The sequence below is a fragment of the Mus musculus genome, chromosome 4 (genome assembly GCF_000001635.26).
Source record: "Mus musculus strain C57BL/6J chromosome 4, GRCm38.p6 C57BL/6J".
Classification (NCBI taxonomy): domain Eukaryota; kingdom Metazoa; phylum Chordata; class Mammalia; order Rodentia; family Muridae; genus Mus; species Mus musculus.
In genome coordinates this window covers 4,145,039-4,217,127 of record NC_000070.6, presented here as the reverse complement: position 1 = coordinate 4,217,127, position 72,089 = coordinate 4,145,039, and the positions used below count along the sequence as shown (strand labels likewise).

The following is a 72,089-nucleotide window of genomic DNA, read 5'->3' as shown; positions in this document are numbered from 1 at the left end:
GCCTGCCTTGAAGGGGACCTAGAAGAGGACAGCCTGACTTCATTAGCATTTTTAGACCTGCATAGCTGTCAGCCCTCCAAAGCTACACTTCACTCTCTAAAATTCTTGCATTTATAATTAGGTATTGTTGCTTTCAATGTCCACTGGCATTTTAACTCACACACCAATCATCACCATACTTTGGTAGCCTCTTTGAATCATAAGCATCCATGAAATACTCTTAAATGAAAGTTTAGCAACTTTTAAGTTATAGTTTTGCGCACAGTGAATCTGGAAATTTTCCCTCTGAAAAAAAACTACTGTTAATTATCAAATCACTTTAAATTGGCAGAAATTCTCGGTGACACTATATTATTTTATGTCTCATATATCAGCAGGTGCTCACATTACTCAGAGTTCTTGAGTCATAGGAGCATTAATTATAATAGCTTTAGTTATTTCTCTGCAACAATAGAAAAGGTCCCTAAAACATACCAGTGAGGATTAATGTTTGGCACATGAATAAAAATGAGTACTGTTTTTTTCTTCTTTAAATCTGTTGCATTAAATCATATAATTAGACACAAAACTTTTAGGTGCGATTTGTTTTTGTAATGGTGTTCTTAGTGGTATAATTTTTAATTATATATGAACAGTTCAATGTTCATTCCTTGTATTTTTAAGCTGCAATTTTTCTTTTCTACCTGGAGCTCTTTTATTCAGGCTTACTTCTCCTTTGACATAGATTATTTGAATTACTAACTCAACAGTAGATCATAGCTTCCTCAATTTTACTCAATTTAGTAAGATGAAAAGTACCTCGCTTTGGAAATACTGCATAACTCTGAAGATAAAAGTAATAATAGCTTCCTATAATGAGGGTATGCCAAAAGAATAGCATGCCATTATCCTTTCTTTCTTTCCTTCTTTAGACAAAGATCATCTGCCTCTGTCATCTGAAACAATTTTATTGGTTCTCTGTAATAGTTGCCAACTTTGAGCTCTCCCAGAGGAAAAGTCGACCCACACATCTTCACCTTGTCCCAGATATTAGCATAATGGACTGCTCCAGTCATGTTGCAGATGTAGCAGCCATCTCTTGGACTGCAGTGTGACTGGTTTGACTCTACTGGGACTATATCAGAGCCTGTACAGGTGCTTGTTCATGAAGCTCAGTTCACATCCAGTGATGTGGATAAAAAGCTATTTGTAGTGGCAAATAACAGCTATGGGCAATAAAAACAACGATAATAATAATGACAGTGTGGTTGTTATAACAATTGACACAGGGAAAGAAAAGGTGAATGGATGAATCAGCAAAGTGGTTGCCCCACAAACATGAGAACCTCAGTTCAGATCCCTAGCACCCACACAAAAATATAATCATACAGCCAGCAAGATATCCAGCAGGTAGAGGCACTTGTCAGAAAGCCTGATGACACACATGGCAGAAAGAGAATCAATTCCTAAAGATGTACTCTGACCTCCACATCCACACTATGACATGGGCACACCCACATGCATGCATAGGGAATGAATGAATGAATGAATGAATGAATAAAATTTTGAAGATTCTAAAACTGGGCACAGTGGCTTGTCCCTGGACTCCTAAGGTAAGAAGGAATCCACATTCACACTACTCACATACATGTACCCAAATTAATAAATAAGTAATAAATAAATACATAACTTTAAAAGTTCAAAAGCTGGGCATAGTGGTTTGTCCCTGAAATCCTGGGGTTAGAAGGGATCCCTAAGCTTACTAGCAGCAACTTTAGACAATCACTGAGCTCCAGGGTTAATGGGAGATGCTACCTCAAATCGAATAAGAGAATAAAAGACACCTAACATTGACCTCTGGCCTCCATGTGCGTCTGCACACGCAATTGTACACAAACGCATACAACCACCACTATCAAAAAACAAAAAACAAAAAGTCTACGTAGCCTAAGGTTCCCAATGAATCCAAGAGCACAACTTGGCTCCATCACATCTCCTTTTCTCAAATTTGAGCTGCGTTATCCTTTCTTTTAACAACTGTATTTATTATGTTTCAAGAAGAGCTGTCAATTTATAAAATTCTTAATGCAGATATAACATCAATCTTCTATTTAAAGCCATTGAAAAACTTGAAACAAATGTGCAAATTCTTTTTTAAATAAAAAAAAGCATAGAAACAGCATTTTTGTTACTTAAAATTATATTCCACCTGCTTTTATAATCAAATCCCAAAGCACTCCCAGCTTTGGCAGGTGGGAGTCATGCAGTGTGTATGGCAGAGCTCACTCATTTCTGCAGTAGTCATTGTTAACCATGTCTTGAGGTTGTTGAAAGATATCTTGGAATATAAGGATCTCAGCCAAGTAAATTATAGGAGATATATAAAAAGAATCTTATGCAGTCATTACCGGTCATGCCAAAGTGTAATTGTGTGGAAAGCTATTCACCATGAATTCCGTGGGAAAACAGTAAGCAGGCACAGGTCTCTGCTCAGCCCCAGGGAAGGAGCAGCCTGTGCTGTCCACATTTTCTCCTTCCCTCATTACTCTTCTTGGGTAACTCCTGTGGTCTCTCAGTCACCACTCCCAACCTTTCAAGTGCTTCTTTCTTGAAATATTTTGCCAAAAGGACAATAAAAGGATGGGCACGCTGATAAGAAGGGCGTGTTTGCCTGCAGTCACCATGCTTCTTCCTGTGGAAGATGGTGAGACAACAGAGGGACTCGTTCTCTGAGCAGAAACTGGATCTTTCCAGAATGCAGATACTGAGAAGGGAGGGTCTCTCCTGGTCAGGAAGCTGACAGGAACCTGTTTCCCATGTGATCACAGGCTTGAAGCGAGGAGATGACAGTTGCCATCAGAGAAACCCCCCTCATCAGGAGCTGAGAAGGTCCAGCAAAAGTTCACTATGTGAAAGAGTGAATGGGAAGGAAAGCGAGAACAGAAGAGAACAGTCCAGGAAGAACAGTGCACCTGAAGCGTTAAAACATTGGTGGCCATGTGTCTCCATCGTATGACAGCAGCACCTCCAGATTACCAGTACAGCTGCCTCTCTTTCTCCACAATGAAAGAGGAGTGTCTTTCTCATTAGTGTTCTCTTTTACTAAGTATAGTATTTTGATGTGTGGTGTGTGTGTGTGTGTGTGTGTGTGTGTGTGTGTGTGTGTGTACTGACTGGGTAAAATGATGGGTCTCATGACATTTCGTATACTTTTTGCTTTACTCATATTCACCCATCACCCTCCTTTGTCTCTTCTCCCCATGATAGCCAATCTCTTTCCTCTTTCAGAATTGTCCCCTTCTACTTACATATCATGTGCATACATATTTGTGTGTGTTTGTGCATACATGTGTGTGTGCGTAAGCATGTGTATGTGTGCATGTATGTGTGTGCATATAGGTGCACAGATGGGGTTTTCACATGAAAACCTATCTGTGAGTCCTTGTTCACCCTGAATAAAGCATACAAGTTGTTTCATTGACTATTGTTTAAGAGAGCTATCTTCTAAAAGAGCTGTGACACTGAAGAGCTGTAACACTGAAATCTTCTGAGGAGACCCCCTCCTCCTCCCGACATTCACTGCCAGACAGGAAGCCTGCTCACCCTCCTGCTCTGATCTTTGCTTCATCCTTTCATGCCCGGTGTGCATGAGGTTCCGACACTCCAAGGGAAGATATCATGCTCAGAACTCAGCTCTGTTCTGTTCTTCCCTGTTTGCTGTACAGTAGTGCTCAGACACCCCAAGGGAAGAAGAAGAAAAATGGAACCACGGAAGAAGAGTAAGAGTCCATCTTAAGAAAAACATAACATTTTAAAAAAAGGAAACAGAAAGGTATTTATGACACTGAATCAATAGTTCCTGATAAGTAGGGTACATCTAGAAAGATGAATTCAAAACTAAGCCATGAAAATTAAGTGGCTGCCAGTCATCCACTATGAACAGGGAAGCAGGTATATTTTAAACTGAAGAGGATTAACCAAAAGGTTGAACACACCTAAGTTAACTTGGATGTCTAAATCCTCCAGAGAAAACAATCAGAATATAATTGAAAACTTGGACACTACTACAGAGTTGCTCTGTGTAGAAGTTGAAAGAGATGTCAGGATGTGACCAGAAGGATCCCCAGAGGTCAGGGAGGTGGGCAGGGCAGGCAAGGAAGCAGCTAGCCAGAATGCAAAGGAGGCTATGCAGGAACCTCAAGGCTATGGACAGCAGCAGAAGGTATTGTAATGAGCATACAGGACCTTCCACCGCCCTGCAAGCTCCTCTGCCTACTTGCAGCATCTGACTTTCCTGTCTTCCACCACCCTTCCTCCACAAGCCCAGGTTCTGACAGTCACAGAGACATGGCTACAGCTCCCCAGTACAGAACAGCCGAGCAGAGACCAGTCTTACAGAGAAGAAAATGGCAGGACAAAGGTGTCAGATGCTCTCTGCGTCAGATGCCCTGCCTCTGGCTCATCTTTAAATGTCCTAACATCCAGCTCTAGAGCTGAAATCACACACAGAAAGATAGGCATGGGCAGCAGCTCCTTCTGTAGTCTCCCCTTGTTCAGGTGAGTGTGGGATTTTTTTGGGGGGTGGGGGTGGGGGTGGGGTGGGGGTGGAGGGTTCCAGGATAAGAGCTTCTGATAAAAAAGCATTTTGAAGATCAGCTACCTGGAACAGCACTCCTATTTTTCAATCAGGTGCTTCTCTCAGCCTATTTCCGTCCTATTTAATCCACATAGGCAAAAGTGATGGTGTGTTCAAAGTAGCTTACACTGTGTGTCTAGAATCATAAGCACACATATATACATAATAGGATTCTACAGTAAGTTTCCACAAACTCATTCTCACTTGATTCATTATAACTTAAGTCTGAACACAAATATTCCTTTTACATACATATTAATTAGTGTTTTCGAAAATCTCAACATCTTATCCATAATATTGGCAAAGTAGCTTCACATCCCAGCTACAACAGTATAAGAGGCAGAGAAAGAATGGTTACTTCTGGGAAGCAAGAAGCCTGTCTGAGTAATAGTGTTTGGCACACTCTGAAATCAAAAGCAATGAATTTGAATCTTAACCAGAAAGACTAAAATGCCATCTTATTTTGGAAATTACTCAGAGCTATTTTAAAGCAGCAGCAGAGCCAAAGCGGCTTCCCTACAATAAAATCCACTCAACAAATAGACTGTTGGAGAAAGATTACAACTCTCCAAACATGTGTGAGTTTCTGTGACATGTGAATCTATATTTCACAGCTACTTTTAAGGTAAGTCCATTTTCATGAGCTTGAGTAGAACAATGGGGAAAACAAGCAAGCATACACAAAGGGATGTGTGCAGGTTTTACTTCTGACTGAAAATCATTTTTAAGAAGAAAAAAAAAAACCAAGTAGCACAGTCAGAAAAATCAGTACTCTATTCGATAGACTAAGGCATAATATTAATCTATATCTAGTGTCAAGTTATAGAAGACTTGAGGTCAATTAATTCTTACATCAATAAGCTCTTTAAAGAAAAGTAAGACCATGTGATGCTTAACTCCCACGATGAGGTTCTAAAAGGTGAGACTAACTGGGACCTTTTGAAGGTGTGATAAAGTCTGGAGGCCTCTGCTGTCACGAACAGATCAACCACTCATAGGCTACTGGATTAGTAAATTAAATCTTAAGAGTAGGTATGTGGTAAAAGCCAGTGTTGCTGTCTCTTAAACATATACCTCATGCTATGTGATATCCTATGCTCCACCTGGTATGCTACAGAATCCCCACCATCAGAAGAACTTTACCAAATGTGGCTTCGCTGCTTCCAGAAGTGTGGGCTCCACAAGGCTTGCTTTCTTTCTTCCTGCCTTCCTTCCATTCTTTTTTCTTTTCTTTTCTTCTCTTTTCTTTCATTTTTGTTGTTGCTGTTGTTTGTTTGTTTGTTTGTTTCCCAGACTTGGGTATTCAACTATAACATAATGGACTAAGAGATCTGACTTCAGCAACCACATCTCCTGGCAAGGAGAAATTATCCACTGCAAAGCTGCGAAACAGTAGAACTTCTAAATCTGACTGCACATGGAAAGGCACATGAACACTGAAGCTGATCACAATGGCAGTCTATGAAGTGTGCTGGCTATGTGGGAGAGCTGGTGAGCAATGCTGAAACTCTTCAGGTAACTGTAGAAGTTTTGAGCTAAAGTTAACAGCCAAAATTATCATTGAAAATAAAAAGTATTTTTAACCCAACGTAAATTAACAATGAACCTATTTCCATTGCTCTTGAGCTGAGTTTGGAAAGTGCCTAAATAGCTTGAGGTTTGGGCATAAATTTGCCATTTCAAGCAAATTTTTGTGTTTTGTTTTCAGTTGCAAGGTCTTTTTTTTTTTTAAACCTTAATAGGAATTTTACTAGGTAGATGCCAGAGCCTTAGGTTCTCCCATTTGACATTCCAAACAACTAGCTTTTCTGGAAGAAAAGTTGCCCATTATCTACCTATTGGTCTAATTGTATCTTATGCCTTATAAACAGGATGACACAAGAAAAATTGAGGTCATTTCTGTCATAGAGAATCCATTTATCGTGTCTTAGAAATTGTCTTTAACATCCTGTAAGACACTGTATTTGAAAGAAAATTTATTTAAAATATACTTTGTCCATATAGATATCAACCAGAGTGTAAGATTATAAAAATTCAAGCCATTTCTGGAGGTTTTTCACTGAACAAGGAGAGTAAGAAAACTGGGAGCTGTGGGGCTCTAGGGTGAGGACAAGTAAAAGGATACCTGTTGGAAGAGCAGGGACACAATTTACTTGTTGGTTTATTTATATTGTTCTGTCTAGTTGTCTGGATGTTATAAGATTTACTGTACTATGCAGGCTACTCTTAAACTCCCAACTCAAGTGATCATCCCGTCTCAGCCTTCCTGCTGCTGTGATTACAAGGATAGCACAGGTTACACACCACACAATGACATAATTTAAAAGAAAGCTGTCAGTGTCATTACTGAAGCAAATCAGCAATGAACTGTGGCCACAATGAATCTGTCTTGTCTCCTGCCTCTGGATACTCTGTATGTCTTAGGTTAAGCAGACAGGCCCATGTTGGCATGCAGGGTGGGGCTGCTTCACCCCTCAGATCCATAGCAGCATCAGTCAGCTCAGGCCCCAGAGAACAGACTCACTTCACACCCAAATGGCTCCAAGGCACAATGTGGGCCTCCAAAGGAGCTAATTGAACCTCTATGTGTCTCAGATCCTAGCCAACACTAGGAAACTGTGACCACTCTGTGTCTGGAAATAAGATCCTCCAAATTCTCAAAACTTACTATATGGGGCTGGGGCAATGGCTTATCCATTAAGAGTATGTTTTGCTCTCACAGAGGACTGGGGTTTGGTTCATGTCACCCCACAGTTGTTTCCAAACATCTAGCACTTTGATCCCAAGAGATCCAATGCCCTCTTCTATCATCCCGAGGCATCAAGCATATCCATTGTGTGCATAAATTCATGTACCCAAAATACTTATACGCAATAAATAAATAAATAAATAAATAAATAAATAAATAAATAAATAAATAAATAAATAAATCTAGAACCAAGACAATATAATTCATCCTCAGGAGACAGTGCTTCCAATTTGTTGATGTACAATTAGTATCTCATGGTCAACTTTCAGTGAGGTAAGAGTTTAACTCTTTACACTTAAAATGTGTATGTCTTGGCTCATAAAGAATACCTGTTCCCAAAATAATAATTGAGACCAGAAAATACAGAAAATACCATAAATGGATGTGTGAGGTATACTAACGCACAAGTGTTAACAATTATCTGACATAACCTGGGCACACGTTTGTATTGGTTTAATTAGCTAAATGTAAGGCATTTTATAAATACATTGATTTGTATGTAATCATTGACTTTATTGAGCTAACAAATCTGCAGTTTACTTTAAGTTTCAGTTAATTTTGAAGATGTTAACATATACATGAAATCAAAGGAGATCTTTCATTCAAGCAATAGATGGCAGTGAGGCATTTCCGATCAGCAACTGGTTTTTACATTCAAAATGAAGAAAGTGATCAGAGCAGGCCCTGGAAATGTTATGCCAACTGTCAATATATTTCAACATCTAAGCTCAGAGCCCACAACCTAAACTTAATGGAAAGTGTGTTTACAACAAGGTGAAACTGAGACTAATCATCACACTCAGGCAAGAATGATTACATCCTGCTCTTTGTGGACCAAAATTATCTTATACTCATTCAGCAGCAAGTTCTTCATTGTTTGATCTTCTTGGACCCAGAAGCTTCCTGCAGTTTAATGGGAATAAATGCTTTAGTGGTTTTGGCAAAACTTCAGAAAGGTAATCTGCCAGATTCCTAAATTAAATAAATCTCTGGAAGAATGGTGAGGAAGTGGACGGGGGAGGAGAAGAGAAGAGGGAGGAGGAGATGATTTCTTTCATGAAAGCCATATCCAGCAGTTTTTAACTTCTTTGTTGGGAAACTACGTAAACACTCAGAACACTGTGGTCAACCTGCATCATTAAATCAGACTCCAACACCCTTGAACCCAATATTCTGTCTCTTTGTATCATGTGTTATTTGAAATTATCAAAGAGTTTTCTAATGCTCTACTCTTATTCTAGACACAATATGCTTCTTCTTTCCTTTTTTTAAATCACAAGAACTAATAGCTCTATGGATGCAAAGCCTCTAAAAATGCTTCAAAGCAACAAGGAATTCTTTATCCCTGAATCCCTGGCCTGCTGCTTTCAATTTCTGCTGCTTCTCCTAGAGGAATTGAATGCCAAGCACCCCCAAAACGTGCCCCTGGAATTTAGTGTTTAGGAACTGAGCACTATAAACAAAAAAATGTTCTCTCTCTCTCTCTCTCTCTCTCTCTCTCTCTCTCTATATATATATATATATATATATATATATATATATATATATATATATATATATATTGCTTATAGTGAAAACTAGCACCAAATAACTTAGGAAAGTATACAGGACTGGTTGAGATGGTTCCATAGGCAAAGGTCCCCATTGCCAATGCTAATGATCATGAAAGTGGTTTGTTTCCCCAATGAGATTCCCATGTAGGAAACTAAATTTTTACTTGCAGTGGCTTTTAATTGAAGATGGCTTCTGACTTAGGGATAGGGGCTTATATCCACTTCTTTCAGCTGTAGGACCCCACCTGGTGCAGACGCTCACAGGCCCTGTCCATGCTGTGACAGTCTCTGAGTTCATATGGGCTTCAATCCTGTTGATTTAGAGGGCCTTGTTTTCTTGGTGTCCTACATCCCCTTCTGACTCTTACAAATCTATCTTCTTTTCCACACGGTTCTCTGAGCCCTAAGGGGAGGGGTTTAGTGAAGACATCATTTCTGTCTGAATATTCCAAGGTCTCTCACTCTCTGCATACTGTCTGCAAGTAGGTCTCTGTATTTGTTCCTATCTGCTGCAGGAGAGAGCTTCACTGATGATGGCTGAGCAAGGTACTGATCTATGGGTATAGCAGAATGTCATTAGGAGTTATTGCTATAATCTTTTAGTAGAACAGAAGAATTTTGTTTGATTATAGGTCTTTGGGCCATCGAGTCTCAGGTTTCTTGGCCACTGAAACAGTATATAGATAGGCTCCATTTGTGGAATGGGCCTTAAGTCAAATCAGATAGCTACCCCACACAAGTTTTGTACCACCATTCCATTAGCATATCTTGCAAGTATGATACCATTGTTGATCTGAGGGCATGTGATTGGGTAGTGTTTGTGCTTCTTCTTTGGTAGCATGCAGATAGATAAGTACCTTCCTGTACCACAAACGCTAGTATATAAAGAGACGTGAAGACTCTATGTAGACAATAGCTTGAAATCTCTATGTCCAATGAGTTGTTAGGTGTTGTGTTTAGCAATAGGTTCTTGCTAGTTTGTAGAGAGTATTGGTATCCTGGGTTGTTTGAAGGTTCCCATGGAGTTAGCTTCAGATTTTCTGTGTTCAGTTTTTTTCTTCATGGTTGAAGCTGGCAAATAACCCCTACTTCTTGAACACAGGCACTGGAGAAGGTAAAGGGACCAAATGCATTCCCAACTCACAGCTTTGCCTTAGATGGAGAATAGAATCCTTCCCAAGAATTACTACCCATTAGTGACAAAGAAAGGCTAGTCAGTGTTAGCTATGAAAAAATCAAAGAAGTCAAGAAATGGAATGTTCGGCTTTCCAGCCTTCATAGTAAAAGCTAAATTGCTAGGAAAAATTGCTTCATAGTAAAGACACAGCAGCTACGAAGCAGATGTGCATTGACTAAGCCAGCCTATACCTTTTGCCTCATGCTCCCAGGGAGTTTGTAAGCATACACACTTACCAAAGAATTAGCCTAAATCCACTCTGGAAAAAATATATAGCAACTGGGGATCAAAAGGCTATAAATGGACTCTGTGGGCCATACCCTCAGAAGAAATGAAGACATAAATCTGGACAGTAGCAATAGCACCAGACTAATTTTTCATATTTCAATAGTAACTCATTAGGCATTCAGCACTCAGGTAGATAAACAATTTGATTTATGTTTGGGATTTACACTAAGTCCACAGGGAACAGAAGGGTGGTAAATCCATTCTATTTTCATAGAGGACATGTGGACACAAATGGGCTCCTGAAAGCTCTGTGCAGGCAGCCTGTAATCTGGGTTTTTTATTTAGCTTTACAGATCCCATCAGGACACACAAAAGACTTCCATGAAGAGAATTATGTGAGGCACTGAAGGTGCACAGAGCAGAGGACAGCTTTCTAACACACTGTAAGGTGGAAGAATCAATAGCAGAGAATCTACACTGGCACCCGGGAATGTTCTGTGAAACTTAGTGCAGTATTTATATGTACAACTACTAAATAAATCTTTACATGATTGTATTCAGCCATGGCTGAACTACAAATGTAAGAAAGTGCTGGGTTAATGTGTGTTACATGTTTTCTGACATTCCTGATGGGTTCTCAACTCCTCCACCAAGTTATATATGGTAGGGAATATATACAAGTCAAAACTGAAATGATACCCTCATGGTCCGACTCCACTAGAAACAATCCACTTGTAACCCACACAGATGGTACATCTAGAGCTATGTCATGTGTAGGTTGTGTAGCTGCATGCCATAGTCCTTTGGTAACATGCTAGTAGGCTGGGGTACAGTCTGCAGCCTGTACTTATTGAATACTGAGTAACAGCTAATAAAAATGATCATGGTTTCAAGAGATCTATTATTGTTGTTGTTGTTGTTGTTGTTATTACTAAGTATATGCAATTTACACAGTAGAAGACAAACCAACATTCTACTTTTGATGAAATAATTTATAAAATGGTTGAATTTTGACATTTTCATCAAAGTGTCCATGGAAAAGAAGCCTTCATGTTGGTTTGGAGGATCCTTGTTCGGAGCTGATTCAGAGTGTTGTGAAAGTCCAGAGACACTCGGGACACCAGCTCATCACCACAGAACTCAGTGATACACTACCTCAGTCCCCTCCCATCTGCTTTTAGAGAAATAAAATTGAGGAATATCAAAGCTTAGGAAAGCCCACTTTGACATGTTCTCAGACTTTGGAAGCCAATTACTACCATAATGGCAGCTCAAACTTGGTTGTGGTAATTCTAAATAAGAATATGCTCCTCCCTCCTACCCCCACCAAATCCATTGAACATATCACTAACTGCATAGAGGGCTTAGAGTGTGAAGACTCCTGCACATGCAGCTCAGTCATCTACAAGAAAGCCCATATTAACAGAAAGCTATCAAAATGAGGCTCAAATGACCTGTGAGTACAAGGTTCAGCAAGGCAGCAAGTTTATGCAAAGCCCTGTAGAGATAACACAGTATGCTTAAGGCATTTCTCTTTGTAGGGATCCCAGTTAATTATAGTAACTTTATTCATCTAGGGAGCAACCATTCAGTGAGTGTTTGACGACCAGATGTCTGCCACTTTCTATCATCCTCCATACCTTTTGACATTAGTATTATTGCTAAGCTCATTTTGAACACAAATAAATACAGATGTGGAGAGACAAGGGTACCATTCAAGATTAAACAGAAATTTGTTAAAGGTGGAGTCATTCCCAAGGACTGGGATTAAGAGCTGATAACTCATGCAAAAACATGTCAATGAGGAGAGGTGCCCAGCTAGATCATGTGTGGGACATCAGGAAACACACCAGTGATCCAAGAAAATAGGAGAACCAGGTAGTAGAGGAGACAAACATGGTATCAGGGGAAGATCAAAGGCATGTCTAGAGCTGGAATAAGCCTGGGGAATATTGGAATCCTGTGACTAGAACCTGATTAGAGTAAGAATATCATCTCCCACCCAAGAGACACCACCAAGCTCTCCTCCTTAGGAGCCTTCTGAAGCATATATTCCACAAATGGCCTTGAGATAGGTTGTCACAGACAAGGCACCCTCCGCACCTGGACTAGTTAAAAGTATGTGCATCAAATTGTATTTCTAAAGAATTCTCTTCGTTTAAAAGTCATTGCCCCAAACTCCATTTCCCACAATGAAATTGAACTGAAACTATTAGCATTTCTGTATGGTAAGATGTATTTTATAGGTTAGTTGCAAAATTAAGTGGTTGAAAAAAAAGGTTTAACTGTTACTGTAGGTGCTGGAAATATTGGAACTCTATTTTATCTATAAATCTGCAATGACTTACTCTTTTGATGAAGTTGACATCTTTTTGATCAATTAACATATATCTTAGCATGCAACTTTCAAAATATAATGTCTTATTTCCTGAGGTCCTATGGAATGTTTCCTTCACACTGTGGTGTGTCTTCCCACTCAAATACAATCAAAGTTTACTCTGTGGAACTGGATTCATTGCAAAGCCAGGTTAAGACTCCACAGTATATTCATTATGCAAAGAAAAGATTACTGAAAATAGTGACAAAGGTACATGTAGTGGTTTCCTACCCACAAACATCAGAATTAACAAAGGTGTCCACTAACTTTGTAAAAAACTAATAGAAAGGATCATTTGCTTTTAAAAACTAAGAATCACTGGGTTTGATATATTGAAGAAGCTACAAATTAATACCATCAAAGAAACACATTAATTGCAGGTTCACAATCACTCACTGAAGCAGTGCTTAGCAAAAATTAATATATAAAAACTCAATTGGTAGAAAAATAAAGTAACAACTCATTGTCATCATATTATATCTATTAAGAGTCATGTTTGTGACTTCAGCACCAGGGTGCCTTGCCCGAGGAGTCTCCGGACACCCGCAAGGACCCACACAGGATCCCCCACGGGATCCTAAGATCTCTGGTGAGTGGAACACAGCATCTGTTCCAATCCAATTGCACAGGACCTGAGACTGCATTAACTAGGGAAGCAGATAACCTGGCATGATCAGGGACACAAGTCCCTTCCGGTCCACTCCAGCACCAGGGTCTTTGTGTGGAGTTTTCAGACCCTCCCAAGGTCCTCACAGGACCCTCCACGGGATTGTAAGACCTCTGGTGAGTGGAACAAAACTTCTGCCAGGTGGCAAGTTCGAACACCAGACATCTGGGCACCTTCCCTGCAAGAGGAGAGCTTGCCTGCAGAGAGTACTCTGAACACTGAAACTAAGAAGAGAGCTACCCTCCCAGGTCTGCTGACATAGGCTAACATAATCACCTGCGGAACAAGCTCTAACCAGAGACAACTATAACAACTAGCTTCAGAGATTACCAGATGGCGAAAGGCAAACGTAAGAATCCTACTAACAGAAATCAAGACAACTCACCATCATCAGAACACAGCATTCCCACCCCACCTAGTCCTGGGCACCCCAACACACCCAAAAAGCTACACCCAGATTTAAAAGCATATCTCATGATGATGGTAGAGGACATCAAGAAGGGCATTAATAGCTCACTTAAATAAATACATGAGAACACAGCTAAACAGGTAGAAGACCTTAAAGAGGAAACACAAAAATTCCTTAAAGAATTGCAAGAAAACATGACCAAACAGGTGATGGAATTGAATAAAACCATCCAAGACCTAAAAAGGGAAGTAGACACAATAAAGAAAACCCAAAGTGAGGCAACTCTGGAGATAGAAAAGCTAGGAAAGAAATCTGGAATCATAGATGCGAGCAACAGCAACAGAATACAAGAGATGGAAGAGAGAATCTCAGGTGCAGAAGATTCCATAGAGAACATTGGCACAACAATCAAATAAAATGGAAAATGCAAAAATATCCTAACTCAAAACATCCAGGAAATCCAGGACACAATGAGAAGACCAAACCTACGGATAATAGGAGTTGATGACAATGAAGATTTTCAACTTAAAGGGCCAGCAAATATCTTCAACAAAATTATACAAGAAAACTTCCCAAACCTAAAGAATGACATGCCCATGAATGTACAAGAAGCCTACAGAACTCCAAATAGACTGGACCAGAAAAGAAATTCCTCCTGACACATAATAATCAGAACAACAAATGCACTAAATAAAGAGAGAATATTAAAAGCAGTAAGGGAGAAAGGTCAAGTAACATATAAAGGCAGGCCTATCAGATTACACCAGACTTTTCACCAGAGACTATGAAAGCCAGAAGAGCCTGGACAGATGTTATACAAACACTAAGAGAACACAAATGCCAGCCCAGGCTACTATACCCAGCCAAACTCTCAATTACCATAGATGAAGAAACCAAAGTATTCCACGACAAAACCAAATTCACACATTATCTTTCAACGAATCCAGCCCTTCAAAGGATAATAACAGAAAAAAACCAATACAAGGACGGAAATCACGCCCTAGAAAAAGCAAGAAAGTAATCCCTCAACAAACCAAAAAGAATACAGCCACAAGAACAGAATGCCAACTCTAACAACAAAAATAAAAGGAAGCAACAATTACTTTTCCTTAATATCTCTTAATATCAATGGACTCAATTCCCCAATAAAAAGACATAGACTAACATACTGGCTACACAAACAGGACCCAACAATTTGCTGCTTACAGGAAACCCATCTCATGGAAAAAGACAAACACTACCTCAGAGTGAAAGGCTGGAAAACAATTTTCCAAGCAAATGGTCTGAAGAAACAAGCTGGAGTAGCCATTCTAATATCGAATAAAATCAACTTCCAACTCAAAGTTATCAAAAAAGACAAGGAGGGGCACTTCATACTCATCAAAGTTAAAATCCTCCGAGAGGAACTCTCAATTCTGAATATCTATGCTCCAAATGCAAGGGCAGCCACATTCATTAAAGACACTTTAGTCAAGCTCAAAGCACACATTGCACCTCACACAATAATAGTGGGAGACTTCAACACACCACTTTCACCAATGGACAGATCATGGAAACAGAAACTAAACAGGGACACACTGAAACTAACAGAAGTTATGAAAGAAATGGACTTAACAGATATCTACAGAACATTTTATCCTAAAACAAAAGGATATGCCTTCTTCTCAGCACCTCACGGGACCTTCTCCAAAATTGACCATATAATTGGTCACAAAACAGACCTCAACAGATACAAAAACATTGAAATTGTCCCATTCATCCTATCAGACCACCATGGACTAAGGCTGATCTTCAATAACAACATAAATAATGGAAAGCCAACATTTACATGGAAACTGAACAACACTCTTCTCAATGATACCTTGGTCAAGGAAGGAATAAAGAAAGAAAATAAAGACTTTTTAGAGTTTAATGAAAATGAAGCCACAACGTACCCAAACCTATGGGACACAATGAAAGCATTTCTAAGAGGGAAACTCATAGCTCTGAGTGCCTCCAAAAAGAAACTAGAGAGAGCACACACTTTTGGTTTTTTGGTTTTTTGGTGCTCAGACAGAATGTGGTAAATGTTCAAGTTTTTGTTAACTTATTAAAAATGTTTAATTAAAATATAACTAAATCACTTCCCTATTTCCTTTTGCCCATCAAACCCCTCCCATGTTCTCTGCATCCAACCCCTACCATTCCCCTCTCACTCTCTTAAATTTATAGCCTATTTTATTATTGTTGTTTCATATATTCATAAATATATAAATACATCCTCCTGAGTCCATTTAGTGTGGCTTGGTTGTATATGATTTCAAGGCTGACCACCTTGCACTGACTAACAAGGGGCCAGTTCCTGAGAGAGGCTTATTCTTCCTCTCTTGGCAGTCAGGAGTTGCCTGTCATTCTTTGTCTAGGTGTGGAACCCGATGACACTTTCTGATTCACTCTTAGAATGTCTATTTCATTTACATCATTCATAACTTTAGGCAGCCATCTTTAGGAGACATGGTCTTACAGACTTCTTGGTCCTATGGCTCTTCCAGTTTCCCTGCCCTCTCTTCTGTACTGTTTCTTGAGCCATCAGTAGATATGCTGTGCTGCAGATATATCTGTTAACAGCTTCCACAAAAAGTATGCACTGCTCATTGCTGTGAGTACCAATTATGAATAGAATGCTCAGTTTCTAAGTCTTAACTGGTTCTAATTTAGACTAATTGTATTTGGAGCACAGTGGATGGCTAGTACAAAAGCTAGGAGGAAGATAATTAGATCCAAGAGTAAGAACATTTCCTATAAGCAAATCGATACAAAAAAGGAGTCTCTTTTCAACACAGTAATTAGGTTACAAACCACATTATATAAACAAGGAAATTTCATAGTGAATGGGACACTATTAGTGACTATGTTTGGACAGAATAAACAGACAATACAAATGATGTATAAGATCACCCTTGCTTGATGAAAAGAAGAGTGAGACATAGGAAAAGCCACATCAAAATACATGTGAATGATTACAGTAAGTGTGGGAGGGGAAAGGGATGGTAAGAAATGAGACTATGATGCTCAGTGTGAGGACAGCCACACAGGGGAGACCTAACAGGGCTGTCTGTATGGAACAAGAGATTTGACTAGAAGTCAGTGATGTTTGAGCTTAGAGCATTCCAGGGTCTTGATATATGTGCTGTCTATTTTTTTTTAATTGCCAAAATAAAGATTCTCTGTATTCTATAGAAAATCTGTCCAGCACTTTGCATGAATGCTGATCTATACTACCTGGATGCACTACTGCCTGCATGAATGAACCAGCTGCATGTCTGCCACTTGAATCACAGAGTATCAGTTGAAAGCACTGCATCCTGAGCTTTCAAGAGAAGGTGTAAAGAGCAGGTCACAAGTGTGCATCACAGCTTAACACATCCTTAACATTGCTGGCCTGCGCAGAAGTCTGAACCCTGCCTGTCAGGTTTTGCTGTGTTTGTGTGCACTACAGATAAACAAACCATAGACTTTACACATGCAGATTCTCCACCACTGAGGTACAGCCAGGCTTAACTCAGTATTGAAAGTGTTCACTTAGCTCAGTAAAATAAAACAGTTTTTCACCAGTGTGTATCAATCCTCAGGCTTTCTCCTGCCTTTCCAAAGCAAACCCTTCCTGTGCCCTTCACTCTAAGCACAGTCAGGTCCTGGATGAAGAGCAAAAGAAGGTGAAGAGGACAAAGAGTTGGATCTTCATGAAACCGGTGTTGAGATTCTCCAGAACCAAATGCCAGCTCGTGCTGAGGCACCTGCAAAGCCCTACCTACCATCTGCCTCTCTTCCTTAAGCTGAACCCAGGGAGGGGGATGGCAGCATCTTCATCAGAACAATGCATCCCTGGGAGCTGAGTGGGAGGAACTGGTGACAACCACATAATGTCTGTCACCTTTTGAAAAATCAGAATGAGGAAATCCAAAAGTCAAGTTGAAAGAAGACAAATTAGGTCAATTAAGATTTGACACATTGCTGAATACCTACTGATGAAAAAAGAATGTCTTTTTAACTTTCTCATTGTCTTTTTGCATAACACATTTTAAAAAAACCACAAAACATTTTTATAAAAGCATGAACAGTATCTTAAAAAAAAAAAAAGAAAAAAAACTCTTGCTCTGACACGAAAAGAGACATGTTCTTTAAAAACTGCAATCGCTCAGTCTTGAGACTGTTTTGTTGTTGTTGTTGTTGTTATTTATTTCTTTTTTGTTTAAACAGTTCTGTGAAGCTTTAAATAACTCAGATGGAATCAGAGTGCAAAGTCAGAGCCAGGCCACTGTTGAGACCTGCTACTCTTGTCAGAACTCTCAGGACACAACTGCAGACGGTCCAACAATGGAGCAGAGCTTCAAAGACACAGAAGGCTCCCTAGTTTGAACAACTTGCTACAAGACTAAATTACAGTTGTTTTCAGGGTAACAGACTGAGGTACACTCTGCAATCAGCAGATGTGACATAGCTACAGAGCTTTGTAAGCTTGATTGAACATTCAATAATGCTTATGGGAAAGATCATATAGATATGACTAGTGATGGTCTCAGGAACATTCACCAAAACCTAAAAAGTCCAGAAGAGAGAACTCAAAGACAATGTAGATGCATGCCTACAACCAAACTGCAGCCATAGGTTGGGGAGTTGCTGTCGAAGACAGGCCAGTTTCAATGTGACCAGTGTTTTCTTCATGCAAATTACCTGACATCTCTAGTACTCAGTTTGGTGTGGTTTATGAAACCAATTAGATAAAACATTTCACTCTGGGTCTTGAACCTAAAATATCCTATGTAATATTAGGAAAGTGTTAGGGAGATGTGCTCTGGCTTTGATAAGTTTGAAAATAAACCTTTCTTTTCCAAGTTAACTCATTTATTAGATGAAAGTTAAGGTAGAAACTTTTGCATAAAATATGTGAAAAGTTGAAATTTGAGTGAGCAATTACCTCAGAAGCTTCTTAAAGTGGTGTATTAGAATGTTGACAGTTAAACACATTTTTCATATGAACTACAGCAATTCTAAGACCTGAATTTCCAACCATAAACTATTATATCTTCTGAATTTACATTTGTCCTTCTCAAGTTCCACCATGGAACCTCTTGTGGGTTATTTGCTCCTTCCAAAAGATAAGAGGCAGTGAGAGAAGATGTCATGTGTTCCTCAACCACCTTTACTCTGTGTAAATAACATTTGCAGGAAGCTACTTTGGAACACAGCTTCTACCATATTTTTGAAACAACACTGTAAGATGAGTGGAAACAATGGCAGCATTGGAGCATTGGGAGATTTGCAGAGAACAGTATTAGGGAGCTATAACACACCACACAAAAATAAGTCAATGAAGACCATTCACAGCCTGTCTCCTATAAACAGAAAGAAGAGAGATCTATAACCAGAAAAATTGGCAAAGGCCTACAAGAAAACAATTTGAAGTTAGGTACACTTAAACATGTACTTTAGCTCTTATATCTAAAACAAATATTTTAAATTATTATAAAAAGAATTTTCTCTTTATTCCTATGAAGGAAAGCAACTGAACATAACCTAAAGATTAAGGTGGAATGAATATATATATATCCACAAAGCACTCCTAAAAAATTACACACCTTACTAAAATGAGTGGAATGACATGTAGCACAGATTGGCAGGAAAACCCAGAGCTCCAAGGTGTCAGTTCTCCCTAAATTGATTTTATGCTTGGCTGCTCTCTGTGAAGAATCAATAGATGTGTATACCCAGAGCTAAACAAAGAAAATAACAATCAAGAATTCTATATAAATCCCAGGAAGAAGCACAATGGGTCAGGTAATAATGGGTCAAGATAATTTAATATATATAAAATAAATACTATTATAAATTTTTGTCTATATAAATGAAGACATTTCTGTAACTGGAATGGTTTATTTGTGTATAAATACTCAGAAAGACAAATGGAACATGGTAAAAACTCCAGAAACTGCTGTATTTTATGTGGAAGCAAGGTATGGGTGTCACAAAGTTTTGGGTCAATGGAGAGAGCACAGGTTCTCTTTGTATGATACTGCAATAGCTTATGTAAAAAAAAACTATTTGTTTCTTTCTTTGTTATGGGATCTACTCTTACAATACACTCATGGAAAACTCAAAGGAGATTACAGATTAAGTGTTTAAAAAAAAACTTAATGAGAAGAAATGAGGCAGATTTCTTCATTACCTCAAAACAGGTAATAATTCTTAATTGACAACCATAAACCAAACAACAAATATTGATACTTTTATCAAACTAGAAGACAACTGTCAAATCAAGGCTATATGTCATTATTTATCTTCAACAGAAAAAACATTGAGGCCTAACGTTAAGGAACTCCTATAAACAGAGAGAAAAAAAGATTAAAAAGTGAACCAAAGGTCACACTAGAAAATTAGAAAACTAAATTAAAAGCCAGCATGCTCTGGATATGTGGTCAGGTACATCAAGCGCTGGGTCAGGAAGGTCATAGGTTCAAGTTCAAAGTTAAATACCAAGTTTCAGGAGAGCCTAATATACCCACTGAGACCCTGCCCCCACACCAGAAAAGGCGAAAAGCAAAATGTCCATTAAGCCAATAAGCACGCCCTCAGCCTTGCTCATAGGAATATGCTAGCATACATTCTTCCACGGCACTGCATAAAATGCAAGCACTTGCCAGAAGAGCAACTGGTCCCCTAGTCTCTTCCTTGTCCCACCAGCAACCACAAAATGTGCAAACTGAATAAAATAAACAAGTATAAAGAGCTATGGAAATATTTTCAACAACTTTATAAACCACATAAATATTCTCTGATGTAAGGAAGAATGCAAACTTGGGAAATAAAACCTTGATTCATTGTGTATAATGCTGAATTCTCCACTTAAGTCTAAGCCTTTGCTTAACTTTCGATTTAATAAATAATAAAGTCAATCAAGATTCATTTTGCCTTTCTTTAACCAACTAATATTGGTTATGTACTGTGCATCAGGTCTCACCTCCAGACATTTCCCAAACCACACATTTTCATAAGCATTAAAGTCTAAGTGGTGAGAGCCCAGTGTGCTACATGAATGCCCAGACCCTAGCCCATCATGAGGCTACGTATCCTCAAGTCCTACCAGGTTGCAGTCTGGTCAGGAGATAGCCCAGAAAATGGGTGAAAGCTTAGGGGAAAAAATTGCATTATCGAATTCGCCACTGGCTGTTTTCTTGCTTTGGCAGTCCCTGAGATTATGACTAAAGAGTCCTTGTCTCTGCTTCTTCCCCTGAATTTTCAGGCTCCTCCTGTTGGCCTTCAGCTCTGTCAACAACCACAATAGGCTTCCAGCCAGCTGTGACAACCCTGCCCAAAACACAGCTGTGTTTGGAACAGAATCAGTTCTGACTTTAGATCTTGCTTACATCTCAGTGGCAGATAAAATCCCTTGCCAGCTAACAAGGTGACAACCTTATGTCTGTTGTTATCCAGGTTGAATGAAACAGTCAGGGCATTTAAAGGCTTATACTTCTCAGGAAGTTGAATGCTAGGCAAAGAAATCGGCCACTCAGTCAATAAGAACCAGAGATGTTGTAAAACGTGTCTGAAACAGGACAGCGTAAAAAGGTAACTGTGAAAGAAAATGTCACATGTATAAGCATCCTATCTCAGCTGGACAGATGATAAGTGAAAGCAGAGCTTCATGCAATGTGCCCTTTATAATTCAACCTGGTACGCTTGAATCAGAGCTTTGCAGAATAATTGCCTTTTTTTGAACACTTAAAAGCAAAGTACCCAGGACTGTGAATAGAAGATCAGGTGTTGGGCCTTTCAAAATATTATTCATAGTAACTAAAACCGCTCTGGGAGCAGCATTGCAGACAATGTGGAATCCATTAGACCACACTGTGAGATGGAACTGACAGGCGAGGCCTTGAGAGCAACCACCAGCTGCAGATAGCAATACGGCTCCCAGAGTCTCCGTGAGCCTCAGAAAGCTAGGCAGAGTCCAAGGCACGGTCTAACAATGAGCAGGAAAGAATGGCACTTCCAGGTGACCTGAGGAGAGCTTGGACACAGGTGAAACTCCCAGACAGCGCCCCTCGGTGTGCTGATGTCCTCAGTATTTCTTGTGTTTTCCAACTTGAAGGCTTTCTCGTGTGTCACTGCCCTTGCATGTTACTTCATTATGTCATGAAAGAGCAGCCTTGTTGGGATATAACACTGCAGCCAAGAATAGAAGCCTTATTTTCTCACCTACTTATTCCCCATATTTGCCCTTGACATCTCTCTCACCTGGGCTACCATCTCTGCCTATTCTGAGTGTGTGGACCCCGGAGGGTATTTCTTCCAAACATCATCTTGTGCTGTGGACCCACAGGAGCCGCAAGAAAGAAATCTGTGTCTGGAAACTGTAGGGAGACGGCAGACTCATACAGAGGGATAGGAACAAAACCCTGACACTTTTCCACGAGGAATAAAAATACCAGACAGTCCTGTGGTGAACTGAACCCAAACAAATCTTTTCAAAATACATTTCATTTTTTTAAGGTTGTACTTTTCAAAAGTAATAATAATCCATGATTTCCTCGTGGGGCTCATTCTCAGCCATCAAAAATTCACTTCCAGGGCTTTTGTGCAGCAAGAAGCAAGATGTGCTTACATTAGAAATACTGTCACACTCTAGGGGATGCTGCCAAACAGCTCCCTCAGAGAGCCGTGTGGCTCCATCCATCTCATAATTTCTCAATTTCTCATCACTACCTGATGAAAGACATGGGCCTATTTTCTCCTTACCATCTGAACAGGACATGCAGGCATTCTTGTGATTCACTGTCAGGTTCAAACTCCTTCTTAAACTCCCCACTGTCACCTTGCCTGGAATGTGCTAGGCTGATTTCCATAAAAGCGAAATGGCACTTTCTCTAGGTTACTTTAACATTAGTTCAAAATACCTTTGATTGTTATTCCCTTTTCTTATGTATTTGCTGCCCGGGTTTAAGCAGAGAGGCTGCAGTGCTTGGTATTATCTGAGTTGACACCCAGAAAGAATGCAATGTTTACCACCCTGTAGGGATGGGCCCTCAGGTGGCTGCAGTGCCTAGACAGAGAGGTGAGGAGGGCACTGCGTGGAAGATCCATCACATCCGTGAATCATTGGGGCGGGAGATGAGAAGCAATTCCAGATGCCCACCTCTTCAGTATGCCCTTCATCATCGGACACAGGGATCCTTCAAAGACATCATAATTACTGTTCTGGAGAACGTGTTTGTGATCTTCCTTATATGGATGCCTTTCACTAAAAGGGCTAATGTTTTATTTAATTAAGAGGTGCCTAGTACAAGAGATAACTGGCACTGCCCATAGATAAGCTCTCTCAGGGCACGATGATCAGGCTGTATAGCAAACACAAAGGTGAATTCAGGAGGAAGTTTCACGTACACCAGACCTTCCCGACTTGTATTTTTAGGCCTTCAGAGGGCCCAGAAAACTGAAATAGCGATCAATGCCCATACATGTCTTGGAGAGAGAATAAGGTTAAGAATTAAGGTTAATTTTTATTGAATTATCTTTTAAACAAGGGCAGTAAAATAACTGTCATGCACATAAAATACTCTTGGCAATGGGCATTAATTTGCAGATTAAAATTCTAACTGCTCCTAACAGTACACTTATTCTAAATACCTTCCACATAAATATTCAACAGGTACTAGTCATTACAGTAAGCTTGGGAGTTCATTGAGATTCTAAAGAAACACACTTATATGAAACCAATATTATTCTGCAAAATATCACTTTGTTTTTTAATAAATAAAAGCAAAGAAATACACAGTCTTCTATGATTTTCCTTCCATATTATGCTTTTCAGTCAACAGCAGAGAATCAGTTCCTACAAATAAATAAACTGGGACTTTGAGGGATGTGAGGGGTCTGCAGAACACATACCACTAAATCCATTGTGAATCTGGGCCCATGGCAGCATGCCAGATGACAGGAGCATACCAAAAGCACCCTTGCTCAACTTCCCTGCTCAAACTAGAGTATCCAGCTCTTTGGATGTAGCAAGGATAAGGGCAACGTTCCTGAGAGACAAAAGCCTGTCAAAGGCTCAACAACCACTGCTCATTTACATCCACCTCCCATCCCTGTTCTCTGAGGAGAAGGGCTATTCAACAAACTCATGACTAGCAAACCATGTCCCCTCTATTTCTCTCTCCTCTTCCTACTGCACACACCAGTATTAGCTCCTAATGAAGCTGAAGCCACAGGATGTGTTCATTCAGTAGTCTCCTTAACATTTACATTTCCACGGCTCTAGGCAGTCACTTGGAACATAAATGGCTCTGTGTTTAGTTGTGTGCCTTTTTTTTCCTTTTCACTAGTCCTCACCCATTGCTTTAACTCATCGGCCTTAGTCATGCCAAGGGTACATGATTCTCCCAAGGGTACAAAATGGCTAGAATTGTCTTAGGTCAGGCCTGCTACTTCCATGTGCTTCATGAAAATACAAGTACACAAAGAGTACTTGAACTTCAATCTAATTTAACAAAAATCTGAGTACTATTAAGCATCCAGAGGAAACGTTGGATGGATCAGTTCCCATGAAGGCTCATAGTGTTACACCTCCATGCACAGGTACTCTAAAGCATTGTGGAAGGCCTTGTTGGGCGTCAGATAACAAGGTCCTCAATGTAAAAGTGCCAGCTTCTTGCTGGCAGGTCCAGGCGAGAGGAGAGGTTCCGGTTCCGGTCCCGCTCAGGTCTCTCTGGGGCTGAGCAGAATGGCAAGTGTCACAAAAGAAACTCACAGAGCTGAGAGTCTTGTTGAAGCAGGAACTCAACTTTATAGCATCAGTTTGGAACATAGGGAGGGAGATTTTTGGTGGGGTAAGATGACGTAGGAGGTGGGGGAAGGGTGATGGAGGGTATGGAATGACCAATAGGGCCAATGGCAAAGCTGTACATCAGCAACAGCAGAGCAGAGGCAGGGCCAAACAGGTCTTGCTGAGTCAATACAGAAGTGACTGACACAGGTCTTAGAACTCTAGCCAGGCTTAGGCTCTCCCACAAGGCAGAAGAAACTCAAGCCAGGCTCGGGTTTGTCCTCAAGGCACAAACCAGGGGCCCAACATAAAAGAGGGAGAGATAAAATTGTGAAGCTATGTACATTAAGCAAAGACATTCAGTATGTGTAGATGAGTTATATAATTCATGTTTACTAAAGCCTGTAGGAGATAGTAAGCAGTAGACAAAATAGGGGACTGTTTCTTTTTAAACAGGATCGAGACTCCTTAACTAAATATGTCATCCTGTGCTTGGTACATGATGTCTCCATGAGTCTGAAGCCTGCATTGTGCCAGAAGACAAAAAAAGTGATAGGTGACCCTGCCAAGCAACTGAAAGAGTGAAAGACAAATTGAAAGCCCCCACAAGTAACACATCAGACCAAAGAAGCAGATTTGTAACAAATGAGTTCTTTAAGTTCTGATTCCTAACTAGATCAACACTACAGCTGTCTTTGCATTTGCCTTTCTGAAAAATGCAGTAATAGGACTGATTGGCTCTCCTTGCATGCTATATGTTTTCAAGTAGATTTAAATGCATAAGACTAAGCTCTTTACATGAGATTTCCTGTTTATAATTGCAAAAAGTAATGACATGGTTAGAAATCAGAATGTTACAACCCTTGAGAAGTGGCTGTTGGAGGCAATAGTAGCTAAAAACATTTTCAGTGGAAAAATGAGAGAACTTTACAATAGACGGATCAGATTCAAAATACCTAAATTCCATCCCAATCCTTTTTAACACCTCTAGAAATAGGACTGCCAAGTGTCACTTGTCATGATGTAGTCTGAATGTGCATATATCCCTAGCAACATGCTCTTGCCAAACCTTCAATTCATACCAACCAAGTCTCCTACTTGCAGAAGATAATATGGATGAAGAAAATATGTTAAAGACTGCCTTGAGAGTAGGTCATCCAATATGTAATACAGGAAATTCTAGAGAAAATTACTTCAGTTCTTTAACTCATTAATATTAAAACAAAAGAAGGATGGGAAAACGTAAAATGCTAAAGAAAAACATCTTTAAATGCCATGTCCCCAGATGCTCTTCAGTCTAGAAATAGGACTGCCAGGTGTCACCTGCAGTGATACGATCTGAATGCATACGTACCCCTAGCAACATATTCGTTATTAAAATTATTTATTAGAATCACACTTTATTGTGATTCTAATATGATGTCCCCCTGTCAAATGTACCTTGTTTGAGAAAATGTAGACTGAAGATGAGATGACATTAGGACACTGGTAATATTAAGTATGACAATTATATTTTAACAGAAATATTAGCAGGAGAAATAAATATGTTGGATTTTAAAATGTTTAGTAATTTTGAAAAGGAATTCTAAAACAATAAAATACTGGTAGGGACAGAGACTGGATATTGTGCATATGAAGGTTCATTTATATATTCTATTTTGAACATGACTAAGCATTTCCACAGTAAAGAAACAACTAATAGACATGGGTCATGTGGCACCTGTGTAAGGCAGATGTACAGTAATTGCTATAGCAGCACCCGTACCACTCTATAAATATTTGGCATCTGAGGCTCAACAGATGCACAGAGAAACAAATGGACTGAGAATCTAAACCTGGGTCCCATGCATCTCCTTCCCCTAAAATATCTGCATGATCAAACTGAAAATTGAAAAGTGTGTGTGTGTGTGTGTGTGTGTGTGTGTGTGTGTGTTTTGTGTTTGTGTGAATAATAAAAGGGTTTGACTAAGCCTTTTTTTCCCTCATTGCCAGTCTCATGAGTCTCTATATTACAGAAGACAACACTTGATGTAGCTCTTCAGGGACATTCTACTGTGCTAAATTCCAGCACTCCTGTTGTGGGTGTTCCAGGTATTTGTGGGAGAATTTTTGTTTTTTGATGATACCTATATGATGTCTACCATATTGTAATCCTGGTAAACCATTAAACAATAGCAAAGTCATCTTAAATGCTAATTGTGGAAATAAAAATGCCGCTTGAGTACATGACTGTCCTAGCACTGCCCAGATAACACCTAAGTCAAAATCACAACTTGTTTTCTTACATGTTGCTTACAAATGTTGGAAGAAGTACTTGAAGAATCTAAGACACTGCACACAGGCAGAAGCCAAACAATACTAACAAGTAAACTGAAGGGCTTGAATCATAGAGTCAAGAGGCCGCTTAAAGATTTGTGAGGCAGAAACCAAACCCAAGAAAGACACTCAAGGAGGAAAAAAAAAAAAAAAAGACAGAAAGCAAGTCTCAGTTTTGGGGGATGCATAGTCCCAATGAACCTGAAATCTGAGTTCTATTCAGCATTTTGTGAGCTGTGACTACTGACATGGTCACTAGGTATCCTACTTCACCTCCCATGTAAGGATTTCTTTGCTACACTGACAAAATGCCTGCCATGCAAGCATAAGATCTTGTTCTTGGCCACTCAGAAACCATGCAAAAACCAGACATGGGATCTTAACCCCACAGCAGTCTAAGGCCATGATAGACAGATCTCCAGAACATTTTAGACAGCCAGTCTAACCAATCAGTGAGTTCTGAGTTCAGTGAGAGTCACTGCCTCAAAATAAAGATGGAGAAAGAGAGAAAGATACCCAATATGTGCCTCTAGCCTCTACATACACAAGCACACATCTGCACATACACACACAAAGACACATACATACACACAACACACACACATGCACACAAAACACACATGCAAATAAAATTTCAAGTAGAAATAGAGCTAAGTTTATTAAAAGAAAACTTAATTCTCAAGTACTGGTACCAGAGAAACCATTCTAAGAGACATTCTGGGAGAGGAAGGCACCAAGAGAGACTTCCAAGTTCTGTCATTATGTCCCTTTTCCTTTTTAATTGTCTAGAAGTATTTCACAGTCACGGTAGCCCCAGGCCACCATGCTGACTTCAGTTTGATCTATGTAGACCTACTGAAGTTGATGTCAATATGCTGCAAAACATGCAGTGACTGAGACACTGAGAATCTCTGTAGCTAGTACTGTACTGGCTAGTTTTGTGTCAACTTGACACAGGCTGGAGTTATCACAGAGAAAGGAGCTTCAGTTGGAGAAATGCCTCCACGAGATCTAGCTGCAAGGCATTTTCTCAATTAGTGATCAAGGGGGAGGTCCCCTTGTGGGTGGTGCCACCTTTGGGCTGGTAGTCTTGGTTCTATAACAGAGCAGGCTAAGCAAGCCAGGGGAAGCAAGCCAGTAAGAAACATCCTTCCATGGCCTCTGCATCAGCTCCTGCTTCCTGACCTGCTTGAGTTCCAGTCCTGACTTCCTTCAGTGATGAACAGCAATGTGGAAGTGTAAGCCAAATAAACCCTTTCCTCCCCAGTTTACTTCTTGGTCATGATGTTTGTGCAGGAATAGAAACACTGACTAAGACAACCCCAAAGCACAGGGTACTTACTGATCAAAACTAAATATGAATCTAGTCCATACTATCAAGGAACCATAGCAAACTTGCCATCCAGATCACTGGAGCCTGACTATGACCTGAGTTTTACAGAGGAGCACAGTGCCTTGCAGATAATACACAGTTGATAAGTGGAGAGCAAATGACAAAATAAAACTGAAAATCAACACTTTTTTTTTCTTGTCTTGACCTAAAAACTGGGATGGAATAGCTGGATACAAAAGAGGTACACATTGCTTTTCTTTTTTGCCTTGAAGTTGAAACTTGGGGTGTCAAGATGAGCGAGGGGATGTGGTCATTTTTTTTTCCAATTAACAGACCTACATTCTCCACACTGAGGTCCACGTGGATTGTAGAGTCACTTGCTATGGGACCAGCTTTCCAGTGCTACATATGACCACAGAACAAGCTGCCATGGACGGCATCTGGTTCACTATAAATTTTAGCTAAGGCACTGAAATACTTTTTCAGCTTCTAATATAAAATATCAATAACTAGCTATAAATCAACATAGGTAAAACATAATTCAGGGAGTCCGCAGGTAAGGAGTAGTCTGGTTCTTGTCTGCCTCCTAAAGAAGGCTACAAATACTTCCTATCTTCAAGACAGCAGGCAGTATCATCATCCACCCTCAGTGAATCACAAGGACTTCAGACAAACACATATGAGACCCCGGTCAGGAGTCAAATCCAACTCCTCCATGGGAGGCTTTGGTGTTTCCAATCTCAGTAACTTTCAGAAGTTGGCAGGCCATGTCTTTACACCTTTTCTTTCTTGATCCTAGCTGACACTGCTAGAGAAAACAAACAAACAAACAAACAAACAAACAACAACAACAGAAAAAAAAAAACAAGCTATCTTCATAGGGAGAAACTCACAGGACAGGTGGGAAAAGAAATGAAACAGTAGCCAAATTAACCCTGACACTAATCTCTGGTTTCTTTATGGAGGACAGGAAATCACAAGCCATCATTCAAATCACTAGATGGGCTTTGGGCAAGAATAAAGGAGATTGAGGAACAAAACTGGGAAACTGAGACAAGTTACAATGTCAGGTATGTCCATTGAACAACAAAGACAAGCTTAAATAGCCTCAGGCTGTAGGACCAGGGTTCTCTTGACTAGCAGAAGAATGAGATACTCGGGAAGTCATGAGCGGTGTGGGTGTGGACAGGAGAACATGAGAGGTAAAAGGCTTTAAGCTTGCCATGTGATTGTCACATGACTGACTCTTCACACTGGATAAATATTTCCTTCAGTTCCCATGAGAAACACATTCTTTTAGGTCTCTACCCAGCAAGTGTACAGAATAAAACAGGGTAGCTACATCTTCCTGGGTTTCTTATGTCCAATAGGTGGCATCATCCTGAACCTCTGAATACTGGTGACATCAGCCTCTGGGCTAGCCAAGCCTCGCACATGCTCCAAATAACAGTCTTCTTTGACTTGGTTCAGCTTCCTATAAACAAAAATTAAAGCAGCATTTGGTTAGCAATTGGAAACATGTATCAAAGGGAGTAAGCTTAACTCAGAACAGATTTTCCTAACCATCTCCACTGGGCATATGTAGTAGGAATGTATCTTTTATTTGTAGCAATGCAAATGCTGGTGATTATAAACATGTGTCTTAACAGCTTTCCAAGCTTGTTCTTGCCCTTGAAGGATAAGTCTCTGGAGGAATCCAGAAGAGATTCTGGAACTGACATCAGCTTTGGTGTGAAGCACAGAGATGTGAATGGTGGACATCAGACAGACACTGCAAAGTCCTACAAAACTAACCCTTCATGGAAACACAGATCTCCTGCTCTACAGCTCAAGCTGTGTGATATAGTAAATGCATGTCTTTGGTCACCAAGAGCAGGAGTGCTTCAAGATGTAAATAACTGAGGGTAGGGATGCCATCAATCCACTGGCAAAAAGCCTGCCACACAATCACAAGGACACTTGAACTTGGCCACTCAGGAACCAAGCAAGAAACTGGCATGGAAGTTTAACCCTGCAGCACTCTGGGGAGGTGACAGACAGATCTCCAAAGCTGGCTGGCCAGCCAGGCTAACTAGTCTGTGAGTTATGAGTTCAGTGAGAGTCACTCCATCAAAATAAAAGTGGAGGAAGAAAGACACCCTATATGGGACTCCAAGCTCTCTATATAAAAGCACACATGTACACATGCATGCACACACACACACACACACACACAAATAAAATTTCAAAGTGGAAACAGAGTTAAGTTTAATAGTAGAAAAATTAAATTCTCAAGTACTGGTATCAGAGAAATCATTATGAGAAGAGACACTCGGAGGTAGGAAAGCGCCAGGAGGGACTTCCATCATTGTAGCCCTTCTTTCCTTCCAGCTGTCTAGAAGTATTTCACAATGTGCTTCCCAAACAAACATTATGCTTTAGGAAAAAAAAAGAAGATGTTACCTTTAAAGGGGGAACACTCACACCACTCTGTCTAAAGGTATGTACAAAAATGAAAAGTTATGGCTAGAGGTGTTTCTGAGTCCCTATCACTAAACAGCATGTGCCTTTGTTTTGTTTTGTTTTGTTCTGTTTTTTCCTAAACAACATGTACCGGCGAACTCAAGGATATAAGAAAGTGTTCCTTGTGGAGGTACCTGGGTGAGAAATGTGGGATTACTCTGCACTTTGAAGGGGCTTCCCTCTGTGCTGTTCTCTTTGCGTGGCTGAAGCGGAAAACATTTGGGTTCCCTTTCTGCCCTCATATTCCACACACTGTTGTTTATGATGTTGCCTGACTGTCAGAAGCTCCTGTTCACCATTTCGAATCCACCAGTATCCTCAGAGCCTGACTCAGGCTCCCAGAATTCCTTCTCCAAGTTCCCACTTCCTCTGTGCCAGTACCCTTATCTGTGTAAGTATTATGCTGGGTCATAGGGTAAGGGAATTTATGGTATTTTCTATCAGTATATACCTCTTCCTTGTAATCTGAGAGAAGACCCTTGTGAGATACATTCCCACCCCATGCCACACTTTAGGTGGATTCAAATGCCTAAGAGGTACTTGCTCATAAAAGAATTAATTTTCTATTCTCTGCAAGTCTCCAAATGTACAATGGAGCAAATGTGAAATTATTCAAATAGATACTCATTAATTACCTTATGACAGGCACAGTAAAACACAACCAGAGATGAACACCTGGGATCATTTAGTGATGCTGAAAAAGAAGAACACATGGTATCTCTTGGGGGAAGGGGATGTCCTGGAGCACACACACTGCTTAGCTGAAAGTAGAAATGGAAGATGGAACAGGAATAGTTGGTGGGGAGGCAACTGTCTACAAAGGAAACTTTGAAAGGTCTTCCCTTACCATCGCTGAAAGTTTACACTTCATGCAGGAGGGCTTGTCCTTCAGCCTTTGGAAAAACAATCCAGTGGTTTTTTTAAACCCCTGAAGTGAAAATAAATAGCACAAAATCCTAGAGACTGAATTCTATGCTGACTTTTAGTTAAAGCAATAGTCGTCATGGAGACTAGATTTCTGGCAATATGGTGGATCATATTCCTGCTAAAATATATAAAATACCCAGTAATTTTGTATTTAAGCTTATTTCTGCAGGGTTAGGAGATGGCTCAGTTGGTAAAGTGTCTGCTATACAAACACAAGGAACTGAGTTCAGATTCCCAGAACAGCCAGAGGTGGTGGTGCTTGCCTGTAACCCTAGGGTTGCTGTATTTGGAAGATTGGAGACAGATGATTCTTAAGCAAGGTGTGAGCAAGAAGAGGACAGTGGGCTTGGAGTGGAATCAATTTAAAATATGGGCGTCCCAACACCCAAAAGAAGACATATTGCTATCAGTTGGTATTGGCAGAAGGAATTCTGCACCTACACTTAACAGGTGCATGAACACACACACCATTCTGTACACAGCCTTTGAAAGCATCAGGACAGTCATTTTATACATAGGTCTTGAAGGTGAGAAATATCATCTGAAGATCTGTAGTCAGTACGTTTATGATTTATTTAAGTGTGTATGTTCCAACTCCAAACCTCAGCAGGTGCAACACAGAGGACTTACAGGTTAATAGAAAATAGGAGGCAGAAGGTACTTCTCAGTCAGAGACGGAAGACTCACCCCAGAGATGGACTGAGAGAAAATAAAAAGCCATGGTATGTGGAGAATATGCCTACCCAAAGACTCACTAAATATAAAATAATAGGACAATTAATCCAGAAAACACACTACTGAATATCAGAACAACGAGAAACAGAGACATTCCTGTTTATATTGTGCTTTTTAAAATTAATGACCAAACCCATTGCCTGAGATTTAGAGAGTTTTTTTTTTTCCACCTAAAATATGTCTTTCTGGAAGTTGAAGGAAAGAAAATATGCTGATCATATTACTTTTCAATTTAGTCAGAACATATTTAAAGTAAGTTTAGAGGAGGCAAAGAATTCTTTGGAAATAAAAGGCACTGAACATAAAAATAACAAATTAGACTCATTAATGTAAAAAACGCTCTCTTGAAAGACAGTAAAAAATTTTTAAAGAGGTTATAGATCAAGAAAACTCAGAAACTGTTCTAGCAAAGAACATATGTGCATATATTTTAAAACTCCCCTGATTCAGATTAAAATGCTCATTTTAAACATGGGCAAAATATTCAAACAGAACTTTACAATTTTTAAAACTGGCAATACAAAGGGCTAACTAGTCAAACAATTGGATCTTCTGTACACTGTGGTCAAAATAGAGAACCATACAAATACTTTGAAAACCCATCTGTCCATTATTTAAGATGATCAGGAGTATCTGAGAAGTAACTCCAGTCCAGAATAATTAGCCAAAATAAATCAAACTGCTGTAGACAAATATTCCCAGACAATTTGTTAAAACTGTCAGGCATTGGGGGGACAAACCCTGGCTTGTCCATCACTAGTGAATTACTGGCAGCAGGAATAATGGTTCAGAAGTATATGCCTCGCCTGGATGAACCTACAAGGCTTTGTACTAAGAAACAGAAACCAAATATAAAAGACTACACCATATATATAATACCAATGGAAAAGCAGAACTATGAATAATCAGAGCAGTGACTTCCATGGGAAAGGGGTGTCAGAGAGGGCTAAGTACAAAGGACAGGGCAACTTATGAAGAGACAGAAACAGCCTGCATCTTTGCACTGTTCACGAAAGTGTACTGAACCAGATAGGGCCTCTAAGTTCTACAGATACATTTCTCGTGTAAACAGGCTTAGAATCCTACAACCTGGGCATCAGGTTCAAATGGAGCTCTGACCATGATGGTCTCCTGATGCACAAGGTACATCCAGGTAGACTATTTTCCTTACAGTCTACAAACTCAGCTGGTGAGGATAGATAGATAGATAGATAGATAGATAGATAGATAGATAGATAGATAGATAGATAGATAGATAGATAGATAGATGATAGTTGTCTCACTTCCTCCCCAAACCTGCAGGCAGAGATTCTGGGTCAAGCTTAAATTTGTATCTGTTTTTCATTCTGTGTCTCCTTGTTCTCTTTTATCTCATAATTGTCCTTAACATTTGTCTCCATTGTCAAATTGTCCAACTGTCACATGTGACAACTAGTCCCAACATACTCTATAATTGACCCTCAGCCATTTACATAGTCAATATCCCTAGTCCCTAAATAAACTGTTGTCATTATTAATTTCAAGTGTTATAAATCCAGAACCCTTGTTTAAAAAAGGTGTGATGCCTTACACATGGAATGTTAGCAGTGAGCAGATTTGAAGCAGAGACACTGGAAGTTTGTACACAGGCTGGGCTCTCCTACATGGTGAAGTCCCAGGCCCACAGCTATGCTCTGATATCTGCATGTGTGCTCTACACCATCACCTACACATGCACACACAGTCACACAGTCACGCATGCACACACAAAGAATCCAGTGATAACTTTAGGAAGGGTTCTAAAACACTGATCTCACAAGGCTATAAAAAGCGTCCCTACTCTGATAAATCCACTTACCCAAGTACAGTGTGAGGCTTCCACCAAGCACAGCTTTCAGGGGGAAAGGCAAACATCATAAAAGTGTTAACTAAAATAGTTCTAAATAATGAATGTCATTTATTGTTTGCCTATGTGGGACTTGTGCCATAGCAGACTTTACTATAGACAAAGGACAATAGAAAAGACCACAGTACTAATTAAAGCTGACAAGACTAATCTGTGAGATGGTTTCTGGTTAGTCATAACCTGACTTTAGAAAACTGCATACAAAGTATTTTCAAAATGTCTTTGCTAATATTTGTGATTGTTGTACTTTTTCTCCCTCTGTTGTCTGATAACCAGGCAACCTCAAACAGATGATTCCGCAGGTCAAGAAAAGAAAAAAGAAAAAAGAAAAGGAGAGGAGAGGAGAGGAGAGGAGAGGAGAGGAGAGGAGAGGAGAGGAAAGGAAAGGAAAGGAAAGGAAAGGAAAGGAAAGGAAAGGAAAGGAAAGGAAAGGAAAGGAAAGAAAAGAAAAGAAAAGAAAAGAAAAGAAAAGAAAAGAAAAGAAAAGAAAAGAAAAGAAGACCTGAGTCAAGGTTTCTCCTTTGCAGAGAATTTTAATCAAGAGGAAAAACTGAAAATGTCCCCATAATTAAAATGGCACAGACCTTGTCCAACTAAGATAAAAGAGACCAAGAGGATATTGCACAAACGTTGCTCATAAGGAGCATGTCAAATACAGTCAACAATTCAACTCACAAAATTTTGGTCTTGCTTCCTTCTAGCCTTGATCTATTCAATATTTAATCTCTAAAACGTAAAATGATTACTCAGTTTCTTTCTCTCTCTCTCTCTCTCTCTCTCTCTCCCTTTCCCCCACCCTTTCTCTTTCCTTCCTCATCTCCTCTCTACTCTGATATCTGGAAACTAAGGTATTTCTTGAGCAGTAGGAACATGGTACAATGAACAAATACAAAATGTTCATGCTCAGTTGCTTATAATGGAAATAGCCTGAGTGTTCCTAACAGGAGTTGTGACTTAATCCTTCTAGACTATAATTTAAATAAGTAAGCAAGAAATGCTTATGGTAGAATTAATAAATCTCAAAAACACAGCCACGCTCTTCTGAGGATGTACACTGTATCCTATCTTACAATATAGCATGATACTGTGTATTTTATGATCCTAAAAATAATAAGTTATCAATGACTAACTGTTAGAGTAGTGACTCGGCAGAAAAGCATCTGCTCTGAAGACAGAGACAGAGAAATGCGGTTCCCCCTTATCTGCAGCCTTAAAACCTGGAACTGTGACAGTGCTTGTTATGGACACTGTATTCTCTCTTGGGCATAAGCGTGCTTTGTACTATCACGTTTTTTATGTGTTTAGGCAGTCAGCTTGAGTTCACAAAAGGCATTTAAAATTGTCATTCATTCATGGCTGGTGTCGGTGAGTCAGAATCTTATTTTTTAATATATCTAGAGATCTCAAAGAGAAAGTAAGCTTTGTCTTGTTTTTGAACACACCAATGATAAACTATACTTTCTCACATGCTTTGGCAGTGGACTTTAATAGGATATGAGCTCCCCTAGACCTATATGTATTTTATTGTGTGTCTTCCATAAGATGAATATTGATATATAAAGGAAATCGAGGACAGCAGCTCCTCACAACATGGTATGCACACCAAATCTGCATAACCAGACTACAGACTTGTCTACTTACTCAAGTGTTTGTCTGAAGCCTACCCTCTCTCCCAGTCAAAAACAGAATTTTGTACCCAGTACTAGAGTGCACACACCATCATATCTGCTGGAAGTGAAAGATATCACTGAGCTTCAGCGGGGGCTTCAGCTGTGCTGCTGGCTCCAAACTTTACAAGGTACAAGTAAGTGATCCACACAGGCTCAGACATGGAAGCAGAAGATGGTGGGAGATTCAGACTGAAGGGTAGCATGGGCATGTAGCCCATTAACTTGGACTATCCCCATCCAGTTTACAAATTAGCAAACTGAGGTCCTGTTTGGACCCTGGGTCCAAGGGTTTAGAGCCTGGTCTTAAAGCACTGTAGGCCGGGTGAATGGACTGAAGTTACAGGATTAGAATGTTTGCAGAAGCCAAGCAAGTCCAAGGAACTATCTGGGCTCAACCCTGCCCCGCCCCACTCCCCAGGGTGGTTAACCCTCAGCCCACACTTGATGCTGAAACATGAGCCCGGACAGGAGCCAGATCTGATTTCCAAAGTAAGCTAGAAATCCGAATTTTTATGTAAGATTTTTTTATTCTTAAATGTTGGAAACATTCAAAATTTTAAATCATGCCATGTGAGCCAAACGAAACACATCTGTGGGCTGAGATCCAACGCTGGTCACAGTTTTGCAACATCTACTATAAAAGAAAAAGGGCCGAGGCTCCTCTTGGCTGGTTTTATGGACCCTGCAGGAAAAGAAACCAATTTACAGTCACTGCTTGGATCCACTTAGATAAACAGCAAAAATTGGAAACCTTTGTTTCATGTGTATGTGAATATTGAAAGAGAGAGCGACTACAACCAGACTGGCTCTGAACTCACCATTCTAGCATATCCTCCCAAGTGCCAGTGTTTCCGGTGTTTGTCACCACGCTTGGCTACTTTACAACTCTGAAGAATACAAGAGATCAATAATAAAAGTGACTATCTGGTCAGTCCTTTCAGGAATCTGGTATGAGGTAAGGGGATGAGAAGACAGGAACAGAGGAGGAGGCCACGGCACACTATGCTGATGTATGCTGTTCTGTGGCCCTGTTATTATCTCCAGAGTTACTCAGCCAATTCTCTCTTTTTTGTGAAGTCCTGAGAACAGGGCCTGACAGGAAAGGGCAGTGTAGAGAGTGTGGGAGCCTCGGTAGGTCTGGGTAAAATTCTGCTTATTATTAGAAACTAGCACTTACCTTTTTTTCTTTTTATTATTTCTCACTGTGTTGCAAACATCTTGCATTGTAGCATTACAACTATGTTAAATTACTTAGTGTAAGTATGCCTGCTGTTCAGGCAAGGTTTGGGACTGTATTAGTTACATGTCTCTTGCTGTGATAAAATGTCAAAATCAAGGTGGCTAATGAAAGAATGGTTTATTTGCACTTATAGTCCCAGGGAGATAAGGGTCCATCCCCACCACAGGGGAACAATACTGATGGCAGCTGAAGGAGTGAACTGAGTAAGAGCTCACATCTCAAACCACAAAACCCAAGAAAAGAGCGAAGAGGGTACACTACCAATAAATGAAGGATTTTACTCACAAAGCAGGTTCCCTCCAACAAGGCTGTGCCTCTTAAGCCTCCCCAAATAGCATCACCAAATGAGAACCACATATTCAGATGTTTGTGACTATGGGGAACATTTGTCATCAAAACCACAACATTCCACTTCCAGGCTTACATAGTCTCATGGCCATATCATAATGCAAAATCTATTTAGTCCAACTTCAAGTCTCTAAAGTCTAAGTCCAAACTCTCTTCTATGACTCAGGGCAACCCCTGTAACAGAACAAAAATTACGTAATTCCAAGATATAACAGTACACATTATACATTGCCATTCTGAAAGGGAAGGAGGGGGCATAATGAGGAAATACTAGATCAAAACAAGACCAGATCCCAGTAAGACAAATTTCCAACCCTGTAGCTCCATCTCAGATACATGTGACCTTAACTTTAATGGGTTCATATGGATCTGCTCCTCCAGCTTCCCTACATGCATCTCTCTCTTGAGCTGGTTTCACTCCCTGCCTGTAGATTCCCCTTTCATATAACCCATGGCTCTGCCATCTTCAACATCGTGGAGTATTCAATGTAACCCAGACTTCACTTTCACAGAATCATGCAGTTACCTCTCCGGGCCTCTTACTCACTCAGGGTCATCAGGTAGAGGCTCCACTGACACACACTGCCTAGCCTCATCATCTCTCAGAGATCACCAAGGAAGATTCCACAACCTCTACATTTGTGAGAATCATGGCAATATCACACCCAAGTTCAGCTGACAGCTTGAGATGGATCCTTGTCATAGATGGATCCTTGCTGAGAAAAGACACCACAACCAATGCAACTCTTATAAAGGACAGCATTTAATTGGGGCTGGCTTATAGATTCAGAGGGCCAGTCTATTATCATCAAAGCAGAAAATATGGCAGCATCTAGGCAGGCATGGTGCTGGAGGAGATGAGAGTTCTACATCTTCATCCAAAGGAAGACAGAACCAAACTATCTTCAGGCAGCTAGGAGGAACATCTCAAAGCCCACCCATACAATGACACACTTCCTCCAACAAAGTCATACCTCCTAGTAGCGCCACTCCCTGGGCCAAGTGTATTTCAAACCACCGAAATCCTTGACTCCTTGAATGACATTTGCTAAAGTTTTGGTTTGCTCCTCCTTTCTAGGAGCAGATAATTCCTTAAGCCTTTTCCTTTCACAAATTGGAAGCTTAGCTGGGCAGGGACTTGCCCTAGAGTACCCCCTCCCTACATTCTAGTGCAGATCAGGCCTTCATTGATCTCCTTGTTGCTTTCAAGGCAAGCCCCCATGCAGCACTAAGTTTCCTGGCGGTCCCTCTTCAAACCATGCTTGGTAGTTCTCTTTCCCCCACTTGCTCTCTTTCTTTGTAGACCAGGATAACAGTCATTACAAATGACCTCCACACAATGCTGTGCTATCTTTAAATTTCCTTCAACAAAGAAATCAGTCATTGCTTTTCAATTTAGTGTCAGAAAAGTTTGGGGGACAAAGGCAAGAGACAGCCACATTCTTTGTCAAAATGCCCCAGGAATGGTCTCTAGTCCCATTATTGATATTGTTTCCTTCTGAAACTTCGTGAGCTGCAATCACTGCTCTAAGAATCACTGTCCTCCAGGTTCCTACTAGGAAGTCCTATTAAGTCATGCTTACAGCAGGCTACAGCTTTTCTAGTACAATGTCCCCAACTCTTACACATCCCTCCAAAACAACATCATGGTCACGGTTTTCTCCAAATCTTCTACAATCTTCTAAAACACCAACCAACCAACCAAAAAAAAAAAAAAAACAAAAAACAAAAAAAAAAAACATTATGTCAGGGTCTTCATGACAGCAGTCTGCTCTTTAGTACCAATTTCAGCATTACTAACTTCTCTGTTGCTATGATAAAACACACCCAAGACAGCTAACAGAAGAGAGAACTTCTTTGGGCTGACAGTTCCAGGGGGATAAGAGTGCATCTCTGTCTCAGAAAAGTGAACGCATGGCTGCTGGAGCAGCAATCTGAATGCTTACATCTAGAACCACTCAAACCAAGATGAGGCAACAAACAAGCCATGGCTGAGGGATGCTTTTTACTCTCCAAGCCCACCCACAACGATCTACTTTCTCCAACAAGGCTGTACCTCTAAAACATCCCCAAATAGTTTCACCAGGTGAAGAGCAAATGTTGAAATGCCCAAGACTGGGGGAGATATTTATCATTCAAACCACCATAGAGGAATATTAAAAACTAGGTCAAGGCCATGAGAAATAGAGCCTGAACCAGCATTGAAATGGTTCTAGCCTAAACAGTGCCCCAAAGCAGAATCCTTCTCATGTCATGGTAACATTTCACCCTGTCTGCTTTTATTCTCTGACCATAGCATATCATTCTACACACATACACACAGAAACCAAGAAAATGTATGTGGGCCAAAAACTGAGTTTATGTGGGGGTATTTTTAAAAGGAAACATTTTTCCAGGCAGTGGTGGCGCATGCCTTTAATCCCAGCACTTGGGGGGCAGAGGCAGGTAGATTTCTGAGTTTGAGGCCAGCCTGGTCTACAGAGTGAAACCAGGGCTACACAGAGAAACCCTGTCTCAAAAAACCAAAAAACCAAAAAAAAAAAAAAAAAAAAAAACCAAAAAAAAAAAAAAGGAAAGGAAAGGAAAGGGAAGGAAGGAAGGAAGGAAGGAAGGAAGGAAGGAAGGAAGGAAGGAAGGAAGGAAGGAAAAGAAAAGAAAAGAAAAAAGAAACATTTTATAGGGATTTAGACTGGGCCTTTTCTTTTATAATCTGTCTTACATAAATGAACAGTTCCCATGACAGACACACAGATGAATTCATCCCTGAGACGTATGCTTTCTTTGTAATCACTTCAAGAGCTGTAGGAGAGGAGCTTCCCCATTCTCTAAGATACAACTGTTTTTCACCGTACTCTAAGATACATGTCTTTTCAGTGTTTTAAATGAAAAGAAAAAGAAAAAAAAAAGTTCCAATCTCTATGTGTTTAAGGAATATATGTAGGTGTGTGTGTGCGTGTGTGTGTGTGTGTGTGTGTGTGTGTGTGTGTGTGTGTAAAATAGTATGTGGAGGTACAGTATATATAATGAAGTTATGGGGACCAGGGGTTAGCCTTAACCATGTCTATTTTATTTCCGACAGAAGACATTAGTCTAAGTATGGCATGATGACACAAATACATGACTCTTCTGGAGAACTTGAACACTCATGAGTCCACCTCAGTCTCTCCCTTTCTTCTCTCACCTCTCAAATCTCTTCTCTTCTCTTCTCTTCTCTTCTCTTCTCTTCTCTTCTCTTCTCTTCTCTTCTCTTCTCTTCTCTTCTCTTCTCTTCTCCTCTTCCCTTCCCCTCCCCTCTCCTCTCCTCTCTCCTCTCTCCTCTTCTCTCTCTGTCTCTCTCTGTCTCTCTGTCACTGTCTCTCTGTCTCTGTCTCTGTCTCTCTGTCTCTCTGTCTCTCTGTCTCTCTGTCTCTCTCTTTCACACACACACACATACACACACACACACACACACACACACACACACACACACTGGAGTGGGGAAAGCTGCAGGACATGAGCTGAGGTGCCTGCCAAGGTGACTGCAATTGGGCTGGAAAGCCACTTGCTTCTTGAGTGGCTTTTGTGTGTGCAATAGAAAAGGAAGTAATATTGAAGCTGGTCCTAGAGAGCAGGCAGCTGCTGTGAAGAACCTGACCATGATGTTTTCTGGAAGGAATGTTGAAGACATGGAGATTTCAGACTAGAAAAAGGCACCCTAACAGCAAAATGTGATGTAAGACCCACAATGCATTCCTAACCCTGAAGTTATGAATCATACAATGTAGGCTTTATTTTCATTTTTACACACCTACAGCAAATTTAAATTTAGAAAATAAGCAAACAACAGATTAGCAATAACTAATGTTTAAAAGAAATAATTACAGCAACATACTATAATAAGTTTTATAGTTGTGTGAGTTCTACCCATCATCTATCCATCCATCCATCCACCCATCCATTTATACTATCACACTTTGCTGGTTGTTTTGAGACCTCTGATAGTGAAAGTTCATAAGGTGGAACGATAGTAAAAAAGCACTGTTTATTTCAGTTGCATAAACTTAGCATAAGAGAAGGAAAGGATCTGTGCATAACCAAATTTTCTTTTTCATGAACTTAAGAATCTAATTTTGCAACACACACACACAGAGGCAGGAGGAGTGAGTCCCTCTGTGTTCTCCACTTCTAAATTGTTGCTCTTAAATGTAAATTTTTAACCATTTTAAATACTATATAGATCAACTAAAGCATGTAATGGGGGAGGGCAGTGCTGCATGAACTATAGTTTCTATTAATAGTTTCATGCCTCAGAAACAGATGGTGGCACTGCTCACTATACAGTGTAGGCTGAAGCCTGACTCCTCTCCAAATTACATGCTGAAATTTCACCCCCAGTACAACCGTATTAAGACTGGGGGGTCTTTAGGTCTTGATTAGGTCACAAAAACTTCTCATCAATGGTGCTATAATCCTTATAAGAGGGACTTCACTCAGGACATGTGTCCTTCAACCCTTCCCATTATCTCTGCCACACGAGAGTACAGTGCTCATTCTTTTGAAACAACAAGGCCACATGTTGGAAGAGTGGAGCTCAGGATTTGATCTTGGACTTTAAGTCCCTGGAACTATAAGAAATACATTTAATAACTTCATCAGCCCTGGTATGTTCATAGCAGCACAAGTGGACAGGGAAAACTAGGACACTGAATTCCTTCCCTAAGATTCTTTATATGGAAGTAAGCCAATCACCTCATCTAGCTAGTACAGAAAGAAGTAATCTAAGTGGAATATCCTCTGATCTCTAACACCTTTCTTAGAGTTCTTTATGCCCTGGCCATCCAGAATGGCCCAGGATACAGCAATACCCCAGAGTCACACCAGCCTCTACCCACAAGAGCAATGCTCTGCTGCACATGGAATTAACAGGCTCTCTTCTCATTTCTCTTTTGTTAAACTTCCCTCCTGAGATAACACAAGTGAGGATGTGATTTGACATTTATCTTGTTAATATTAATAGTGGATAATTTGAATGCCAATCAAGTGCAAAAAAAGTATGCTACACTTTTTAAATCAATCAGATACCTGTCAAATCATCTCACACTGCTGTTTAGTATAGTGCAAGCTAAGAATTTTGAATTCTCAGTGCTTTCTAATGGTCTTTTAAAAACTAAATAAAAATTAATATGATCCTGAAAGTGATGCCTTAATTCAAAACAAAATTCTGTTGCATGCCTACTACAGATCACTTCCTGTAACTGGACCTAGGAAATGAAAGACTTGTAGAAGTTACTTTAAGAGTAGGAGATGAAAAGTCTACTGCTAAATCAGTCTAAAGTACAAGAAAAAACATATTTACAGTAGTTCCGTTTTAATGACAGGATAGATCCAGTAACAAATGACTATAAAATAAACTTCAAATAATCCCATCTTAAAGACAACAAAATATGTAAAATACTTAAAGATAAATTCCATAAGATACAATGTATATGCACCTAAAACTATAAAACATTGCTAGTGAAATAAAAAGAAGATCTAAATAGTGGCGAGATATTCCATGCTCATAGACTTAAAAAAAAAAAGCTTTTAAAAACAACATTGCTCTTAAATTTTGTAAACAGATTTAATACAGCTTAATTTAAAGCATGCCAGATTTTTTGAAAGAATTGATAAGTAGGCTTTAGATTAGTACGGATATATGAAGGAAAGATTATAGATAAAACATATTACTCAAAGGGTATTTACAGTATTTGGTTTAAACATGTAATATAAAGTTATAATAATCATTGTGGTATGTTGGTATACAAGGAGAAGTATTGATAGCAGAGCAAAGAACCACACAGAATTCAGAAATATATCCATAGGTATACTCTCTGTTTTGTTGTGCTTTCTGTACAAACATATGGAAAAATGCTCTTTTCAATAATGATGTTATAACACAGGTAAGTTTATATAAAGATTCTGAAATGGGGAATTTAGAATAAGTGAAAAAAATTTTCCATTTCCTTTTCTTTTTTGTTTTTCTTTAAGAACCAGAGGTAGTAGACACCTGCTGCAACAAGACAGGACCATTGTGCACTTGAATTTGTGCCGGCTGGGACTGCATACACAGAATCTGCACCAGATCAAGCCAGTCAAAATCTCAGCATGATTTGGGAAGGTCTAAATTAGCATTTGATGACTGTTGGATGAGGGAAAGTCATGTTCCTCTGGGATGTAGCCTCTGTGAGGCTACCCATGCTCCAGTGGATGGGCCTAGCCCCAGGCAAACACAGGCAGAACTGAGTGAACTCAGTGGATTTGAAAAAGAATCCATGGAATCTAGAGGGAAAAGTTGGGGCTTGAAGATAGGGAAGACTTGTTGGGGGAGTGAAGGAGTAGATTTGTTCAATGTACAGTATTACATGTATTACATTCTAAACAATAGCAAATAAAGTTTAAAAAAATTATCAAAGGAAGCCATAAAATTGTAAGGGAGATAATAGAATTTTATGTAAATAAAGAGCTTGTTTTACTTATAAAAACTAATTTTTCACACTATTTGAACACTCTGCTAAGATAACCAAACTATCTTTCCAAAACTAAGAGGCCAAGAATATGAAAAGCGAAGTACCTTAAAAAACTCTTGAATCAGAACTTCAAGATCAACATTGCACAGGAAAACAATTTTAAAAATTCATTACCAAAGAAGTCCACATAAACACACGTTAAGAGATAACCGGTGTTACGCCAAGATATTTTATACTATTTGTGACTATTGAGAAGGGTGTTGTTTCCCTAATTTCTTTCTCAGCCTGTTTATTCTTTGTATAGAGAAAGGCCATTGACTTGTTTGAGTTTATTTTATATCCAGCTACTTCACCGAAGCTGCTTATCAGGTTTAGGAGTTCTCTGGTAGAATTTTTAGGGTCACTTATATATACTATCATATCATCTGCAAAAAGTGATATTTTGACTTCCTCTTTTCCAATTTGTATCCCCTTGATCTCCAACATCCTTAATCATCAGGGAAATACAAATCAAAACAACCCTGAGATTCCACCTCACACCAGTCAGAATGGCTAAGATCAAAAATTCAGGTGACAGCAGATGCTGGCGTGGATGTGGAGAAAGAGGAACACTCCTCCATTGTTGGTGGGATTGCAGGCTTGTACAACCACTCTGGAAATCAGTCTGGAGGTTCCTCAGAAAATTGGACATAGTACTACCGGAGGATCCAGCAATACCTCTCCTCGGCATTTATCCAGAAGATGCCCCAACTGGTAAGAAGGACACATGCTCCACTATGTTCATAGCAGCCTTATTTATAATAGCCAGAAGCTGGAAAGAACCCAGATGCCCCTCAACAGAGGAATGGATACAGAAAATGTGGTACATCTACACAATGGAGTACTACTCAGCTATTAAAAAGAATGAATTTATGAAATTCCTAGCCAAATGGATGGACCTGGAGGGCATCATCCTGAGTGAGGTAACACATTCACAAAGGAACTCACACAATATGTACTCACTGATAAGTGGATATTAGCCCCAAACCTAGGATTCCCAAGATATAAGGTACAATTTGCTAAACACATGAAACTCAAGAAGAATGAAGACTGAAGTGTGGACACTATGCCCCTCCTTAGAATTGGGAACAAAACACCCATGGAAGGAGTTACAGAGACAAAGTTTGTAGCTGAGATGAAAGGATGGACCATGTAGAGACTGCCATATCCAGGGATCCACCCCATAATCAGCATCCAAACGCTGACACCATTGCATACCCTAGCAAGATTTTATTGAAAGGACCCAGATGTAGCTATCTCTTCTGAGACTATGCCTGGGCCTAGCAAACACAGAAGTGGATGCTCACAGTCAGCTAATGGATGGATCACATGGCTCCCAATGGAGGAGCTAGAGAAAGAACCCAAGGAGCTAAAGGGATCTGCAACCCTATAGGTGGAACAACATTATGAACTAACCAGTACCCCGGAGCTCTTGACTCTAGCTGCATATGTGTCAAAAGATGGCCTAATCGGCCATCACTGGAAAGAGAGGCCCATTGGACACGTAAACTTTGTATGCCCCAGTACAGGGGAACACCAGGGCCAAAAAGGGGGAGTGGGTGTGTAGGGGAGTGGGGGTGGGTGGGTATGGGGAACTTTTGGTATAGCATTGGAAATGTAAATGAGCTAAATACCTAGTAAAAAATGGAAAAAAATGTAAAAAAAAAAAAAAAAAGAGATAACCGGCAATTTTGAAAACAAAAATAGAAAAGGAACTCATCCCCTTCCAGTCAGCGACAGCACCGGGGCTCCTTGGGCGCTGAGTAGGAGGACACCCCAAAGGTCCCCTAGAGGACTCTCCATGTGATCTTAGGACCACTAGTGAGTGGAACACAACTTCTGTTCCAATCCAATTGCGAGGGACCTGAGACAGAATTAGAGAAGCAGGAAACCCAGATTGACCAGAGTTACAAGTCACTTCCGGTCAGCGCAAGCACTTGGTCACCTAGGCACAGAGTTGGTGGAAACCCCCAAGATCTCTAGAGGACAGCTTCTGAGACAGACCCCCATTTCAGGCTCCAGACATCCAGGCACTTTCGGTGCCAGAGGAGAGGTGTCCGCCCTGCCTGGGAGTCATCTTGGTTCCAGGATCCCTCTGAGACTAGTCTGTGCAGGTGAAAGTGTGGACTACAGAAGCTAACAGCTTCTGTGACAGGCCAAAGCAACACAGCTTCTGGGACAGGTCCTGTTTCGGGCCTTCATCTTCTGCCAGGAGGGAGGTCCAAATGCCAGATATCTGTGCAACTTCCCTGTAAGAAGAGAGCTTGCCTGCAGAGTGTGCACTGACCACTGAAACTCAGAGGAGAGAGCTGGTCTCCCGGGTCTGCTGACAAAGGCTAACAGAATCACGAGAGGAACAATCTCTAACAAGAGACAACTATAACAACTAACTCCAGAGATTACCAGATGGCGAAAGGCAAACTTAAGAATCTTACTAACAGAAACCAAGACCACTCACCATAATCAGAACACAGCACTCCCACCTCGCCCAGTCCTGGGCACCCCAACACACCCGAAAAGCTAGACCCGGATTGAAAAGCATATCTCATGATGATGGTAGAGGACATCAAGAAGGACTTTAATAACTCACTTAAAGAAATACAGGAGAACACTGCTAAAGAGTTACAAGTCCTTAAAGAAAAAGAGGAAAACACATCCAAACAGGTGATGGAAATGAACAAAACTATACTAAAACTAAAAAGGGAAGTGGATACAATAAAGAAAACTCAAAGCTAGGCAACGCTGGAGATGGAAACGTCAGAAAAGAAATCTGGAACCATAGATGCGAGCATCAGCAACAGAATACAAGAGATGGAAGAGAGAATCTCAAATGCAGAAGATTCCATAGAGAACATCGGCACAACAATCAAAACCAATGCAAAATGCAAAAAGATCCTAACTCAAAACATCCAGAAAAGCCAGGAGACAATTAGAAGACCAAACCTACAGATAATAGGAGTAGATGAGAATGAAGATTTTCAACTTAAAGGGCTGGCAAATATCTTCAACAAAATTATAGAAGAAAACTTCCCAAACCTAAAGAAAGAGATGCCCATGAACATACAAGAAGCATACAGAACTGCAAATAGACTGGACCAGAAAAGAAATTCCTCCTGACACATATTAAGCAGAACAACAAATGCACTAAATAAAGATAGAATATTAAAAGCAGTAAGGGAAAAAGGTCAAGTAACATATAAAGGCAGGCCTATCAGAATTACACCAGACTTTTCACCAGAGACTATGAAAGCCAGAAGATCCTGGACAGATGTTATACAGACACTAAGAGAACACAAATGCCAGCCCAGGCTACTATACCCAGCCAAATTCTCAATTACCATAGATAGAAAAACCAAAGTATTTCACAACAAAACCAAATTCACACATTATCTTTCCACGAATTCAGCCCTAAAAAGGATAATAACAGAAAAAAACCAATACAAGGACGGAAGGCCCACCCTAGAAAAAGCAAGAAAGTAATCCTTCAACAAACCAAAAAGAAGACAACCACAAGAACAGAATGCCAACTCTAAAAACAAAACTAAAAGGAGGCAACAATTACTTTTCCTTAATATCTCTTAATATCAATGGACTCAACTCCCCAATAAAAAGACATAGACTAACAGACTGGCTACACAAACAGGACCCAACAATTTGCTGCTTACAGGAAACCCATCTCATGGAAAAATACAAACACTACCTCAGAGTAAAAGGCTGGAAAAAAATTTTCCAATCAAATGGTCTGAAGAAGCAAGCTGGAGTAGCCATTCTAATATTTAATAAAATCTACTTCAAACCCGAAGTTTTCAAAAAAGACAAGGAGGGACACTTCATATTCATCAATGGTAAAATCCTCCAAGAGGAACTGTCAATTTTGAATATCTATGCTCCAAATGCAAGGGCAGCCAGATTCATTAAAGAAACTTTAGTAAAGCTCAAAGCACACATTACACCTCACACAATAATAGTGGGAGACTTCAACACACCACTTTCATCAATGGACAGATCGTGGAAACAGAAACTAGACAGGGACACAATGAAACTAACAGAAGTTATGAAACACATGGATATAACAGATATCTACAGAACATTTTATCCTAAAACAAAAGGATATGACTTCTTCTCAGCACCTATTGGTACCTTCTCCAAAATTGACCATATAATTGGTCACAAAACAGGCCTCAACAGATACAAAAATATTGAAATTGTCCCATGTATCCTATCAGATCACTATGTACTAAGGCTGATCTTCAATAAGAACATAAATAATAGAAAGCCAACATTCACATGGAAACTGAACAACACCCTTCCCAATGATACCTTGGTCAAGAAAGGAAAAAAGAAAGAAATTAAAGACTTTTTAGAGTTTAAGGAAAATGAAGCCACAACATACCCAAACTTATGGGACACAATGAAAGCATTTCTAAGAGGGAAACTCTTAGCTCTGAGTGCCTCCAAAAAGAAACTAGACACAGTACACACTAGCAGCTTGACAACACTCCTAAAAGCTCTAGAAAAAAAGGAAGGAAATTCACCCAAGAGGAGTAGACGGCAGAAAATAATAAAACTCAGGCGAGAAATCAACCAAGTGGAAACAAGAAGAACTATTCAAAGAATCAACCAAAGGAGGAGCTGGTTCTTTGAGAAAATCAACAAGATAGATAAACCCTAGAGGGCACAGGGACAGCATCCTAATTAACAAAATCAGAAATGAAAAGGGAGACATAACAACAGATACTGACGAAATACAAAACAGCATCAGATCCTTCTACAAAAGCTATACTCAATGAAACTGGAAAACCTGGATGAAATGGACAAGTTTCTAGACAGATACCAGGTACTAAAGTTAAATCGGGATCAGGTTAATGATGTAAACAGTCCTATATCCCCTAAATAAATAGAAGCAGTCATTAGTAGTCTCCCAACCAAAAAAAAAAAAAAAAAACCCCAGGACCAGATGGGTTTAGTGCAGAGTTCTATCAGACCTTCAAAGAAGACCTAATTCCAGTTCTTCACAAACTATTCCACAAAATAGAAGTAGAAGGTACTCTACCCAACTCATTCTATGAAGCCACAATTACTCTGATACTTAAACCACAAAAAGATCCAACAAAGATAAAGAACTTCAGACCAGTTTCCCTGATGAATATCGATGCAAAAATTCTCAATTAAATTCTCGGTACCGGAATCCAAGAGCACATCAAAACAATCATCCATCCTGATCAAGTGGGTTTCATTCCAGGGATTCAGGGATGGATTAATATATGGAAATCCACCAACGTAATCCACTATATAAACAAACTCAAAGACAAAAACCACATGATCATCTCATTAGATGCAGAGAAAGCATTTAAAAAAATCCAACACCCATTCATGATAAAAGTCTTGGAAAGATCAGGAATTCAAGGCCCATACCTAAACATGATAAAAGCAATCTACAGCAAGCCAGTAGCCAACATCAAAGTAAATGGTGAATACCTGGAAGCATTCCCACTAAAATCAGGGACTAGACAAGGCTGCCCACTTTCTCCCTACCTATTCAACATTTTACTTGAATTCATAGCCAGAGCAATTCAAGAACAAAAGACGATCTAGGGAATACAAATTGGAAAGGAAGAAGTCAAAATATCACTATTTGCAGATGATATTATAGTATATATAAGTGACCCTAAAAATTCCACCAGAGAACTCCTAAACCTGATAAAGAACTTCAGTGAAGTAGCTGGATATAAAATTAACTCAAACAAGTCAATGGCCTTTCTCTACATAAAGGATAAACAGGCTGAGAAAGAAATTAGGGGAAAAAAACTCTTCTAAATAGTCACAAATAGCCCAATCCAATCGCGCGGAACCTGAGACTGCGGTACATAGGGAAGCAGACTGCCCGGGCCTGACCCGGGACAAAAGCCCCTTCCACTCCACTCGAGCCCAGGGCTTCCTGGCCAGCGGAGTTGCCTGACACCTGCAAGGGCCCACACAGGATTCCCCACGGGATCCTAAGACCTCTAGTGAGTGGAACACAGCGCCGGCCCCAATCCAATCGCGCAGAACCTGAGACTGCGGTACATAGGGAAGCAGACTGCCCTGGCCTGACCCGGGACAAAAGCCCCTTCCGCTCCACTCAAGCCCAGGGCTTCCTGGCCAGCGGAGTCGCCTGACACCCGCAAGGGCCCACACAGGATTCCCCACGGGATCCTAAGACCTCTAGTGAGTGGAACACAACTTCTGCCAGGAGTCCGGTTCGAACACCAGATATCTGGGTACCTTCCCTGCAAGAAGATAGCTTGCCTGCAGAGAATACTCTACCCACTGAAACCAAGGAGAGTGCTACCCTCCTAGGTCTGCTTATAGAGGCTAACAGAGTCACCTGAAGTACAAGCTCTTAACAGAGACAACTATAACAGCTAGCTTCAGAGATTACCAGATGGCGAAAGGCAAACGTAAGAATCCTACTAACAGAAATCAAGACCACTCACCATCATCAGAACGCAGCACTCCCAACCCACCTAGTCCTGGGCACCCCAACACAACCGAAAATCTAGACCCAGACTTAAAAACATTTTTCATGATGATGATAGAGGACATCAAGAAGGACATTCATAAGTCACTTAAAGAATTACAGGAGAGCACTGCTAAAGAGTTACAGGCCCTTAAAGAAAAGCAGGAAAACACAGCCAAACAGGTAGAAGTCCTTAAAGAAAACAGGAAAACACATCCAAACAAGTAATGGAAATGAACAAAACCATACTAGAACTAAAAAGGGAAGTAGACACAGTAAAGAAAACCCAAAGCGAGGCAACGCTGGAGATAGAAACCCTAGGAAAGAGATCTGGAACCATAGATGCGAGCATCAGCAACAGAATACAAGAAATGGAAGAGAGAATCTCAGGTGCAGAAGATTCCATAGAGAACATCGACACAACAGTCAAAGAAAATACAAAATGCAAAAGGATTATAACTCAAAACATCCAGGAAATCCAGGACACAATGAGAAGACCAAACCTACGGATAATAGGAATCGATGAGAATGAAGATTTTCAACTTAAAGGGCCAGCTAATATCTTCAACAAAATAAATGAAGAAAACTTCCCAAACATAAAGAAAGAGATGCCCATGATCATACAAGAAGCCTACAGAACTCCAAATAGACTGGACCAGAAAAGAAATTCCTCCCGACACATAATAATCAGAACAACAAATGCACCAAATAAAGATAGAATATTAAAAGCAGTAAGGGAGAAAGGTCAAGTAACATATAAAGGAAGGCCTATCAGAATTACACCAGACTTTTCACCAGAGACTATGAAAGCCAGAAGAGCCTGGACAGATGTTATACAGACACTAAGAGAACACAAATGCCAGCCCAGGCTACTATACCCGGCCAAACTCTCAATTACCATAGATGGAGAAACCAAACTATTCCAATACAAAACCAAATTCACACAATATCTTTCCACGAATCCAGCCCTTCAAAGGATAATAACAAAAAGAAGCAATACAGGGACGGAAATCACGCCCTAGAACAAACAAGAAAGTAATCCCTCAACAAACCAAAAAGAAGACAGCCACAAGAACAGAATGCCAACTCTAACAACAAAAATAATAGGAAGCAACAATTACTTTTCCTTAATATCTCTTAATATCAATGGACTCAAATCCCCAATAAAAAAACATAGACTAACAAACTGGCTACACAAACAGGACCCAACATTCTGCTGCTTACAGGAAACCCATCTCAGGGAAAAAGACAATCACTACCTAAGAGTGAAAGGCTGGAAAACAATTTTCCAAGCAAATGGTCTGAAGAAACAAGCTGGAGTAGCCATTCTAATATCGGATAAAATCGACTTCCAACCCAAAGTTATCAAAAAAGACAAGGAGGGACACTTCATACTCATCAAAGGTAAAATCCTCCAAGAGGAACTCTCAATTCTAATATCTATGCTCCAAATGCAAGGGCAGCCACATTCATTAAAGACATTTTAGTAAAGCTCAAAGCACACATTGCACCTCACACAATAATAGTGGGAAACTTCAACACACCACTTTCATCAAGGGACAGATCGTGGAAACAGAAACTAAACAGGGACACTGTGAAAGTAACAGAAGTTATGAAACAAATGGACCTAACAGATATCTACAGAACATTTTATCCTAAAACAAGAGGATATACCTTCTTCTCAGCACCTCACGGGACCTTCTCCAAAATTGACCATATAATTGCTCACAAAACAGGCCTCAACAGATACAAAAATATTGAAATTGTCCCATGTATCCTATCAGACCACCATGGCCTAAGACTGATCTTCAATAACAACATAAATAATGGAAAGCCAACATTCACGTGGAAACTGAACAACACTCTTCTCAATGATACCTTGGTCAAGGAAGGAATAAAGAAAGAAATTAAAGACTTTTTAGAGTTTAATGAAAATGAGGCCACAACGTACCCAAACCTTTGGGACACAATGAAAGCATTTCTAAGAGGGAAACTCATAGCTCTGAGTGCCTCCAAGAAGAAACGGGAGAGAGCACATACTAGCAGCTTGACAACACATCTAAAAGCTCTACAAAAAAAGGAAGCACATTCACCCAAGAGGAGTAGACAGCAGGAAATAATCAAACTCAGGGGTGAAATCAACCAAGTGGAAACAAGAAGAACTATTCAAAGAATTAACCAAATGAGGAGTTGGTTCTTTGAGAAAATCAACAAGATAGATAAACCCTTAGCTAGACTTACTAAAGGGCACAGGGACAAAATCCTAATTAACAAAATCAGAAATGAAAAGGGAGACATAACAACAGATCCTGAAGAAATCCAAAACACCATCAGATCCTTCTACAAAAGGCTATACTCAACAAAACTGGAAAACCTGGACGAAATGGACAAATTTCTGGACAGATACCAGGTACCAAAGTTGAGTCAGGATCAAGTTGACCATCTAAACAGTCCCATATCACCTAAAGAAATAGAAGCAGTTATTAATAGTCTCCCAGCCAAAAAAAGCCCAGGACCAGACTGGTTTAGTACAGAGTTCTATCAGACCTTCAAAGAAGATCTAATTCCAATTCTGCACAAACTATTTCACAAAATAGAAGTAGAAGGTACTCTACCCAACTCATTTTATGAAGCCACTATTACTCTGATACCTAAACCACAGAAAGATTCAACAAAGATAGAGAACTTCAGACCAATTTCTCTTATGAATATCGATGCAAAAACCTCAATAAAATTCTTGCTAACCGAATCCAAGAACATATTAAAGCAATCATCCATCCTGACCAAGGAGGTTTTATTCCAGGAATGCAGGGATGGTTTAATATACGAAAATCCATCAATGTAATCCATTATATAAACAAACTCAAAGACAAAAACCACATGATCATCTCGTTAGATGCAGAAAAAGCATTTGACAAGATTCAACACCCATTCATGATAAAAGTTTTGGAAAGATCAGGAATTCAAGGCCCATACCTAAACATGATAAAAGCAATCTACAGCAAACCAGTAGCCAACATCAAAGTAAATGGAGAGAAGCTGGAAGCAATCCCACTAAAATCAGGCACTAGACAAGGCTGCCCACTTTCTCCCTACCTTTTCAACATAGTACTTGAAGTATTAGCCAGAGCAATTCGACAACAAAAGGAGATCAAGGGGGTACAAATTGGAAAAGAGGAAGTCAAAATATCACTTTTTGCAGATGATATGATAGTATATATAAGTGACCCTAAAAATTCTACCAGAGAACTCCTAAACCTGATAAGCAGCTTCGGTGAAGTAGCTGGATATAAAATAAACTCAAACAAGTCAATGGCCTTTCTCTATACAAAGAATAAACAGGCTGAGAAAGCAATTAGGGAAACAACACCCTTCTCAATAGTCACAAATAGTATAAAATATCTTGGTGTAACGCTAACTAAGGAGGTGAAAGATCTGTATGATAAAAACTTCAAATCTCTGAAGAAAGAAATTAAAGAAGATCTCAGAGGATGGAAATATCTCCCATGCTCATGGATTGGCAGGATCAACATTGTAAAAATGGCTATCTTGCCAAAAGCAATCTACAGATTCAATGCAATCCCCATCAAAATTCCAACTCAATTCTTCAACGAATTAGAAGGAGCAATTTGCAAATTCATCTGGAATAACAAAAAACCTAGGATAGCAAAAAGTCTTCTCAAGGATAAAAGAACCTCTGGTGGAATCACCATGCCTGACCTAAAGCTTTACTACAGAGCAATTGTGACAAAAAGTGCATGGTACTGGTATAGAAACAGACAAGTAGACCAATGGAATAGAATTGAAGACCCAGAAATGAACCCACACACCTATGGTCACTTGATCTTTGACAAGGGAGCTAAAACCATCCAGTGGAAGAAAGACAGCATTTTCAACAATTGGTGCTGGCACAACTGGTTGTTATCATGTAGAAGAATGCAAATCTATCCATACTTATCTCCTTGTACTAAGGTCAAATCTAAGTGGATCAAAGAACTTCACATAAAACCAGAGACACTGAAACTTATAGAGGAGAAAGTGGGGAAAAGTCTTGAAGATATGGGCACAGGGGAAAAATTCCTGAACAAAACAGCAATGGCATGTGCTGTAAGATCGAGAATTGACAAATGGGACCTAATGAAACTCCAAAGTTTCTGCAAGGCAAAAGACACTGTCAATAAGACAAAAAGACCACCAACAGATTGGGAAAGAATCTTTACCTATCCTAAATCAGATAGGGGGCTAATATCCAACATATATAAAGAACTCAAGAAGGTGGACTTCAGAAAATCGAACAACCCCATTAAAAAATGGGGCTAAGAACTGAACAAAAAATTCTCACCTGAGGAATACCGAATGACAGAGAAGCACCTGAAAAAATGTTCAACATCCTTAATCATCAGGGAAATGCAAATCAAAACAACCCTGAGATTCCACCTCAGACCAGTCAGAATGGCTAAGATCAAAAATTCAGGTGACAGCAGATGCTGGCGTGGATGTGGAGAAAGAGGAACACTCCTCCATTGTTGGTGGGATTGCAGGCTTGTACAACCACTCTGGAAATCAGTCTGGCGGTTCCTCAGAAAATTGGACATAGTACTACCGGAGGATCCAGCAATACCTCTCCTCGGCATTTATCCAGAAGATGCCCCAACTGGTAAGAAGGACACATGCTCCACTATGTTCATAGCAGCCTTATTTATAATAGCCAGAAGCTGGAAAGAACCCAGATGCCCCTCAACAGAGGAATGGATACAGAAAATGTGGTACATCTACACAATGGAGTACTACTCAGCTATTAAAAAGAATGAATTTATGAAATTCCTAGCCAAATGGATGGACCTGGAGGGCATCATCCTGAGTGAGGTAACACATTCACAAAGGAACTCACACAATATGTACTCACTGATAAGTGGATATTAGCCCCAAACCTAGGATTCCCAAGATATAAGGTACAATTTGCTAAACACATGAAACTCAAGAAGAATGAAGACTGAAGTGTGGACACTATGCCCCTCCTTAGAATTGGGAACAAAACACCCATGGAAGGAGTTACAGAGACAAAGTTTGTAGCTGAGATGAAAGGATGGACCATGTAGAGACTGCCATATCCAGGGATCCACCCCATGATCAGCATCCAAACGCTGACACCATTGCATACCCTAGCAAGATTTTATTGAAAGGACCCAGATGTAGCTATCTCTTCTGAGAATATGCCTGGGCCTAGCAAACACAGAAGTGGATGCTCACAGTCAGCTAATGGATGGATCACAGGGCTCCCAATGGAGGAGCTAGAGAAAGAACCCAAGGAGCTAAAGGGATCTGCAACCCTATAGGTGGAACAACATTATGAACTAACCAGTACCCCGGAGCTCTTGACTCTAACTGCATATGTATCAAAAGATGGCCTAATCGGCCATCACTGGAAAGAGAGGCCCATTGGACACGTAAACTTTGTATGGCCAGTACAGGGGAATGCCAGGGCCAAAAAGGGGGAGTGGGTGTGTAGGGGAGTGGGGGTGGGTGGGTATGGGGGACTTTTGGTATAGCATTGGAAATGTAAATGAGCTAAATACCTAATAAAAAATGGAAAAAAATAATCACAAATAATATAAAATACCTTGGCATGACTCTAACTAACGAGGTGAAAGATCTGTATGTTAAGAACTTCAAGTCTCTGAAGAAAGAAATTAAAGAATATCTCTGAAGGTGGAAAGATCTCCCATGCTCATGGATTGGAAGGATCAATATAGTAAAAATGGCTATCTTGCCAAAAGCAATCTACAGATTCAATGCAATCCCCATCAAAATTCGAACTCAATTCTTCAATGAATTAGAAAGAGCAATCTGCAAATTCATCTGGAATAACAAAAAACCTAGGATAGCAAAAACTCTTCTCAAGGATAAAAGAACCTCTGGTGGAATCACCATGCCTGACCCAAAGCTTTACTACAGAGCAATTGTGATAAAAACTGCATGGCACTGGTATAGCAACAGACAAGTAGACCAATGGAATAGAATTGAAGACCCAGAAATGAACCCACACACCTATGGTCACTTGATCTTTGACAAGGGAGCTAAAACCATCCAGTGGAAAAAGGACAGCATTTTGAACAAATGGTGCTGGCACAACTGGCGGTTAACATGTAGAAGAATGGGAATAGATCCAATTCTATCTCCTTGTACTAAGGTCAAATCTAAGTGGATCAAGGAACTCCACATAAAACCAGAGAAAGTGAAATTTATAGACGAGAAAGTGGGGAAAAGCCTTGAAGATATGGGCACAGGGGAAAAATTCCTGAACAGAACAGCAATGGCTTGTGCTGTAAGATGGAGAATTGACAAATGGGACCTCATAAAATTGCAAAGCTTCTGTAAGGCAAAAGACACTGTCAATAAGACAAAAAGGCCACCAACAGATTGGGAAAGGATCTTTACCTATCCTAAATCAGATAGGGGACTAATATCCAATATATATAAAGAACTCAAGAAGGTGGACTCCAGAAAATCAAATAACCCCAATTAAAAAGGGGTGCAGAGATAAAGAATTCTCACCTGAGGAATACTGAATGGCTGAGAAGCACCTGAAAAAATGTCCAGCATCATTAATCATCAGGGAAATGCAAATCAAAACAACCCTGAGATTCCATCTCACACCAGTCAGAATGGCTAAGATCAAAAATTCAGGTGACAGCACATGCTGTCAAGGATATAGAGGAAAAGGAACACTCCTCCATTGTTGGTGGGATTGCAAGCTTATACAACCACTCTGGAAATCAGTCTGGCGGTTCCTCAGAAAATTGGACATAGTACTACTAGAGGATCCCGCAATACCTCTCCTGGGCATATATCCAGAAGATTTTCCGACTGGTAAGAAGGACACATGCTGCACTATGTTCATAGAAGCCTTATTTATAATAGCCAGAAGCTGGAAAGAACCCAGATGCCCCTCAACAGAGGAATGGATACAGAAAAGGTGGTACATTTACACAATGGAATACTACTCAGCTATTAAAAAGAATGAACTTATGAAATTCCTAGGCAAATGGATGGACCTGGAGGGCATTATCCTGAGTGAGGTAACCCAATCACAAAAGAACTCACATGACATGTACTCACTGATAAGTGGATATTAGCCCAGATACTTAGAATACCCAAGATATAAGATACAATTTGTGAAACTCTTGAAACTCAAGAAGAACTAAGACCAAAGTGTGGACCCTTTGCCCCTTCTTAGAATTGGGAACAAAACACCCATGGAAGGAGTTACAGAGACAAAGTTTGGAGCTGAGTCGAAAGGACGGACCATCTAGAGACTGCCATATCCAGTGATCCATCCCATAATCAGCCCCCAAACACTGACACCATTGCATACACTAGCAAGATTTTGCTAAAAGGACCCTGATATAGCTGTCTCTTGTGAGACTATGCCCGGGCCTAGCAAACACAGAAGTGGATGCTCACAGTCAGCTATTGGATGGATCACAGGGCCAGCCCCCAATGGAGGAGCTAGAGAAAGTACCCAAGGAGCTAAAGGGATCTGCAACCCTATAGGTGGAACATCAATATGAACTAACCAGTACCCCCCGGAGCTCGTGTCTCTAGCTGCATATATATCAGAAGATGGCCTAGTTGGCCATCAGTGGAAAGAGAGGCCCATTGGTCATGCAAACTTTATATGCCTCAGTATAGGGGAACACCAGGGCCAAGAAGTGGGATTGGGTGGTTAGGGGAGTGAGTGGAGGAGGGTATGGGGGATTTTGGGGATAGCACTGGAAATGTAAATGAAGAAAATACCTAATTTAAAAAAAAAGAAAAGTAACTCATCAAATTCAAAAAAAAAATATCTTATGAACTATCAGTGAATTTCCTAGCACAAATCAAAAGTAGAACTGTATATTCAAAGTGCTAAAACATAACAGTCTTCCAACCAAGAATACTATACGAATTCAATACTGAAGAAGAAGGGTACAGGAACAAATAACAGAAAGACTGATAAAACTCCAAGTAACAATATTACTTTATACTTACTTAAAATCATACACTCTACATATAAATGTATATGTATACATGCACACATGTATGTATATAAACACACACACACACATCTTAAAGGAAGGTATGCCACTTGGGTAGACAGTGCTCCCCCACAAGAACCATAGACTAGCAAAAACCAGGAATGAGAAATCTTCTTTTGAATGGCTGATTATGGTAATCCCCAAGTGACTCCCAAAACAATACAGACTATCAATGTAGGCCTTGGCTACCACTTAGAGGTTGAAAATAAGCCCATATTGCTGATAACACCAAACAACTTAAGACACAAAACTAGGATGATGTGAACTAGATCTAACCTGAAAGCCTCCTTTCTACATTTTACATTCTATGATACCAAAAAAATACTATAGAGCCTGCCTTGATAGGAAAGCAATTAAACAGTTCTACTCAGCTACAGTACCTACCACATACTTATCAAGCTGTACATAAAAGTGCAGTAAGCAGAACTCACATGTGGGTAATAACCAACAGTTGTCTAATTGGACTTCAGGTCAAATCAATAGGAGAGAAATCATGACTAGTACTAGATACCTAACTTCCTGGGGTCAGTGATGTAGTGGATCTGCTCCTGCCACTTCTTAGATGAGTGTAATTTCTAACTACATTCTAAATCTTATCCTAATACCCACAAATAAGTGTAGCTCTCACTCCAAGTCAAAGAAGCTTCTGTTCATAGCAAATGGATATAATCACACAAAATCACAACTGGATAAAATACAGAGATCAATTGATCATGTGGATCCCAGCTCCCATGGATGTATCTACATCATAGCTTCTGCATCTACAGTTCAGAAAATATCACAGACAAGGCGGCAGAGAGGTTTTTAAGAGCCAGAATACTGAGAAGTCTCCTGAAAGGGCTATATAAACAAGACCAGAAAAGGCAATACAATAATGCCAAGGCAAAAGGGGGAAATTTCACTGGGTCCCTCCTAGATGGAGAACTAAAGGTAACTGATGAGTGCCATTAGCCTCTCCCATGGATGAACCAATTTTTGATTATCCAACACAAACAGTCATCTCTGAAACCATATATACACAAACAAGAAAAATGAATTCAGCAGGTTGTGTTTATGTATTTGTGCATGAATATACATGTATGCCTGTATATGTATGTAATAATAACAATCAAAGATAAAGATATTATCAATATGGCGGGGGTTGGAAGGAAAAAAAGAAGGAGAAAGAAGGGAAAAATGATGTAATTCTATTTTATTAAAATTTATATATATAATTAAAAATAAGTAAATAACTCAATTTGTTTTAAAAAATATTATATGGGGGAGGGGAGCTGCCCATCAAAGATGAAGAACAGATAATGGTTTTCCCAAAACCATCTTTAGCAAAAGCTAAAGATACCTGACATACACTACAACAAATGTTAGAATGAGTCCCTTGAGACCAAAGTAAAAGATGCTTAAGAAAATGCACAAGAAATATAAAGCTTTTTGATGAGGGTAAATATATAGACAAATATATAAATCCTGTAATTTTGTAAGAGTGGCACAGGAAGACTTTGTAATTTTGGTACAAGCATTAAAGACAAAGGCATGAAACAAGCTGTAAACATGCCATTGGTGCAGAGATAGCACAAAAGGAGTTATAAAAATGAGAAGTTTCTGCTTGTGATTGAACTTAAACATTATTAACTTAAAGTAGATTCATATATGTGTGTTTTGTGTAACTATACTGTACGATAACCACAAGAAAGCCCATATGATATACACGAATGGAAATAATAGTGAAATAAAAAATATTCCTACAAAATGTCAACAAAAAGCAAAAGTAAATAGGAAAAGACAGAAAGAGAGACAAAACAGCCAAAGACTAATGAAAAATAGCAAAGGCAATATGTCCATCCCATCAATGACTAACATAAGTGTAAATGGATCAAAGTTCTAGTCAAAAGATGTAGAAGGCTGAATGGATTAACAACCACGAAACAACTTATGCTTTCTATAAATGACTTCCTTCAGATTTAAATGGGAGAATGGAAAAATAGTAACTGAAACATAGTATGATAGTATACATATATAAAAAGTAAAATAATATGTATGTTAAAATACATTATTCTGCTCTTGCTCTCTTGCCTTCTTGCTCCCACTCTGTCTTCTCTCCTCTTGCCCCCTCTCTCCCATTCCCACCCCACCCCCTTCACGTGCTCATGGCCGGCCTCTACTTCTCCACTCTCTCTCCCTGCCTTTCTCTGTCTCTATTACCCTCTCAACTCCCCTCCCATGCCCTGGATAAACTCTGTGTGTGTGTGTGTGTGTGTGTGTGTGTGTGTGTGTGTGTGTGTGTGTGTGTGTTATTCTTTTTGAGTCTGAGTTAACTCACTCAGGAAGATATTTTCTAGTTCCATCCATTTGCCTATAAATTTCGTGATGACTTTGTTTTTAATAGCTGAGTAGTATTCCATTTTCTGTATCCATTCTTTGTTTGAGGGACATCTACGTTGTTTCCAGTTTCTGACTATTCTGAATAATAAGTTCTGCTATGAACTTGGTTGAACAGGTGACCTTGTGGGATGGGAGAGAATCTTTTAGGTATATGCTCAGAAGTGGTATAGGCAGGGTCTTGGGATAGAACTTTTCCTAATTTTCTGAGAAACCTCCAGATTGATTTTCAGAATGGTTGAACAAATTTACACTCCCACCAGCAATGGAAGAGAGATCCTTGCTCCAGATACTGGCTAGCATGTGCTATCACTTGACATTTTGATCTTAGTCATTCTGATGGGTGTAAGGTGGAATCTCAGAGACTTTTTGATTGGCATTTCATTGATTACTATGAATGTTAAACATTGCTTTAACTGTTTCTCAGCCATTAAAGATTCTTCTGTTGAGAATTCTCTGTTCAGATCTGTACCCCAAATAACTAATTCAATTGGAATATCCCCCCCCCTTCTCTACTATTAGATTTAGTTTATCTGGTTTTAGGTTGAAGTCTTAGATCCACTTAGACTTGAGGTTTGTGCAGGGTGATTAATATGAATCTATTTGCATTCTTCTACAGCAGAAATTCAGCTAGACCAGCACCATTTGTTAAAGATGTTTTCTTTTTTCCATTGTATGTTTTTTGTTTCTTTGTCAAATATCAAGTGTCTGTAGGTGTGTGGGTTTATTTCTGGGTCTTCAATTGACTCACTTATAAATGAATATTAGCCATAAAGTACAGGATAACCATGCTACAACTCACAGACCCAAAGAAGCTAAATAACAAGGATGGCCCAAGGGGAGATGCTTAAATGTCACCGAGAAGGGGAAATAAAATAGACATCAAAAGTGGATGGAGGGAAGAAACTTGGTGGGAGAGAAGGTGGAGAGGAGAATGAGGTTGGCGATCAGGTATGGAGAGAGCAGGGCGGGGCTGGGACAGAGAACAGGAGTCAGTGAGTGTGCGTCTGTGGAATGAGCCAGAGACCTAGAATGAGGAGGTATTGGGAGTCTGTGGGAGGTACCCTAGCTGAGACTCCCAGCTGCTGGGGATAAGAAGCCTGGAGTGGCCACATCCTGTATTTAGGTGGGACTTCCAATGTAGGAAGGGGAACACCCACCCATCCATAAAACCTTTGACCCAAAATTTGTCCTGCCTACAAGATGTGCAGGAATAAACATGGAACAGAGATTGAGGGAACATCAACCAATCACTGACCCAGCTTGAGACCCATGCCATGAGAGATCCAACCTGGCATGCTATTAATGATGCTCTGCTATGTTTGCAGATCAGAGCCTAGCATAAGTGTCCTCTGAGAGGCTTCAGCAGCAGCTGATGGAAACAGATGCAGAGACCCACAGCCAAAGAACAAGTGGACACGAGAGAGTCATGTGGAAGCCTCAGGGAAGGATTGAAACAGCCAGTGTGGTCAAGGACACCACAAGAAGACCTACAGAGTCAACTAACCTGAGCCCATGAGGGCTCACAGACACTGAACCACCAGTCAAAGAACATTCACAGACTGGACCTAAGCCCCCTTCACATATGTAGCAGTTGTGCAGCTTTGTCTTCATGTGGGTTCTGTAACAATAGGAGTGGGAACTGTCTCTGACTATGTTCCCTGCCTTTGAATCCCTTCCCCATAGCTAGGCTAACTTGTCTGGTCTCTATAGGAGAGAATGCATCTTCCTGAGAATGGGTGGGGCTGGTACCTTTGGGGAACCCCCACTACTCCTCTGAGAAGAAAAGTGGGGAATTAGGGAGGTGGTATGAGGCTGAACTGGGAGGAGAGGGGAAATCGGGACTCCAATCATGATGTAAAGTGAATAAATAAATTAACAAAAAAGGACATTATTCAAAATTACTAACTCATCAGTAAGATAAAACTATGATGAATATGTATATAACCAAAGGATTTGAGCTCAGCTGAATGAGAGCTTACATTGTAACATGTTACACCTCTACAGATCAGGAAGTAAGAGCAGACAGGAAGTAGGGCTGGGCTACAGACCTCACACCTCAGTGACTGGCTTTCTGAAATAAGACTCCACTCTCCAAAGGCTATTAAACCTTCTAAAACAGTGACACCACGTGGGAACCACATGGTCACATGGTTAAGATGTGAACACAGAAGCCTGTGGGGGACAACTTATATCTAAGCCAGAGGAGTACTCAGCCTCAGAACCCCTGCAAACTTAAGACAGTCAGAAACAGTAACTCTATAGTAATATATTTTAATTCCCACTTTCTATAATAGAGAGAACACATACATATAACTAAGAAGCCCAGGAGGGAACAACACTGTAGGTAGATGAGCACACCAGACCCTTTGGGCATTGCATTCAATATCCTGAAACAGTGAAGGACACATTCTTCTCATGAACACAGAGGCTGTGTCCATGCTACATCAGAATTGAGTTCACTGAGGAAATCTTCACAAGTTTAAGATGATTGAAGTCACACTAAACATCTTTTCCAACCAAACTGCTAAGAAGATAAGTAGCAAATTGCAGGAAGAAAAGCTCACAAACAAATGGCAATAAACAGCATGCTCACTATCAATTGATGAGTCAAGGAAGACGTTAAGGCAGCGTCAGTAAGCACCTCCTGATAAATGGAAGCAGGGACATTATATGCCAGAATCTATTAAACACAGAAGAAACAGCACTAAAGAGAATTTCTTTTTTTTTGTTTTGTTTTGTTTTTGTTTTTTTGTTTTTGTTTTTCGAGACAAGGTTTCTCTGTGTCACCCTGGCTGTCCCGGAACTCACAATCAATTCTTCTGTGGAATAGCTTACATGGGAAAACGTAGCTCTGCAACTCAAGAAATTAGAAGAAAAGCTAAGCCCAACTTTATCAAAAGAAATGACAGATATGACAAGAGAAATGAGGAATGGACAATATAAAGATATCAATACAGTTAAATTTGACTTTTAAAAACTCAAAATAGACAAACTTTTAAACTAAGAAAAAACTAAAGGAGTCGTGCCCTTCCGAGAGGAGCCACTTGAAGCCCACACACTCAGGAAGCTGAAGTAGGAGAATCATGCACAAGCTTGTTCTGGGCTACACAGTGACTTCTAGACAACGTCAGGATAGAGAGAGGGTCCCAGTCTCAAGATGTTTCTTTTGGATGTACTGCAATGGAATTAGTATAAAACTGACCAGAAATTCAAACTGAAGCAGAAGTTGTTACAACTGGTGTATGACAATTACCATTGATATAGCCATACCAAGAAATCAGAAGAAATCCAGTCTTAGAAACATAATCTACAGAGATTCAAACATGAAATAGAAACCCCAAACTCTGAAAGAGATGAAATCAATAATCAAAACACTCAAAGCAAAAATCAGGACCAGATAGCTTCACTTCTAATGTCTACCAAACACAGAAAAAAAAATGTTCTTTCTCAGATTATTCAAAAGATCAAGTGACCATAGGTGTGTGGGTTCATTTCTGGGTCTTCAATTCTATTCCATTGGTCTACTTGTCTGTCGTTATACCAGTACCATGCAGTTTTTATCACAATTGCTCTGTAGTAAAGCTTTAGGTCAGGCATGGTGATTCCACCAGAGGATCTTTTATCCTTGAGAAGAGTTTTTGCTATCCTAGGTTTTTTGTTATTCCAGATGAATTTGCAGATTGTTCTTTCTAATTCGTTGAAGAATTGAGTTGGAATTTTGATGGGGATTGCATTGAAGGGAGGTAAAACCATCCAGTGGAAGAAAGACAGCATTTTCAACAAATGGTGCTGGCATAACTGGTTGTTAACATGCAGAAGAATGTGAATCGATCCATTCCTATCTCCTTGTACTAAAGTCAAATCTAAGTGGATCAAGGAACTCCACATAAAACCAGAGACACTGAAACTTATAGAGGAAAAAGTGGGGAAAAGCCTCGAAGATATGGGCACAGGGAAAAAATTCCTGAACAAAACAGCAATGGCTTGTGCTGTAAGATCAAGAATTGACAAATGGGACCTCATGAAACTGCAAAGCTTCTGCAAGGCAAAAGACACCGTCAATAAGACAAAAAGGCCACCAACAGATTGGGAAAGGATCTTTACCTATCCTAAATCAGATAGGGGACTAATATCCAATATATATAAAGAACTCAAGAAGGTGGACTCCAGAAAATCAAATAACCCCATTAAAAAATGGGGCTCAGAGCTAAACAAAGAATTCTCACCTGAGGAATACTGAATGGCTGAGAAGCACCTGAAAAAATGCTCAGCATCCTTAATCATCAGAGAAATGCAAATCAAAACAACACTGAGATTCCATCTCACACCAGTCAGAATGGCTAAGATGAAAAATTCAGGTGACAGCAGATGCTGGTGAGGATGTGGAGAAAGAGGAACACTCCTTCATTGTTGGTGGGATTGCAAGCTTGTACAACCACTCTGGAAATCAGTCTGGCGGTTCCTCAGAAAATTGCACATAGTACTATCGGAGGATCCCACAATACCTCTCCTGGGCATATATCCAGAAGATGCCCCAACCGGTAAGAAGGACACATGCTGCACTATGTTCATAGCAGCCTTATTTATAATAGCCAGAAGCTGGAAAGAACCCAGATGCCCCTCAACAGAGGAATGGATACAAAAAAATGTGGTATATTTACACAATGGAGTACTACTCAGCTATTAAAAAGAATGAATTTATGAAATTCCTAGGCAAATGGTTGGACCCAGAGGGCATCATTCTGAGTGAGGTAACACAATCACAAAAGAACTCAATGATATGTACTCACTGATAAGTGGATATTAGCCCAGAAACTTAGTATACCGGAGATATAAGAGACAATTTGTAAAACAAATGAAACTGAAGAAGAACGAAGACCAAAGTGTGAACACTTTGCCCCTTCTTAGAATTGGAAATAATCACCCATGGAAGGCATTAGAGAGACAAAGTTTGGAGCTGAGACAGAAGGATGGACCATCTAGAGACTGCCATATCCAGGGATCCATCCCATAATTAGCCTCCAAACGATGACACCATTGCATACACTAGCAAGCATTTGCTGAAAAGACCCTGATATAGCTGTCTCTTGTAAGACTAGGCTGGGGCCTAGCAAACACATAAGTGGATGCTCACAGTCAGCTATTGGATGGATCATAGGGCCCCCAATTGAGGAGCTAGAGAAAGTATCCAAGGAGCTAAAGGGATCTGCAACCCTATAGGTGGAACAACATTATGAACTAACCAGTACCCTGGAGCTCTTGTCTTTAGCTGCATATGTATCAAAAGATGGCCTAGTAGGCCATCACTGGAAAGAGAGGCCCATTGGACATGCAAACTTTATATGCCCCAGTACAGGGGAACGCCAGGGCCAAAAAGTGGGAATGCGTGGGTAGGGGAGTGGGGGGGAGGGTATGGGGGACTTTTGGGACAGCATTGGAAATGTAATTGAGGGAAATATGTAATAAAAAAATAATAATAAAGAACCCCAAGTATGCATGTCAAGCAAAAGAAGCCCCCAGAACATTATAGTCAATGTGTGAAAAATACAAAGCAAAGGAACAATATTAGAAGTTCTGAGAACAAAAATGTCAACTCGCAAAGGAAGAAACATTACAAACAGCATCAGATCTCTTGTCAGCAATACTAAAAGACAAGAAATATGGAATGTTAGATATTAAGCCCCGTAAATAAATATCTACTTAAATAAGAGTACTAAAAAAAAAGAAAGAAAAGAAAAGAAAATTGAGATACTCATATCATAAAATCAGCATCACCCTGATGCCAAAGATAATGAAAAGACTTGATGTGAAAATAAATGTGAGTCTGACATCCCTTATGCATATACATTCAAAATCCTCAACAAAATAAAGACAAACCATTACAGCGGGGGTGGGGGGTGGGGGCTTATCCTATGGACATAAAAATGGTACAGATATGAAAATCAATTAGTAGAACAAAGAATTAAAGTAGCATGACTCAATACATGGAAAGACTGACAAAATCCAATAGCTGCCATAATAAAAATAAAAGCCCATAAAAGGAGAAGGCAGTTACATCAGCACAATAAAGGCTGCACAAGAGAAGCTGGGACTTAGAATGTACTCACCAATCAAACCATGAGAGGTCTTCCTCTGCAGTCAGGGACAAGTAAGGGAAGCCCACTCCTATTCAATAACACGAAAGTCCTAGCCACAAGGATATAAAATGCATTTAAATTTCTAAGGAAAAGTAAAATAATCTATTTATATATGACATAAAATGCATATATGTTTCACAAAAAAATACTATTAGAGCTAATAAATTTAGCCAAGTTGGCAGGATGTAAAATATACAAATATTGATTCCATTTTTACACTAAGGAAGGACTTGAAAAAGAAATTATTAAAACAAAAAACTTGCACTAGTTAGAAAAAAAAAAGTCATGAGGAATAAGCTTAACCAAATGAAAGACTTGAACATGGAGAATATAAACATTAACAAAATGCAATAAAGAAGACACAGGTGGACAGAAGGAGATTGTGAGCAGCTGAGGTAGGGCTTGGAGGCCAGCAGCACTTCCTGCTTCTCTCTAACTCCGAACCCAACAGTCCTTTCAACATGGAGGTAACTGAGGGAGTGAGGCTGGGAAAAACCAGCCAGTACAGTATGACACCCTCTTCTCATTTCCTAAGGCACCAGGCGCATGTGCACGCGCACGAGCACACACACACACACACACACACACACACACAGACACACACACACACACACACAGACACACACACACACAGACACACAGACACACACACACACACACAGACACACACACACACAGACACACACACACAGACACACAGACACACACACACACAGACACACAGACACACACACACACACACACAGACACACACACACGTAAGACATCAGTACACATAAAGTTAAAAAAAATGAGAAATCCCTCTAAAAGTTTTGCAGAAGCAAATGCTGAGGGAACAGGCAATCTGGCCTCAGCTTCTGGGGACTGCACAGTGGGTGGGCTTTCCCTCAGCTCTCAGTGCCCAGCTGTGATGCCAAGAAGGAGGTCTGTTGAGATGATTACACCAAGCTTTTCTTTCATTAAAATATAATTACATCCCCTCCCCCTCCCAGGCCTCCCACGCCCCTTTCCAGAAGTCTCTTCAATCTTCCATTACTCCATGTCAAACCCAGGGCCTCTGTTTCGGATTGTTACATATGAATAAATGTATAAATACAGCCTGCTGAGTTTGTTTAGTGTTACTCGATATGACTTCAGGGCTGACCACTTGGTATTAGCTAATCAGTCGGAAATATAAATCCAACCCTGTACCTCCAGGCCTGTACCTCGCCTAAGCAGCACAGCAGGGCAGGCACTAGTGGTGAGGCCTCTGGGGAGCCGGCCCCAAGGGTATGAGTTGAGGAGAACTGGCTGCCACTGGTCTAGCATGAGGTGCTGTGAGCTCTGGGTGCTATCCTCTGCCCCCTCACCCCTCACCACCTGCAGCAATCACTAGAGCTTGGCCGAGGTCATGAGAGCAAAAGAGCTGACCCTGCACGGTCTCCTGAACAATACAATGGAGCTGGCCCAGCCCTCACCAAGTGGAGCACTTGGAAGAACGGGCCTTGAGCCTCAATTGGGCAATGCAGTGGAGTTGGCTGTGGAACTGGCTGTGGTGCTGTGAGTGTAGGTGAGGCAGCCCCCAGAGGCGAAAGAGCAGCAGATCTGACCCTGTCCCCTGTCGGCTGTGATACTGGGTGGCCCTAGTGGTTTGAGTTTGGGAGAACCAGCAGGCTGATCAACTCAGCTACCAGATCCAGAGCTTGAGTTGGCCCACCCCAAAAATCTACCTTATCTATCAACTGCTAAAGCTTGTGAACCGGCTGGTCTTGTTGATCCAAAGCTGCAGGATCTCCATGGCTTGGGACAACAACAGGATAACCAAGAGGAGCCCTGCTGAGGATCCAGTGGAGGCCAGAGGCCTCAAAGCAGACTAATGACTTCTTGCAATGAACATTTTAATGTGAAGATGTGTGGACAAAGGGGTATACTGTGGGACGCATTGTGACACACTACAGCTTCCATGACGAGATGATTTCTAAGCTTTGTTTATTTTTTGTTTATTGTTGTTTTCTATTTGCTTTTGTGGGGGAGGTTGCAAGGGCAGAGAGCAGATAAGAAGGGACAGGGAGATGAGTGGGATGGGTGGGGGTGCATTATGGGAAACTCACAAAGCATCAATAAAAAGTTGAAAGAAACGAAGAAACAAAGAAAGATACTTGCATCTTTCTTTCCCTGTGAACTGGAAGCAAACATATTGTCTTGGCCAGCCTCCACCTTGCAACACAACTTAGCCCTGGCAAAATGAGAGTGAAACAAACCTGTGGGAAATCACACGCAGACAGGAGATAGAATGCAGCTGCAGTTCCCTGTCAAAATGAGAAAACAGGAGCAGCTAAAGGGGAGTCCAGAGACCAAGAAGGCCTGCAGACGTGCTTGCAGAAACTAGGCCTCAGAAAACATCTCCTAGTAGAACAGAAAAGGACCCTCTACATCCCTCCACCTTAGTTTGCTGTCCTATCCACTATGGGATTGGTGGGTGGAGCCTGAGGCCCAGGCCCAGCTCAGACTTGGAAACATACTAAACAAATTTGTTCAGAGTCAGTTCCAGCTTGGGATACTTTTGCTCCATGATACCTTGTTGTAGCAAGCAGGAAAAAGACTGTTCAGTCAGCTTGAGTCTCCAACCACGAGCTGATGAACAATACACATGCAAAAAAAGAAAGCTGGAACTCAAGAAAGAAAGGGAGAGAGGGAGGAGAAAGAAAGGAGATGGGAGGGAGGGAAGGAGGGAGGGAGGGAGGGAGGGAGGGAGGGAGGGAGGATGATCTTTTGCTCTGTCAGGGAAGGAAGAACACAGAGATGGGTAAGGGGATCAGTACTGAAGTACTTTCAGTATTTTCCCCATGCTAATATACCAGTAGCGATATTGCTTTTTTTTTAGTGTTTTTTGCTAAGACATTTTTTAAATTTTTATTACTTGTCTGCATGCATAGTACACACACACACACACACACACACACAGGGTGGGGCAGAGAGAGGAATTTGTTTTCACTGTGCAGCTGGGGCCACTCTTGAACTCCTGATCTTCCGGTATCCACCATACAAGCATCAGCATTTTATGTATCAGCATTGTATATGTATTGTGTGTAAGTGGATACCTACACACTTGGCTTTGGCTTTTTAGATTATTATTTTTCATTTAATAAATTTTTATTGCTTTGTTTTCATTATTCTCCACCTTCTTTACTAACTGTCAGTTTCCTTTATTCTCTCTACCTCTTCATTTCTCTCTTATTTCAAAAGGAAAATGTGGCAGCTGGAAGTTTAAGATCTCTTGTTGCTCTTGCAGAAGACCAGGTTTAGTTTCCAGAACCGTGACTCACAACCACCCTTCACTCCAGTTCTACGGGTTCTTCTAACCTTCATGCATGTCAGGCATGCATATGCAGTGTGCTTGCAAAGTACCCACTCAACGAAATAAAATAAACCTTTAAAAATGTGATGTTTACTTCCTCTCTCTCCTGTCTTTATTTTTCACTTCTTGATTATTCTAAATTATTTCTAAACCCCATTTTCTTCTGTCTTAACCTTAAAACAGCTTCATTTCTATTATTCCCACCCTACCATCGCTGTTGTTATTACTGTTAGAGTTGTGGACATCAAGATTCTAGTTTATTTCTGTGGTGTTTCACAGATACTTTTCCTATTGCTGCCTTTCACTGGCTTCCTGCTCAGTGCCTTGGATCCAGCATCTTTCATTGAGACTGTGTATACACACGAGCTGAGCCATGGCCCCTCCTCACCTAAGAGTGCTCTACACACAACTCAGTTCTTCTTCAATGTCAGTGAATTGAAACAACCAGGATGTAAAAATAATCAAGACAATGCTGTTGGGATCCTAAACAGAGTCCAATATCAACTTAAGGTGAAGCAAGACTGAGAGTATGACAGCTATGCAAGGCCATAGGACAGATGAGCCCAAGACCCTCTCCCACAGCACTAGCCTACAGGGGTAACCACAGAGGACTGTATACTCTGCTTCCACAACAGAGCTGCCTGGTGGTATTCTACTCCAACCCTACAGAGAAAAGATTCCAGGCTTCCAAACAGCATGGACTACATTAAACTAAGGCAGTCACCTGTACAATAACAGAAACTATACTACTAGAGATCTATTTAGCATGTAAAAAGATCTGATATCCTGGGACATTTGGTTAAAAGAAGGCTTTTCCTCAAAAGATCCTCTTATAAAAGTAGAAGTAATATACATCCCAACAGATGTGTATATCTCAATAAAGCATAGAATACAAAAACAAGACAACCCACCTCCTCTAAATGTCTCTAATTTCCTAGCAACTGACTCCAAAGATTCTCAAGCACATAAAAATCCCAAATAAAGATTTTTGAAAATATCAATAAATTCTAAAAGATACAGAAAGTAACCTAATGAGATAAGGAAGAACAAAACTCAGTATATGATTGAGAAACTAAATAAAAAGTAAAAACAAAAAAATGTGTCATAACTTTATTTTCTGTACGAACAGAATGGCACTCGTGGTGCCGTTTTATTCTGATTGTGAACTGTGTAATGTGCCAGTCTTTTCCTGAAAGTGTTGCATCTGTGGTCATGGGAAACACTTGTCTCCCATTTTGCTTTCTTCCCATTTCCCTGGTTTTAGCATTAGCCTGACACTGGGAAATACTGAAAAGAATCTTAAAAAAAAAAAAAAAATTAACAAGTCAACTTTTAAAGCTCAGTGGAAGCCTCACCTAGAAGACTGCACTGAGAAGAACGGAAAAGTTGAGGTCTAAATGACAAGACTTAGGGATTAAATCATTCAGACATTAATAAACAAAAAGTATCATTATTGACCAAACATGGTCAAAGGACAAAATTTATGTATTTTTGTGGTAAAACAAGGTATAGAGCCACAGGCTAAAGACATAAAATCCATTGAGTGAAAGCATGCCACATAGTTGCCCAAATCCTGGCTAACTTGCAACCAGAGGTACGTGGT

At 40.2% G+C, this 72,089-nt stretch overlaps 1 long non-coding RNA gene across 1 annotated transcript; it reads right to left on the bottom strand.

Annotated features, from left to right (window-relative positions):
* Positions 1–35,281: 35,281 nt before the first annotated feature.
* Positions 35,282–69,098, bottom strand: A830012C17Rik. The gene is made up of 4 exons (XR_881079.1): positions 68,859–69,098; positions 67,120–67,198; positions 36,763–36,831; positions 35,282–36,626 (listed from the first exon to the last, which is right to left on the bottom strand). It is a non-coding gene; the product is annotated as an RIKEN cDNA A830012C17 gene (long non-coding RNA).
* Between the last annotated feature and the right edge of the window lie 2,991 nt (positions 69,099–72,089).